The sequence below is a fragment of the Typha angustifolia genome, chromosome 2 (assembly GCF_048772165.1).
Source record: "Typha angustifolia cultivar Huaian chromosome 2, ASM4877216v1, whole genome shotgun sequence".
NCBI lineage: Eukaryota > Viridiplantae > Streptophyta > Magnoliopsida > Poales > Typhaceae > Typha > Typha angustifolia.
In genome coordinates, this window is record NC_133240.1 from 1,478,789 (window position 1) to 1,550,200 (window position 71,412).

The 71,412-nt window shown below is 37.4% G+C and overlaps 6 protein-coding genes across 10 annotated transcripts in view; 4 read left to right on the forward strand and 2 right to left on the reverse strand.

Annotated features, from left to right (window-relative positions):
- Window positions 1-7,459, reverse strand: part of LOC140770175 (dihydrolipoyllysine-residue acetyltransferase component 3 of pyruvate dehydrogenase complex, mitochondrial-like) — a 14,389-nt gene extending 6,930 nt beyond the window's left edge. Inside the window, exons 1-9 of one of the 3 annotated variants that reach the window (XM_073111225.1) lie at window positions 7,304-7,459; window positions 7,123-7,207; window positions 5,215-5,308; window positions 2,150-2,289; window positions 1,960-2,057; window positions 1,821-1,861; window positions 996-1,051; window positions 832-906; window positions 561-653 (exon numbers count right to left, since the gene is read on the reverse strand). In XM_073111225.1, the coding sequence (XP_072967326.1) occupies window positions 561-653; window positions 832-906; window positions 996-1,051; window positions 1,821-1,861; window positions 1,960-2,057; window positions 2,150-2,289; window positions 5,215-5,308; window positions 7,123-7,161 (636 nt within the window). In that variant the 5' untranslated portion in view covers window positions 7,162-7,207; window positions 7,304-7,459. Of the gene's footprint in view, window positions 1-560; window positions 654-831; window positions 907-995; window positions 1,052-1,820; window positions 1,862-1,959; window positions 2,058-2,149; window positions 2,290-5,214; window positions 5,309-7,122; window positions 7,211-7,294 lie in introns of all 3 variants that reach the window. The other 2 variants (XM_073111234.1, XM_073111242.1) reach the window with 2 other exon arrangements.
- A 17,269-nt stretch (window positions 7,460-24,728) lies between these two features.
- On the forward strand, window positions 24,729-29,456 carry LOC140776829 (uncharacterized). The gene is made up of 6 exons (XM_073120715.1): window positions 24,729-24,935; window positions 25,044-25,178; window positions 25,341-25,397; window positions 27,060-27,122; window positions 28,029-28,100; window positions 29,059-29,456. Exons 1-6 carry the CDS (start codon window positions 24,792-24,794, stop codon window positions 29,221-29,223), a joined length of 636 nt encoding a protein of 211 aa, XP_072976816.1. The 5' UTR covers window positions 24,729-24,791; the 3' UTR covers window positions 29,224-29,456.
- Window positions 29,457-32,213: 2,757 nt separating this feature from the next.
- On the forward strand, window positions 32,214-44,449 carry LOC140771333 (phosphatidate cytidylyltransferase 5, chloroplastic-like). 2 transcript variants are annotated; one of them, XM_073112835.1, is made up of 7 exons: window positions 32,214-32,550; window positions 32,626-32,873; window positions 33,769-33,959; window positions 35,888-36,012; window positions 39,007-39,140; window positions 41,222-41,337; window positions 44,260-44,449. In XM_073112835.1, exons 1-7 carry the CDS (start codon window positions 32,329-32,331, stop codon window positions 44,349-44,351), a joined length of 1,128 nt encoding a protein of 375 aa, XP_072968936.1. In that variant the 5' UTR covers window positions 32,214-32,328; the 3' UTR covers window positions 44,352-44,449. The 2 variants fall into 2 exon arrangements, with proteins under 2 accessions (XP_072968936.1, XP_072968927.1); XM_073112826.1 differs by having other exon boundaries at window positions 32,214-32,873.
- Window positions 44,450-45,406: 957 nt separating this feature from the next.
- LOC140769133 (scarecrow-like protein 6) lies at window positions 45,407-50,155 on the reverse strand. The gene is made up of 2 exons (XM_073109711.1): window positions 48,473-50,155; window positions 45,407-46,132 (listed from the first exon to the last, which is right to left on the reverse strand). The coding sequence occupies exon 1, from the start codon at window positions 50,022-50,024 to the stop codon at window positions 48,495-48,497; it is 1,530 nt and encodes a 509-aa protein (XP_072965812.1). The 5' UTR covers window positions 50,025-50,155; the 3' UTR covers window positions 45,407-46,132; window positions 48,473-48,494.
- A 1,677-nt stretch (window positions 50,156-51,832) lies between these two features.
- On the forward strand, window positions 51,833-58,763 carry LOC140769135 (autophagy-related protein 8f). Of its 2 annotated transcripts, none has more exons than XM_073109726.1 (6): window positions 51,833-51,973; window positions 52,397-52,438; window positions 52,557-52,612; window positions 55,425-55,477; window positions 58,208-58,326; window positions 58,413-58,763. In XM_073109726.1, exons 2-6 carry the CDS (start codon window positions 52,402-52,404, stop codon window positions 58,520-58,522), a joined length of 375 nt encoding a protein of 124 aa, XP_072965827.1. In that variant the 5' UTR covers window positions 51,833-51,973; window positions 52,397-52,401; the 3' UTR covers window positions 58,523-58,763. The 2 variants fall into 2 exon arrangements, with proteins under 2 accessions (XP_072965827.1, XP_072965835.1); XM_073109734.1 differs by lacking the exon at window positions 51,833-51,973 and adding an exon at window positions 51,991-52,099.
- A 10,085-nt stretch (window positions 58,764-68,848) lies between these two features.
- Window positions 68,849-71,197, forward strand: LOC140776012 (L-lactate dehydrogenase A-like). Its single transcript, XM_073119551.1, has 2 exons — window positions 68,849-69,550; window positions 70,460-71,197. Exons 1-2 carry the CDS (start codon window positions 68,936-68,938, stop codon window positions 70,904-70,906), a joined length of 1,062 nt encoding a protein of 353 aa, XP_072975652.1. The 5' UTR covers window positions 68,849-68,935; the 3' UTR covers window positions 70,907-71,197.
- Window positions 71,198-71,412: the final 215 nt, after the last annotated feature.

Here is a 71,412-nt window from a genome sequence, read left to right on the forward strand (position 1 = left end):
AAGAGCAAGTTGGAACAATCAACTGCAGGCAAGAAATTATGATTGTAATTTGGTAGAACAGAGTAGTCACATGATACATCAAATCATCTATCAATGTACATTGTAGATGCAATTGTAGGATGTCAAACCATTATCACAGATTGTTGGGTCTACCAGCTTAGGTGTTATTTAAGTCAAAGAACTTTATATATTAATTTTTAGATACTTTGTAGATTGATTTGGTAGGCCAGAGTTGTCGTATAACTCGAATCTGAAAAATAGACAAAGATATATAAAATACAAAAATGCATTTTCTTAACCCGTAAATCGATTCAAAGTATTTAGCTTCCCCATTTGAAAGGAATAAGACTAACCAATAATAATATACTGCTATAAGAGCTTACAATGGCACGATATTTCATATTTTGTACCTAAGACAAATTACTGAAGACTAGATTATCATAATATGATAAATCATACAATTAGAATAAATGGATAAATTACAGTGAGATAACTCCAATAAAAAGATCATTTACATGGCATAGAAGATATTGGACAGGTATTTCTGACAAAATAAGTACCTCTCCAACTTTAATCTCTTTAGCCCCATCTCCATGTATTATCTTTGCAAGGTAGCCTTCCTCCATACATTCCATCTCCACTGTTGCTTTGTCCTAACCATACAATAAAGCATAATTTTCTTAAGATCTTATAGCCTTGACTAGCTGTACATAAAACAAAAATCTTATTACTTTATTTGTTCATGTCTTTGCATAGCAACTTGGCTAACAGAATACAATAGAAGAATAAAAGAGTTAGTTATCTTTAGACATGAAGAATTCAGTAGCCTACAGTTTCCACTTCACAAAGCACTTCACCAGGAGAAACTTTGTCCCCTTCCTTCTTCAGCCACCTTGCAATGTTTCCCTAGAAAGCACACACAAGATTCACCTTTTTGCAATAAAAAAAGATAAATGATGTAGCCTCAACTTTTATTCTGATAGAAAAGTTGATACCTCAGTCATTGTAGGAGAAAGTGATGGCATCCCAATTGCTTGATGTGGTGGTAGCTCTGAAACAATATATCAAGAGACTTTACTCAACATCCATATCAAACAATACCATACCGCAGATATAGGAAAAGAACATGTGATAAGAAATCCATTTTGAATCTATAGCTACCCAAGTGCATGAATATAATTATGTTATCTAGGTGTCTTTATAGGACTGACAAGATATTGTCAGGCAGTTGTAGCCACATAGAAAAATACCAACCTATGAAGGGTAATTCTGGACTTTTATTAGAATCATTCAATGAAGCAGACCAGAGATCAAGGTCTCCAATAGTTTCTAAATGTCTATGTCCTACCCTGGACAAGCTACAACAATCAAGGTTTTAAATACTAGTATTGGTGCAGAGACAGAAACCGCAAGTAACGTAAATAGTAGCTTCATAACTTCCATGGTTAGACCCACAATTGCATAATTTTTTCTTTAGCCAAGATAGAAATTTGAGGGTTGACAATTATATTGAAAAGTAGTTGAAAAATGCTTAAGTATTTAGATTTGCCTGCTACATTTTCAATGTGTGCCTTAGCTGACCTCTAAAGCTTGGGAAAATAGTTAGACAGATATACAAGTTGTCCTGACTAAATGATGAAATCACTTCAACTGTAATAGTGTTAAATGTTTTAGTAAGCGAACAAGTGGAGAGAGAGGAGAGAGAAAGAGAGAGGAGAGAGAGGAGAGAGAAAGAGAGAGGAGAGAGAGAGAGAGAGAGAGAGAGGAGGGAGGAGGAAAAAATAGATCTAACAGTAAGATACATAAGAGATAAAATAAACCTGAATTAGTAGAGAAACATCTCCTTGGAGCTACCTGGTTGCTGAGAAAATAGCAGAATATTCAATAATTCCAACGGAATTGAAAGCCATGACAAAGAATTGTTAAGTCAAAAATTGTCATTTGAAATCTTGAACAAACCATGACACAGAATTGTTAAGCACCATCCGAGCTGCCGGGATCCTAGTTTTAGTTGTTATCGCAAAAGGGCTTCTCTTGGTTATCCCTGTCGAAGATACCTGAATAACAGGATAAGAATACTTAAAGAATTGAGATCACATATAGTCAATGAAGACAAGTATGAAAAAGCAAAAATAAGAAATGTCATCACCTTGAAGATGTCAAATTTTGTCACATAACTATCTTTCAAGAACTCTTTATTGATCCAAGAACCTCCTGCCGAAAAGCTGGAGTCTCCATCATTCTTTCCCAGCCTTCCCAGCTGTTCCATTTGCCGGCACCTTGACATATCTGGAAGAATGAAAAATCACTTGAGAAGTACTCAGTTTAAAGGTGGAAGCTTTACTAAAGTTTCTAACAAATTAGTGAAAGTTACAATAAAGTTCTGATAAAAAAGTGTATTACACCTAAGGTAGTGCATCATTATCCAGAATAATATGGGGAATCAAGTCAATCAACTATGCTAAATTTCAGATAGTAGCTGCATTATGGTAGTTATATTACATTCCACCACATGATAATTCATAGTCAAATTAGTTCTAGCCAGAAGCATTCCCGCAATATTAAATTATTAATTACATCTATTGTTGCCTTCATGTCCGTGTAACCAAGACCAAGAATTTGAAATGAAGCAGATCAGATTCTTTCCAAGATCCTAACTTCCAAAATATCTGTTTCAAATTGTTATCATTTTTTGACAAATAAACTGTATAATAAATTATTAGGATTTAAGTTTAAGTGTATAGTATAGTCACCCATCTTTTTCACAGAAACAACTTCAACTAACACAATTCATGCACATATGATGCTACATATTCATTCTAAAAAAGTGTGCCTAAAAACTTGTATCAATGCAGATCCCAAATATATCATTGTTGTTGTATATTATAACTACATGCTCTTGTAGCTTGTGCAACATAGCACTTCAATTGTATAGTTGAACCATTCACTAAGCATCATTGTCATGACAAAACATTCCAAATCAAATCTATAGATCAAATATTTAATTATCACTGGAAATGCCTACAATATTCACATAGTTCGCATGGTCACATAATGATTTTTCATAATTAAGCATATATAAAATAAATAAGCACTAAGACTAATGCCTACTGCCTAGGGGTGTCAAACTGGCTTATGAGCTCGCAAGCTGCTCGAGCGGCTCATTTAAAGCTCAGATCGAGATTAGCTCAAGCTCTAAAGGAACTGAGCTTGATTAATAAATGAGCCGAGCTCAAGCTGGCCTTGGCTCGCTCGAGCTCGGCTCAAAAGCTCACGTGTTAATATAATAGATATAAATACATCCAAGAAACTTTCAATAGTGTAATATCTTCCAAGTGGTATAGTGCTTTTTTAAGGTTGTTGGGGTTCGAATCCCACTCCTTACCATTTTTTTTCCCAAAACAATATATTTTGCAAGGGATTAAATCCTTGGTCCCATATTGGCGAAGAACACTGGTCTATGCATGTAGGATTATAAAACAACGTTGTTGTTAGGTTCTTATAGGCATATTGGATATGAAAATAATTTAACAATTTTTAAAACCAAGCTAACTAAATTGAGCTTGAGCTAGCTCAGTAGTATAGCAAGCTGAGCTTGAGGCGGCCTATCTCTGGCTCAGTTTGAGCTCGAGCTAGGGGGTTTAACTTGTTTCGAGCCGAGCAATGCTGAGCTCACTTGAGCTTGGCTTGTTTACACCCCTGCTACCACCTCACAATCAGAATAACATTAACAACAAAGCATTTTTTCCCAACAATCTAGGATTCACTATATGAATTATTTTTTCCCTACATCCTTCTCTACTTAGTGCATAGTTCGTACCAAATCAAGCACCATATTTCATAGTCTTACTGGTTGCCCCATGTTAGTTTTGGCCTTACCCTCCCTCTTAAGGAACTTTCAATGTGAAAAAGATTACCCCCACATATCAGTGCACTACAGTCCATGGATAGCCGTGCCAATCGACACTTGCCGTACCAATAATGGCACCGCACTTGGCACAGGATGTGTTAGTGGCACACCCCCATGCCAATCAGCACGATTTGACAATGTACAGTTATTGTGCCATATGGAATCCTTTTTTAAAAAAATTTCTATTTTTATTAATTATTATCAAATCAACTGATCACTTAGAAGGCTTAAACAAAATTGATGATGATGGCGATAGTGATGGTGATGGTAATAGTGATGATAATAACAAGACTCAGTTTGGTGGTAGTGATGATGAAAATAAGACATGCGTCCGCGTCTCTGTTACACAACTTTCTCAGAGAGATTATTTTTACAAAGGATTTGAGTATGTAGATAGTAGAACATCAAGAGAGGTGCACCTATAGGATAATATAAATCTATCATAATTACCATCATATCAATTACACCCATCAGAACCAAAACATCCTTATTATACTCTATAATCTATATCCACAATTTGTATATGTATATGGCGCGTCTGTGTCTATACCGATGCCATCCATATCTATGTATATTCAATATTCATATCATATCATAAGAAAATTATAAAATTTCTGCTTGTATGAAGACTATGCGAAACATTACAATGAGTATACCATCAGTGAATAAGTTTTAAAGAATATCGGCAATATTTAATACAATATTCTTATGTTAATCTTGGCAAATGAAGTCTTTGATCCTTCTCGTCATTTTACGTTCAACTAGATATTAATTTTAATTATTAAACTAAAACAAAAATCAAAAATTGATATATCAAAGACCCAAAAATATTTTTAAACATCCTAAAAGGTTTATTAAAAATATTATAAATGCGTATCAATAGCACGTAAGGGCATGCCAGTACCACGGCGAGGCATGCCGCTCGGCAACCCCCGTGCTTAGACCGGTACGTGGCACTGGAACAGCCATCGTTGATACAGTCTTTGTTGGACATGTCCAATCTATCTTAACCTATTATCCCATAATTCATCCTCTACAAGTGCTACCTTGAACTCGCATCCAATTAATCCTCATAGGTGCTCTAATTGGTCTTAGTTGGATAGTCTAACATGTGCTACCTCGTGATCATAAAAAATCACAAAGAAAAATGCATATAACCTTATATTAAGAAAATAAGAACTAAGCCAAACACCTACTACCAGAAGATCCTAATTCAAAATTGGAATTACATGATATTGAGCTTATTGGTTAGTTGATATTGTTCCAAAATTTAATATATGTGATGTTCATAGTGAATTGCATACCATTTCTTTTACTGCCCAAAGTACTAGAATCTTTGGAGAAATAACGAGCAAAGACAACAGGCTCATAGTGTAGTACATTCTGGGCATTTCTCAGCTGCACAATAAAGAATATAGAATCAGAAAAGAACCAATGACAAGAAAATTAATAAATTATAATTCTTCTGAATAGTCAAGACATTCCCAAAAGAGAAATTTTGCAAAAAGATATGGAACCAGACACTGGATAAAGTCCACCACATAAATGGGTAAGTAAAGAACTAGAACTGCAACATTACTTGTAAGTTTTAACAAAGAGATGTAATGTCGTAATGTTAAACATAATTGCTTTGTCTTCAGACTTCAAAGCTAAATAGCACCACAAAGATGAATGAATTTAATAACAATTATAGATTCGCTGGAACTCAAAGAAATGCAAGGCAAAAAAGAAAAGGGTGTTCATTAAACTTTGCAGGTGAGACTATGAAACAGAGGCCCTTTTGAAGCTCTATGTTGCATGGGCACCAATTATAGGTCCTGGATTTTGGACAAATATAGGATTGTCTGATCAGCCAAGAAGATATACAGGATTTCAGCACAAGCATAATATACAATTGAATATAATTTTCATTATGCTCTCATAATATCAAGAAGAAGAGAAAAAATTTCACCAAAGTGTGATGTCATCTATAATATTGGCAAGTTGAACTAATTATATTGCAATAACTCATCTACTTGGTTGACCAGGTAATAATACAAAAGGCTATTAGATCTTGTACATATCAGCAGAAGAAATACAAGTCCTGCTTCTGGTGTCAACATTAGTTAGAAATGTAGAATTGAATACCAACAATATGTTTCAATCTGGTGGCAACATCAGTTTGAAACTTAGAATTGAATAGCAATGCTATGTTTTACGCATAAAATTTTTCTTCACCTTCAAAACCTTGAATTACAAAACAATGAAATGTTTACTGATATTCCATGATATTTTATTCCCTCAACCCATTTTCAGGTTCCACTATGGTGGGATGTTTGAAAAAGAAAAATGTTAGGCTTATTACTTTACCCCATTGTTTTAAAGAACTTCCGCCTTAGCGCCTAAACTCCCGTCTTACATAGAAAATAAGTAGGCTCCGATTAGGTTCTGCTTAAGTGATCGCCTTAGCATCTCATAATATTTTAATATGTAGATTGACTTTGAAATTTAAAGTTATTGTACATGTTGATGAATTAGTAGATTCAAATAGCTTATAATATATCTTAACAAGAATAAATTAGTATATTGTTTATATTATAGGTATTAATTTTAATTTCTTCTCTAACTATTATTTCTTTTATTTATTTATTTCTAATTGTCTTAAATTCTGGGCACCCGCCTAACGCTTAGGCTCTAGATAATCCCTAGTCCGGCTGTCTACAGTCTTTTAGAAACTTGCTTTACCCCAACTTCAAGCATGACATTGTCAACACAGCTTTTCAGATGTCATGGTGGGATGTTTGACATGAGAAAATCAAATACACAAAAACTGAAACATTAAAAGAAGCCAAAAATAAGATGATAATTCTTCTGATTTTCCATATTCATGTAATTACAGGTAAAGAGATTTACTCTGACAAAAGAGAGTAACTTTCTCTTTCCCTTCCTAGAAAATAAATGACCTAACAACACAGACATGAAGTTAAACAACTCTCTCAGAAGTACTGTTAACACAGTATTCATTCACTTGAACTATAAACAGACTAATAAATTAAGATCCAATCCCACGCTAGCTGCTTGTTAAATAGGCTGATCCCAAGAATATTTTTGAATTAAAAAAAAACTTCATTTCAAAGTGGAAGAAATACAAGAATTCCAATTAAAACTAGTCAAATCAAGCAAATTAATATCAACAATCTCGTCCAACAAACAGTAACTAGTTCAAATCGGACCTTGCGAGAGTGGCGGAGGAGTTGCGAGGCATACGTCATGATCGGATCGGATCGGATCGGAACGGAACGCCGCCGCCAATCCAACCTGCTACAAAATAACAAAACGAGAACCAATCAGCCCACCAATTCATCGTCCAAGAAACCAGAGAGGGGGAGAGAGCGAGAGGCATACTGAACCCACCCGGTGCTAGAAAGCTGAAACCCTAGAAGGATCCGAGCAAAAGGAGAAGAAGAAGAGTAGAAACGCAAGTATGGAAGGATGGAAGAATAATGAGAGGAGAGTGGGTGGGTTTAGAATTTAGATTGGAAGAGAGAGAGAGAGGAGAGAGAGAGAGTCCGAATTCGATACCGCAAGCGGTCAAACCCAAGCTGTCAGGCTGGGCAGGAAGGCAAATTAAATTGATTGCAATTATTCTTAATCATATCTTTATTTCTATAATTAACTTGACAATCCACCGGCCTTTTCTCCGTATATTTGTTTAATATTCCACTTGTATTGGATGGGTTAACATGACGTACAATATTTTTTTCTTTAGACAAATAGTGAATTTAATTATCATATCTATTAAGTATAGCTACGGATATTTATCGGATATTAGATATATTTGTATTTCATTTTTCTAAATGTAAAAGAAATTTCTTTTTTTTTTGAATAAGAAGCTGCTTACAACTGTGACTAACCCCTCGAGAGGGCGCTGGAGCTTCTAAGTTGAGGATGGTGGCGAGATCTGGGGGCACCAGGTTTTCTAGATTCCATACAAAACATTGGGCTTCAACCTTGTTGCACTTAGCCGCCCAGTCTGCCACACCATTGCCTTCTTTAAAAATATGACAGACGGAAATATGATCAAAAGAGCTAAGTAATGTGCAACACTCAGCAACTATCCCTTTTGCCCTCGATGGGCAACCCACCTTCTCTAGAATGTTGACTAACTTTAAGGAGTCTAATTCAACCACTAGGTTGCTGTAACCTTTAGCTAGTCGCAGGCTTAGTCAGAGGGCCCACACCTCTGCATACAGAGTCGACTCCACCGGGCATAGCTCCCATGTCGCAACCAGAAGCAAACTACTCGTCACTCTAATGAGCGCTCCAACTTTGCTCTGGTAGTCGTTCTAGGAGAAGGCTCCATTGACGTTAACTTTGATCCACTCTAGTTCCGGAGGTTGCCATTTTCCCCCATTCGACCTCACCTGTTTGGGCTTCTTCCTGCTCCGTACAGCATAGTCTTGTGCAAGGTGGGAAGCTTTGCACACCACCTTGGCTATTCCAATGTTCCGCGAAACACCTCGGTGTTGTGCTGTTTCCAAATTATACATAAGGTCGATGCAATCAAGGCTTTACGTGCCAGGTTTTGTGATTAGTTCCCAACCCACGTAGCGCAAATCCACTCCTAGTTGAGCTGCCCCACTAGTTCAGTGCTCCACTCTTGGTTTGCCATGAGTTCCTCCCAAACCACTCTAGCATTTCGACAAGCGAAGAATAAGTGGTCCATACTTGGCCACACATGGGGTAATTCTCGTCCCGCTCGATGTGTAGTGCATGCATGTATTCCCTCGTTGGCAGCCTGCTCCACACCAACTTCCAGCAAAAGAGCCATATTTTTAGTGCCATCGACAACAGCCACAAAACGAACCACCCTGGCCATAGGGCTTGACATGAGGGGAGGAGGAACCCAATATGGACTTAGCCTTTGGTTCCCTTTTGGGATGTGGGGTCCAAATCCAACTGTCCATGTAATGGTCCGCACCCAATGAGATCGCATTGATGCTAAATGTTAGCTCCTCACCCGCTTCGGCAGCGATCATCTCCGAGGGCCACTGTTGGACTACCGCTAGCTCGTGGACCTGCCGATCGCTGTCAAGCAAGTGAGAGTGAATGATAAGCGGTTGGTGAATCCATGGGACTATCGTGACCCACGAATTTGCCGCGACATAGGTGTTGCATCCATTGCCAAATCCCAGAAGGTGATCTCAAACATCACAATATGAGAAATCGAAAGTAAGGAAAATGGACATGTATGAGTTTGCAGCAGCCAATCTGGATTAGGCCCACTGACAAGCAAATAGCTCTCCGCACCCATGACTCTTTCGGCAACACATCGGGATGCCACAGATCAAGTGCACCATACTTAGCCCTAAGGATTTTAACTCAGGGACGCTCATCTTTATTGAGGACCTTGAAGACTAGTTTCCCAAGTAGAGCCGCCCTCATAGTCTCGGATTGTTACAAACCAGCATAAGCCGATCCGCAACGGTTCTAGACTCAATGAAGCACGTAACTTTCAAGGGAATCTATGAATAATCTAACCAACAGATCCTCCTGAATTTTGGATATGTTGTTGCTCTTGGAGAGAGATTTCAAACGAATCCAAGCTCACGGAATTCAGACTGTTAGATCTCAAGATATCAACCAAACAGTAGCCAAAGATCAATTAGATCCTAGCTTGATAGCCCTCCAATAGCTAGATAGATGTTAGATTTAGTTCTTCGTGTGAAAGGGGAGAAGTTGTTTGATACGATTCAGACTTCACCGATGTCGTCTCGAGCACGGATACACTTTAAGGGTGTCTTTGTTTCTTGTTTTAATATTTAATTCCTAAGAAAATAAGTTTTCTATATGTCGTGTTCGAATGCGGCTGGAGTGCATTCAAACGCGGTTGTGAACACATGCATCACATTTGCACATCCAAAGAGTGTAAATTGTGCGTTCGAACGCCGCATTCAAATGCGTTGTAAATGCCTGCATCGCGTCCACAAATCCAGAGAAGTGGGAAACAGGTGTGTTCGAACGCGCATTCGAACGCTTGCATCACGTTCGCAAATCCAGAGAAGAGCGAACTAGGTGCGTTCAAATGCGATCGGGCGCGTTCGAACGCGGTCGGCGAAAATATACTATTTAGGGTTAATTTTGAATTGTTTGGTTAGCCTCTAAAAGATGTGGATCGCAACCATAGAGTCATTATTGAATAATTGAGTTTTGCCTTGCCTCCTTCGTCTTCTTCGCTCTCGTTCTTTCAGTCCCTTAGGAGTGGCTCTCTCCTCCCCTTTCTTCCAATCTATCCAACACTTGCCCTGACCCTTTCATCAAACATAACCCTTCCACCACCACATTTCACCGGTGCCACCCCATTAACATCAGTCCACTATCAACCACCATCATCTAGGATCTCGTGCCTCCATCCACGGATTCTGATTAAACCCCCTGACGTTTGTCCACTAATCGGATGATATCTCGAGATCCCCATATTCGATTCGCCTGAAACTTAATCTGTTAGAAAGCTATTTTCTGGGGCTACCACATACCAAAATCTCACATTGATCCGACAACGGCATATTTTGGGATCTATTTACAAAGTTCCATGCCAAAATCTGTCCAGATCTGAGAATTGGAAGAGATCGAACCTTAGCCAAAAAGGAAGATCATATCAAGCTGGTATCAGAGCCATCATTCCTCGGACACGTGCTTCCTATGACGACAACCAGAGCCATGGCTACACGACGAGATGATGAAAAAGAGATTCTCCCAATAGAGAAGGAGGAAACGGTTGTGGGGACTTCCACTCGCGGAACCACTCGATCTAATCGGAATACGGAAGAACCTAGTGTTCAAGCCGTGTTGGGGTCTCTTTCCAAACAAATGGCCGTCAACAACCAGATGATGATGATGGAGATGATGTGGGAATTATGGGCGATGAGGGAAGCCATGGTGAATAGGAACGCACCATCGACCCCACGATGCAAGTCCACTTCCATGAACCCACCGCCACTGGTTCAGAATTTGCAACCACAAGAGCTGCTGCTGCCACCACCCTATGGACAGAGGCAAGCAAGGATGGTTACACCAGGCCCAGTTGCAGGTGAACCCATCCGACGAGCGAACCACTATGAAGATCGCCTTGGAGATCAAGATCCGTGGGCGGGGCAATACGTCTCGGAACCATGGTGAGTTAATCAAAACCGAAGGAGGGATCATCAACCCTTCATGGTGCATCCTCCTCCGGTTAGACAAGGACTTGGACAGGATCCATAACGAGACAACGACATCCGTGGACAAATCATGTGTCTCGAATTTCCCAAGTTCAAAGGTGGTGATCCGATCGATTAGTTGTATAGGGCGGAGCAATTCTTCGCATACCAAGATACGACGGAAGAATGCAAGGTGGCGCTTGCGAGCTTCCACCTTGAAGATTCGGTGCTTCATTGGTTTTGAGCAGCCAATGCCAATAAAGCTATCGAAACTTGGGTTGAATTTTGTGTTGATATCACGCGGCGATTTGGAGCGTCGGGGTATGAAGACTTCGATGCTCTCCTCTAAAAGACGGTGCAAAAGACCATAGTTAGGGCATACCAATAAGAATTTGAGAGGATAAGTAGCAGATGTCATCCCCATGGACGGATTAGCAACTTCACAGCACCTTCATCTCCGGACTGCGGAGAGACATACAAGCCGATGTGAGGGCTTTAAGGCCTAGAACCTTAAAGGAGGCCTTCGAAGATGTGGTGCTCATGGAAGACAAACACAGGGCCATGAAGTTACACCTGAAACAGAGTTGGACGAGCCAAGGAAGCCGCAATTCGGTTCAACCAACCATAGCGGCAGAAAATATTACTGGAGTAATAAGAACTGTTGCTGCAATGGTACCTCCTCGAGCACCCCTAAAGCCATCCCAAGATGTGAAGTACGCACGTAGAGGTCCAGGACGAGCACTCACACCTACTCAAGTAGAGGAATGAAGGGCCAAAGACCTATGCTTTCGTTGTGATGAAAAGTTTGTGCCCGGGCATCGCTGCGCTAAACCGATGGGATCGGTGATGCTAATCGACGAATTGGAGGAGGTTGACGACGAGTTTGCAGCTGAAAATGAAGGTGTGGCTGGACATCAAGGAGAAGAAGCTGAGGAGCAACCCGTGGAGGACATGATAGCCGAAATCTCTCTCCATGCCTATTCGAGGACAACTACGCCAAAGACTTTGCAGGTGAGCGATGTAGTCAAGAAAATCACAGTGAAAATCTTGATCGACACTGGGTCCACCCACAACTTCATTGACAAGAGGCTCCTTAGGAAGATTGGGCTCGAATCGGAACCCACAAAAAGGCTCGATGTGACGATTGGAGATGGTACCACATTGCAAGTAGATTTTATTTGTGGAGGTGTGGAATTGAAGGTGCAAGGCCAATGTTTCACATTGGATCTTTATCCATTGACCTTGCGAGGTGCCGACATTGTCTTGGGGACCCAATGGCTTCAAATCTTGGGGCCCGTAATATTTGATTTCTCAAACCTCACACTGACATTATAGAGGAATGGTCGAAGGGTTCTACTAGATGGAAATCAATCGCGGCAAGGGCCGACATTGCAACCACTTGTGGGCCTTCCTTGTGTAGGGGACAGAGCTCTACTATTGCAAATGGCTGTTGCTGAACCAGAACCAGAGCATCCACTACTGTTGCTGAACCAGAACATCCACCACCAGAACATCCACCACCAAGAGCTGCTGCATGAGTTCAAGGATCTCTTCGAGGAACCTCGAGGACTACCGCCGACCCGTCGGCACGATCATTGCATCTAGATCATTCTAGGGGCTGAACCAGCAAATGTCCAGCCATATCGGTATCCGCATGTCCAGAAGGAAGAGATTAGTAAATTGGTGGTGGAAATGCTCGAACAAGGGATAATTCAACCGAGTAGAAGTGCCTACTCATCACCGGTGCTGCTGGTTTGGAAGAAAGATGGGAGTTAGCAATTTTGGGTCAACTACCGAGCCTTGAATGGGAATACCGTCAAAGACCGGTGATCGAGGAGTTGCTGGATGAACTCACAGGGTCGGCTTACTTCAGCAAACTTAACTTAAAAGCGGGGTACCATCAAATCTGCGTCAACTAGGAAGATGTGCACAAAACGGCGTTCCGAACTCACGATGGCCACCATGAGTTTCGAGTCATGTCGTTCGGGCTCACCAATGCACCGACCACCTTCCAAGGGCCGATGAATGATCTTTTCTGCCCGCTCTTGCGTTGGTACGTGCTTGTCTTCTTTGACGATATTCTAGTGTATAGCAGGAATTGGAGCGAGCACTTGTGGCATGTGCGTGAGGTGTTGAATATCTTACGACAAAACTAGGTAAAAGTCAAAATGAGCAAGTGTCTTGGGGAGAGCCACGAGTGGAGTACTTGGGACATATAATCTCAGCAAGAGGAGTGGAAGCCGATTCAAGCAAGATCCTACTAATCAGCGGGAATTGAGGGGATTCCTTGGGTTGACGGGGTACCACTGGCGATTCATTGCCAACTACGGCAAAATTGTTGCCCCACTAACCTCCTTACTCAGAAAAGGTGGGTTTTAATTGACGAGCAAGGCGACGAAGGCCTTTGAAGCCTTGAAAACAACTATGTCTATCGCTCAAGTTCTAACACTACCGGATTTCAGCAACCCCTTTGTGGTGGAATGCAACACTTCGGGTGAGGGCATTGGAGCAGTTTTGATGCAAGAGGGTAGACCCATTGGAGCAGTTTTGATGCAAGAGGGTAGACCCATGGACTTGCCATCACTCATGTTGCCACTTGTCCCATTCTTCAACAATTCCCGCCCATACGAGGTAGGATTATCTTTCTTGAACCTCGTGTTCCATCCCTTCTCCTTCTTGGACTCCACATTCTTCCCTATCTCAGCTCTCGACTTTTAGTGCTGGTCCCAGGTAGCTTCATTGTCAGTAGGCTTCCTAGATTGCATTGCGACACACCCTTTTTCTACTTCTTTCGTACTATCAGCGGTGCTCCCCAGGGGGCTTCCTCTCATTGTTGGCATGCCTCCAGTAGTTGGGTAAGCGTATCCGCTTGATTGTACCGTTGCTCCAGCTCCTGGTCCAACAGCCTCGAATGCCCGCTGAACATGATTCTTTGCTTGCACTGGACTTGCATCCATGGTCCAAAGGTGGAAAGGTCCTCCTCCTTCCCTTCCCTCCGAGCTTCACCTCCCTTCACCTTAGCATCACCATTGTGTTGCCTCTCTCTATCATCACCTCCCACGTTGGCATGCAACACCTCCTCCACTTTGAACTCCGGATAATTTTTTTCAGTATACCCTAATATCCCGCATCTAAAGCATATGTAAGGAATGCCTTCATACATTGCCCGTTGTTCCAGATTCTTCTCCTTAGGTCCAAACCAGACAACTTGCTTGAGCGGCTTGCTGAAATCCACTTTGACACATACTCGGGCAAATCAGCTGCATGTATGGTCCATGGTCATTTCATCCACCTTTAGTGGCCTTCCAAAGTATGCCGCAACAGGGATCAGAGACTTCAACTCCCAATACTCCTTAGGTAGGTTTGGTAGTTGGATCCACACCGACGTCATGGTAAAAACTGCCGGTGATGGGTAAAAATCGTTCCTCCACTTAATTAGGTTCAGCACCCTTTCCCCCTAAGGTCCATGGACCGTTGGTGAGAACATACAGAAGGTCCTCCTCCTTCTCAAATCTAAATACATAGAAACCTTTCGCCATGTCTGACACTTCGAACCCTGTGATACCGTTCCAAAGCTTGCTTAGCACGACTTTGAGGGGAGCTAAGGGAATGTGGTACCCTAAGAATCAGCCAAAGAGAGTCAGTTGCCATCTCGCTAGGCATTTGGCTAGCGTGTCATGGTCCACAATAACACAGTCCTCTGTTTGCTCTTTAAGTTTGCTTAGAATCTCTTCGCGGATCCTTCCAGCGGTCTATTTGAAGTTATTCTTCCCAGCAACCATTGAGGCCCATGACTTACTCGTTCCTTCTGTCTCCTTGATTTCTTCTTTTTTGTTCTGGTTACATCCTCCTTCCGGCTCCGCTGCTTTAGATGATGATGCTCTTCTGGCCTGGACATCCTCACCCCTGATGGAGGCAGGGGGGCTTCCTCTCCACCATCCCGAGTTTCACTATTGTGAAATGATATTATCACGCTATGTTGTCGAATGCTCCTTTTTTGGAATTAAGGTGATATACGTGTCATCTTATCAAGTTGCCATGGTTTCCTTTAAGGAGAAATGGAACATATCAATACTTCCCAATAGTGCATGTATATCTCTGCTTGGAGTCCGTCCGACCCCGGAGCTTTGCCCTTGGGAAGACTCCACAAGGCCTTCTTGATCTCCTCCACGGTGACCGATTCCTCTTATGTTTTTGCCTCATTTGACAAGAGATACGACAAATGCGAGATGTAGTTCCAGTCATCCATAGTAGCAGTATGTAGTTCTAGTCAAAATCTCATGATCATCCTATAGACGGATCGCTCCAGATTTAGTTTGTAACATTGGTATCACAGTTGATGTTCCTCAGACATGATTATCATGCGATCTAAGACAAATGAGGAAGGAGCGACCATGGAGAACTAAGAACTCATCTCCATTCCTATGGGAGTTTCTCCGGCGCCCTCTCCACCCCTAGTAACTGTCGACAGCGAGCCGCTAGCATGGGCATAAGCATTTTTTAAAGAATTTTCGACCGAGTCTAAGGAGAATTGAAGGAAATCCAAACCGCCCTTAGGGACTTAATCCAGGCCTTGATAGAGGCCCTACTAGCCACCCTCCATTGACCTGTGCCGCCAGCGCCACCGGCCACGACGACGGAATCCGACCAACCGCGACTAGAAACTCCACCAGTGAGGGAGATAGAGGGAAGACCCAAATTGCATCAACCACGACTCCTTCAACGCGACGCTAGAGTAGCCAACCGTGATAGTATCGATGTCATCTTCCCACCTGCATTGGGAGCTAGGGTCAAAAATCCTAACTTCCCATAGGCGGCAATCCTAGCCCCACCAGCGCCAAACTCCATGTCCAACACATTCCCCAAACCACCTGCACCCTAGACATGGTCTCATTCGCGCTAATAACCGCCGGAAGTCCACCGACGGTAGCAGCTTTTATTGCAGCAAACCCTTGGCTAGTGGCCATAGGTCCGGCGCTCCCATGACCATCGGTGGCCATGGCTAGCTTCCTCAGGCTGACTACTGGCTAGTGATGGTCGTTGCAGCTATCGGCGACCGTCAGGTGGCAAACCTGACAACCACAACCACAGGAGGCTGCCCTATGTCGGGGTGGCTCCATCACTGCTTCCCCCCACCGTCGCTCCCCTATAGTGGGGCCACAAACTCCTTCGCAGCCGTCGGGGGCTGGTGGACCCGCTATTGTAGCCACTCGAGCCTGAGCTCAATAATTGGTTTCCACTATTGCTCGTCGTCGTTCTACCGCTGCGAGGACCAGATAGGGGCCAATTGTCAGTGACCCATGACTAAACCCAACCATCGCCGCCCCCTATGCAACCTATGGTGGCACCCCTAGGCCGAATTCTAAATTCAACCCTAGGGTTAGGGTTAGGTTATTTGCATGAAGGTGATGAAGTGTAGGCCAACTTTCGCAAACCGGTTCGACCTCCTCGTGCGAACCAGTTGCAACCCATGAACATGACCCCAGGCACGAGTACAAACCCAAGGATGAATAGTGTATGATCCTATAGGCCCACATCATCAGACTAACCTGAACCCGCGTGCAGCTCGGGTGCGACATGAGCCAAACCCGCGGGCCTATGACCCATGTGATCAGCCTCGACCCTGAGGTCACTAAGCCTGCGATAACAAACCACAATTTGAGATCCAAGCTTGAACCGTCAAACTTGATTTCTCAAAATTCTCGAGAGGAGACCTATCTAGTGGAGCAATTTTCACATGCCATGGCACGCTAGACCACTAGAAAGTCCAGCTAGTTTCATTTCACTTGGAGGGCATGGGGATTAGGTGGTACTAGTTGGTTGAGCGAACTCGACCATTCGAGTCTTGGCAAGACTTTGCGGATGCAATTTGTGCTCGGTTTGGTCTAACCCAGTACAAGAACTTTTAGGCCATGTTGACTAAGCTGACTCAGTCAACAATAGTTCAAGCTTACCTATAACGCCCCTGCCCGACATAGGCACATGCATGCCTACGCGCCCACACGGTACGTGCGGCTCATGCGATAGAATAAGCAGAGCCCGTCACGCACAGATACACACCTGTGCACATATAATCATGACATCATCAAATAATATCTGCTAACATATCTATGCTCACATAATCCAATACCAAATAAATATGTTAATATATGAATATCCGAGTCCATAATAATATATACTAAACCACTATATAATCTGGCAGGACCCACATAGGCCACGACAAACAATCAAGATGCAACTAAACAACTGATATACAAGTACACTATAATTTAACATGCATTATACAAATCATCGTATTATATAATAAATTACAAATATAACAAACAACGATACAACTCAATTTCTATACAAACTATCATCTATACTGTCTCACACATATAGCTAATGTCATCAATCTAAAATATCTTCTTAGGATATCTCAAATCGCTATTACGTACCACATATCTGAGGAAGTTAGAAAAAAAATAAAGAGAATCATGAGCAAAAGACTTAGTGAATAGACCTTGCTCAAAATCAGTGATATCAAACAGAGAGAAATCATGTACTGGATAATATGAATCAAAAAGAGCATTATATCATGAATGAGTATATGAATGTATCCTCAATAATATATAAATAAAAAGTAGATAACATGTCATAACTGATAAAAGTATATATTATCCTCGACAATGAATAAACAGATCACCATGTCCATACTATCATCATAACTCTCTCTCAAATATGACACATGATGCATGCCGACTTTGACCATGCTATTGTACCAAATATATATTGACTACTCAATAATTAGGTAATCAGATGATAATTAAATTATTTGCATTTCTCAATATCTCAATCATCAATGTCAGCTTTATATGTCATCATCATACTAGACCACTGTGCATAGTCAATACCCGATACGTAGTCTCAACATCATATTCGAAGGCTCAGAGCATACTCTGCTACGCGTAAGGAGTATCTCAAATATAACCATACCCTGCCACCCGCCAGGGTATCAACATCCATCCAGATCAAGCACCCTTTTAGTTGATAGAAACCTTGTAAGGATAACTCACCACATATGCCATATGAACAGCATGTGTCTAAATGTCTACTGCGCACACAGACTAATGACCTCGAACGTAAGGCCAACAGGATCGCGACTATGTCGAGCGATCAATCATCTCTAGACATGCCCTAATCCTCGTGCCCACTCGGGTATCCTCACACTTTTGATCAACTATCCTATCAATCACATTTCATGCTTTCTTTCTAACTGACGGATCATATGCATATATCTAGTACGATAACAAATCAATGCATAACACGAATTTAGGTGAAACAGGAATCAAGAGAAAAATGATGCAATGTAGTCTCTAACCATGTAGTCAACACATGCATACCCATGCTAATCTATTACATGCATACTCATGCTATAAATCAATTGGACATAAAATTATAACAGTATAATCATCTTTCATCATCTCTATTTATCATTATCATACTCATATTTAAGATCAGCCTAATTATATGCATGATAAAACTATGCTCGACTGTAATCATATCTAGATAAAGTCATATAATCATGTTAGAGGCTAAAACATACATATACATAAGATATAATATAACCTAATTTAAGAAAGGCGTTTAGGGGATAAGATTACTCACATCTTATCAGAAGACCCAACACATGTATCTCTCACGTCCATCAATCAACCGCCACTCATCGCTAATGAGATCCTTAGGATCTCAAATAAGGGGGTTCAGAGTCTGAAAGTATTTAAATAACATAAAGTTAGTTGTTTATCCGATTATAATCCGTTCGAGTAAAATATGATATTTTATTAGATTTATAATTGATTAGATTCATAGGATAAATTTAATTGTGATAATATTAATATGCTATTACCATAATATATATTTATTTAATAAAAATCCTAGTTTGCTAATTATAGAATACGAAATAAGTATATAGTAATTTATCTCCTTTTTGTAAATAAGCAAAGATGACTATATATATGATTTAATAAAGATATAATTAAAAATAATAATATTATTAATACTTTTTTTGTAATACCTTATCTTATTTAATTAATCATAAATTATATGCAAAATAGTCATTATCCTATTATACAAAAATAATATGCAAGTCTAGTATTTCATTTTATACAAACTATTATACAATAATAACATACTAAAAATACTTATATAAAATATAAATATAAATGTAAGATTATTATCAATAAGACTACATATATTGATCAAATAAATAATAACTAAACTATAGATAAATTTATAGGCAATATTTATAATTATAATTAATAAATTATTATACTAAAAATACTAGTAAAATTATATTAGTAAGTGTAAATTATCAAAATAATTAATTATCTAAATAGACTAATTTACCTAACATTAGAAAATAATTATATAATTAACATTAAAAAATAATAATCCTCTTTGCTACGGTGCTTGGCCGAGCCCAGCACTGTTGCAACAAGAGGAGAAGGAGGAACTGAGAATGGAGAAGAAGAAGAAGAAGAAGAAGAAGAAGAAGAAAGGAAGAAGAAAAGAAAGAAAGAAATAAAAGAAGGAAGAAGAAGAGAAGAGAAAGAGGAGGGGAGGGAAGTGCGGATCCGGGCCGGCAGGGAGGGCATTGGCCAGTGCCGGCCAACCAGCGGCTCAGCTTCGACGAGCCCAAGCTCAGGTGTGAGCAAGCGAGCGAGAGAGAGAGAGAGAGAGAGAGAGAGAGAGAGAGAGAGAGAGAGAGAGAGAGAGAGAGAGAGAGAGAGAGAGAGAGAGAGAGAGAGAGAGAGAGAGAGAGAAGGGGAGGGGATGGAGGGAAAGGAATTCACCGACTCTTGAGGAGATGGCGGCAATGGTTTCCAAGGACGGTGGCGGTAGGCCGGCCTCGGCGAGAGAGAGAGAGAGAGAGAGGCAGTGGAGGGGAAAAGGGCGGCGGTGCCGGGACCCGCTGTAGATAGTTGGCTGCAGCAGGTTGGATGTGGCAGCGGCGGTGGGCGTGTGGTGCCTCACCACGCAAGCTGCCTCATGCAGCTAGCCGCATGGGCACGAGGCCGTCCACATCATGCCCAAATTTTTTTTTAAGGTTGGGTTGTTATATTACCAAGAGGAGTTCGAGCGGATATGGAACTGATCACTAACTAGTCTAACTCGGCCTTGAAGAGTACCTTCATTAGTGGGCTCAAGCCTAACATTTAGGCTAAGGTCAAGGCTTTGAGGCCCACTACTTCTGACGAGGCCTTCTCCTTAGCTATTTTGATGGAGTTCAAGACTCAGCCTACATCGATGACTCAGCCTAACCGGCAAATTATCTCACGCTGCTTTGTACCCAATGACTTAGAAGATCGCCGAAGAAATGACTTGTGTTTTTACTGTGATGACTGATTTACCCTTGATCATAAACGCAAGCTCTAGCCAGCCCACGTCATGATCCTATGCAAACTCGAGGAAAATGAACCCAAATCCACTAATTGGCACGACAAGTTGTACAAGTACAAGGACGTGAGAGACTAGTCGACTTGAGGACAATGTATTAGAAGCATGGTAGATTGTTACGATCCAACCATATGGGTTAAATTGAGTCAAGTTAGTTATTTAGCTTTATCTTAATATTTGGAATTTCAAATAAATTGGATAATCTGTATGTGGATCCAATCCGCTGAGAATTTTTACTCCTATAAATAGGAGTGGATATGTGTTGATAAGAGGCGTTGAATGAATCTGAGTTTAGCCAAATTATTTTCGTCCATATCTTTTACTATAGTCGTTAGATTATTTTTATCTTCTACGAGTATATCATAGCCGTAAAAGCATCCCAATCTTCCAAACCCTATCCACCTTCATCCACCACCACCCTTGGCCGTCCGCCACCCTCCAACGACTACCACAACGTTGATTATTTACCATTCGGCCCTATCTGACCTTCCTCTACTATTTTAACTATAACTTTACATTCGGATCTCTAATTGACTTCATTCTAAAGCCATTAGATCCAGAACTTCTGAGATTACTATCCCTAAAAATCTCATGATCATCTTACAGACGGATTGCTCTAGATCTAGTTCGTAATATTAGTATCAGAGCCAACATTCTTAGGACAATGGTTGTCACGCGATCCAAGACGAACGAGGAATGAGCAACCATAGAGAACCAAAAACTCATCTTCATTCTTGTGGGGGTTTCTCTAGCACCCTTCCACCCGCAGCAACTGTCGACGATGAGCTGCCAGTGTGGGCAAAAGTATTAAAGAATTTCCGGCCAAGTCGAAGGAGAACGCGAAGGAGTTCCTTAACCGTCCTCAAGGACTCGATCCAGGCCTTGATAGAGACCCTACTAGCTGCCCTCCACCGATCAGCACCGCCAGCCATGATGGAATTCGGCCAACTGTGATTAGAAAACTCCACTCATGAGGGAGGAGGAGGGGAGACCCAAACTACGGCAACCATGACTCCTCCAGCCACGGTGGAGGCCCCCCGTCTACTGTAGACCTAAAACATCGCTGATGCGATATTGGAGTAGCTGGACGCGATAGTCTCGACGTCATCTTCCCACTAGTGGTGGGAGCTAGGGCCAAAAATCTTAGCTTTCCACCAACGGAGGTCCTGACCCCACTATCGTCGAACTCCATGTCCAACACATTCCATGGACCACCCGCACCCGAGACGTGGTCTCCATTCACCCCGATAACTGTCGAAAGACTGCCGACGGTAGTAGCTTTTGTTGCAGCAAACCCTCGGCTACTAGTCGCGGGTCTGGAGCTCCCACAGCGGCCGGATCGACTACCGGCTAGTGGTGGCCATTGCAGTCGCCGACGATCGTCGAGTGGCCAAACCTGACAGCCACAACTACGGGAGACTGCCCTTATGTTGGGGTGGCTCCACTTGACAGCCACAGGCTCCTTTCGCAGCCGTCGAGGGCCGATGATATGCCAAGGTTGTCATTGTAGCCACTCGAGCCCGAGCTCAATAATTGGTTTCAACTGCCGCTGCTAGGACCAACCAGGGGCTGACTGCCGGCGACCCACGACCCCACCCAGCCATCACCCCCCATGCAACCTACGACAACGCCTCTAGGCCAAATTTCAAATTCAGCCCTAGGGTTAGGGTTAGGTTATTTGCATGAAGGTGATGAAGTGCACGATTTCTTAGGTAGGCAAAACTTTGGTGAACCAGTTCGACCACCTCGTCGAACTAGTTTGGAACACATGAATATGACCCCGAGCACGAGTACGAGCCTGAGGATGAATGGTGGAATAACTCGGCAGGCCTGCATCATTAGACTGAGCTAAACTTGCGTGTAGCCCGGGTGTGACATAAGCTGAACCCGTGGGCCTATGACCTACGTGACCAGCCTTAACCCTAAGGTCCATAGCCCATGCTGACAGACCACAATTTGGGATCCAAGCTCGGACTATCAAGTTTGATTTTCTAAAATTCTCAAGAGGAGACCTACTAGACTAGACCTATCTATCGGAGCAATTTTTCACATACCATGGCACGCCAGACAACCAGAAGGTCTAACTAGCTTTATTTCACTTGGAGGGTGTGGAGATTGGCGGACTTGACCTTTGGAGTTTTGGCAAGACTTTGCGAATGAGATTTGTGCTCGATTCGATCTGACCTAATATAAGGACTTTCAGGTCATGTTGACTAAGCCACCTTCCTCCACCAGTAGCCACCCTATATTACGGCCGTCCATCATCGCTCTTGGCCATCCGCCACCCTCTAAGTACCACCACAACGTCGGTTATTTACCATTCTAATCTCTGATTGACTTTATTCCAAAGCCATTAGATTCGGAACTTCCGAGATTACTATCCCTCAAAATCTCAGGATCATCCTACAGACGGATAGCTCCAGATCTAGTTCGTAACATATCATATCTTTAAGAGTTTTATCTTCTTATTAGCATTGGATTCTTATCTTGTCTAATCTTTATTGGATTCTTATCTTATTATATTTTAATTATTTGTACTTTTATTAGCATTGGATTCTTATCTCATTTGATCTTTATTAGATTCTTATCTTATCTTATCTTTAAGAGGTTTCTGTCTTATCATATATTTATAAGATTCTTATCTTATCTTTTTGTCCTCTCTTATAAGCATTGGATTCTTATCTTATATTTCTATCTTATCATATTATGAGTTTTGCATTGGATTCTTATCTTATCTAATCTTTATTAGATTCTTATCTTATCATATCTTTATGATAAATATGATTCCTATCTTTAAGAACTTCTTATCTTATTTGCTTTTTTTCTTATAAATAGTAGCATCCAACAATTCATACTTACAAATCATTTTTATTCAGAAGTTTTTTGTTCTATCATATGTCGACTACTCGAGGAAAAGGATTCAGCCACCAAGAAGATCAAGTCTTATGTTTATCATGGCTTGAGGTCTCCCAAAATCCAGTAGGTACTACTCCGATGAAAGATAAGATGTGGGTGATGATTACATTAGTTTATCATGAGAAAATAAAAGAGTCGTATGGAGAACAAAGGACTCCAAAATCGTTAAAATGTCGTATGGGTGCAATTAAGAAGGTCATAAGCAAATTTCGTGAATGTATTCGACAGATCGAGCGTCTTAACCCAAGCGGAGCTTCTGAGTTAGACATCGTGGGTATTTACCTTTATATTTATATTACCTTGGCATTTTAAATATATCTAATTTTTAACTTTTTTTTGTTAGATTATCAAAGCTAAAACTCTTTATGAAGAAGAAACCAATGAGAAGAAAGGGTTTCAATTTGATCATGTTTGGTCAATTCTCAAGGATGCTAAGAAGTGGGCTAACCCTACGCCTATCCTTTCAAAGTCGGGCTTATCTAAAGGATCGCTGTCGAATACGATAAATTCTGTTGATCTCAATACCAAAGGTGAAAATTTGTATTTCATGGGTGATGATCAGTATCTCAGTGCCAACTCATCAAGTTTGGAAAAGAAAAAGAGAACAAATCTAGAGTTTAGTTCTGAAGGTAACTTTCAAGAAGTACGAGAAATTTTTAGTAATATAAAAGAACAACAAAAAAAATATGAATTTTATAGAGATAATATGCAACAAATGATGATGACCAAATTAGAAAATGATAAAAAAATGTTAGAGCTACGAGTTATGCAATTGAATATTGATCGTGATCGGGAGGATAGACAAATTTTATCAATTGATTTAAATAAGATTGAAGATCCGGATGAACGTGCTTTCTTTCAAATGAAAAGACATGAAATCAGTAGAAGAAACAATATTCATTTTCAAGTCGGAGGTTCGTCGAAAGATTAAGGAAGATGAGCTGGCTACAAAACCGAAAGCTATGGAAATAACTTACCAAACTATTAGATATTTATTGTTATGTTATTAAATATTAATTTCTGCTTATTTTGTGTAATGTAATTTTGATATTTTTAGTAATGACGTGTAGTGCTTATTTTGATGTTTATTTTGTATATTGCAATTTCAATGTGTTTAATTAAAAAATTATTAATTTAAAATTACTTATGAAACTATTGAATATTATTTTTATTTTAAAGATAGTTTTTTAACTATATATTTTTTATGAAAAAAATAAATAACACTAAGAGAACCTATTAAATAATTTAAAATTGATTATATATATATATATATATATATATTACTTTTTTAATAGATATAGAGCTCGGTGTGGAGATGCTCTTAGAACCCAAGGAAAACCCCGCAGTTCATGGCTTACCTCCGCCGCACTCGCGATCCCCTCTCCCGCCTCCTCCACTCCCCTTCCTCTTCCTCCTTCGATCGCATCACGAACCCCATCCTCTTCTCCAGCCATGGCCTCCGCTACAGGAAACTGGAGGTCATCCTCACCACGGTAAGAAGCCCCGCCCCCGAAGAAACCCTTCAACTCCTCCTCCTCCTCCTCCTCCTCCATTGCCTCCCTCTGATCGCTTCTTTGTTTCGGTATATTGGTGGTTCGAAGACGATCGATAAGCTGGGGAAGGCCGGGGAGACGGTGAAGGTCGCGCCTGGGCATTTCCGCAACCACCTAATGCCCAAGCTGCTCGCAGTTCCCAATATCGACAAGTACGCCTTCCTCATCCGCGAGCAGCGCAAGGTTTGGCTCCAAAAACTCCACGAGATGTTCTTGCAAGAAGTGAAATGCCTTTTCTTGACTGTTTGGAGTCGATAGATTTCTTAGGTTCTATTTGCAAATCCTTATTTTTTAAAGAAGATGTTCGTTTTCCAACTCTAAAAGTATTTTACTTTTCCTGAGCAGCTTTATCAAAGGGAGGAGGAAGAAGAGAAAACAGTGGAAGAAGTTCCAAAGGATCAGGTAGAGATTAAGTAGTTTGAAGCACATCTAAGGGCTTCTTCTTTTTCCAGTAGCATCTATGCGTGGGTTTACTTTTTTTATTTAACAAGCTTGTAAATCATGTGCTTAATTCGCTTCAAAGATGCCAATGTACCATTCTATGTTCTACTGCTGCTGGCATTTGTCTTCATCAGTAAATTTATGGTAGTTTTGTCAGATATTCCTTTTCTTAGTCTATTGTGATATTAGATTATTAAGCATCATACATGGAGGTGAAAGAATGACACTTGAAACCTCCCTTCTTCCAGAATAGACTGCATTTACTCTTTTTTTTAAGGTAGTACTGGTCTTCCTGGACAATCGTCTCTCATTTTTACTAATGGTTTGTTGACTCAAAAGTAAATCAATCTATGCTCTGAATTTTGATCACTAAAGTAAAAATTCTCCTGGTATTAATTCTTATCTTCTATATTTCAGAGTTTAATTTATGGTATTTCATTTGCAAACTACTTGAATCATTTGTTTGTTATATCTTAATGTAAATTATGATATTCAAATTTCAAATTGTTCAGTGGCTTCTTTGGACTTTATGATTTCCTGGATTGCAAAAGTTAGTATTATGTAAAATTAGGGACATAGATTGCCATGCTGATGACTCATTGATACGACATGGCACATCAAGGTATGGGCATCGCTCCCCTCCTTTGCATCAATGTAGAAGAGACACACCTTCCTTCGGTGTTGCCTTCACCTTCACTTCCTTCTCTATCTCCCTTCTAATTTCGTAGTTAGTTACAGTATGTCTTAACTTACTTTTCATGATCCACTTTGAAGAAAGTAGATCGTAATTTATTTCTCATGTGGATCATGAGATGACCTTATTGATTTGACTATGTACTATCTTATGCTGCATACCAACACAGAAAGTTAGTAATCCACTATAGTATAAGAATTTTTGTCATAGATCAGGTGTGAGATTGAATCTATTAAAGAATGAAGAAAGTTATTGAGATTTAAGATGACTAGAAAGAATTAGAGATTAGAAGTCTAACGATGGAACCAATTGCATGATGGATGATATAGCCTCCGATTACAAGGAAGCTTTATTACGAAGAGTCTTCAAGATAATACATTTCATTGTGATACATTTTCTTTCATCCTCTTTAAATTCTTATATTGTACTTCTATCTTTTCTTAATTTACTATGACATACAAAGTTGAACTATTTTCAGTCTTGATTATTGCGAGGTTAGCTAAAACTCTCACTGCTTCCTTAGCTGTAGAAAATATACTGCTACTTGATTTTTCCTCTGTCTTACATTCGCAAATTCATGCTTACACACACATTACACACACACACACACAATTTGACTACCAACGTTACATCAGAATTTTGACCAAAATTTTAATACCATTTTGAATGCACCTTATGGTCGAAAAGGTATTAAAAGTCAAAACCTTTGGTAAATTTTAACACTAAGTTTCAGGTAAACACCCCTCTTCCTTTCCTTTTTTCCAACTGTCAATAATTGTATGCTCAGCATGGCTCAGCATGTTGGAAATTTCTTGTCCCAAATTGTTGCCATACATTTCTCGATGCATATTTAGAGGACTCACAAACTTTGTATCGGTCTTTTGTAGATTTATACGCTTTTAAATTTTCTCTATTGATTTGTTGAACAGCAAAAAGAAGATAAAATGAAAGAATATCAAGCAGCAGCAAAGCGTCTTGATAATGCTCGCCTAGTGAGTATCTTTTGTTAGTTTTTTCGTTTGTAACTACAATGCATCTCAGTTTGGAGTTTATTTCATGTGATTATGATTTCTGTTACATACCTATTATCCTGGTCCACTATTTTCTCTATGGTTGTAGCGACCTAAATGCTTTATGCATGCTAAGTATTTTCGACCGTTTAACCTTAACGTATCTTGCAACCTTTATCAGAATGAGGTCAGATTTGTAAATCAAAATTTGGTCTCTTTAGTGTTAAAGAATGCTGCTGCAAATGTTGAGCATATTAGCATACTTTTGAACTCATTCTACCATGTTGACTTTGAAGAGACCCTATTCAAACTGGAAGTATGTGAGTTACACTATTTGTAGGGAAAAATAAAGAATTTTCTGGTCAAAATTGTCCCAACTCCAGAGATAAGAATAACTGAAGATCTTTATTTTACTTATATTATGTTGCTTTTATCATATTATACGTGGTGACACCTAATAATTTGCATTTGGTTAGCTTTAAGTCCTTTTTTTCTCCTCATAGATCTATGCTTCTACGTCTAGATTATGTGGTTGGTTTCTTTCAAAGTTATAGGACAAAAGTGATAACAGAGTTTCGTTGTAAGCAGTGGCACTAAAGTTTCCCAAATGATCTGATTCCATGCAGGTACCTAGGATTCCCATCTTACTGATTTTCTAAAGTATACATATTTTGAGTTTAGTATTTTGGTTTGTAGGTGCATAATAGAAGTGCACGATGTTTTATCTAATATGATTTCTTCTCTTAATCATTTTTAACAAATATGTTGTTTCTTTGGGTAGTATTCTTTCCCTAGCTGATTAATTTTTCCTGTTATGTAATTGTCTAGTTTGGAGTAGATATCAGTAAAATTTTCTGATAATTCTGATTAACATGAACTTGATTCTAGGTTTTGAGGAGGTTCATCAAGGTTGATAACGAATTGCGTTCACCAGTGACAAAGGAGGAACTTGTGGCTGAGGTACTTTTTTTTCATTTTCCAAAATCTTTCTAATTTGTTGCAGGATAAAGAGAGGAAAAGAGATCTCATTAGATACTTCATTCATTGTTTGGTTTAACAAATATCAAATTCAGTATATATTTTAAGCTAAACCTTGCCAGGCTAACCTGAAATAGGTTTATCCATGAATCATGACTTGTCAAGAGAAAATATAGGGTACTTGATTTAAGTAAAAACAATCCTAATTGCTGAAGGTGCTTCTGCACAATTCTGAATGGGCATTGTGCCTGACTTTTACCTTTTCCTGAATAATCATTGGTTTCAATTGGACTACTTTTGGCTGTTGAAAATATTGTATCTTGTGTCACTTTAGCAAATCTAGAGCTGCATTCAATGTCTGCAAAAGTGTAAAACAGTAAAAGTGTTAAATCTTTTGAAAAAGGTTTAACATAAAGTTTTAGTCAAATCTATATATACTTTTAAGCCATGTGCACATTGAGGTTCGCAAAAGTTCATCCCAAGGTGTAATCAACGGTTGCAAGTATGCAAAGACTTTCTTCCTGGGAGAGAGGAGAGGAAGGAAGGAAACTTTATGTTAATATGTGGCAAACATAGTTTCTTACTCAATTCTAGTCTTGTGATTTTAGATCCATTGTATGTTAGGCAACATTGATTAGTACATTGTCAAGATAGCCTGTTTTCTTAATTATAACACGCATTACAATAAAATCTTATTCTCGTAACTGTAGCATGTGATGCAACCCTAGAAAAGCATTGCATCCTTGGTACTTGTACCAGATGTTGCTAACTGAATTCAGTTGTTTTGAGATTCAATCTCAATACTTATTATATAGTCACCATCTCTGAGCAAATATTGATAGAGCAGATCCAAGTAGTAACTCATGGTTTTTAATGCACAATTGATGATTTGTTGCTACTATTCTACTCTGCTCTTCTTGAGTTCATTTGTTTCTTCCAGGTGGAAAGGCAACTTTGTGTTAATATCCATCCAGATAACTTGCACCTACCGTCACCACTTTCATCAGTGGGAGAATATGAGGTGCCCCTCCGTTTGCCGAAGGAGATACCCCGTCCAGAGGGAAGACTCCAGTGGACTTTGAATGTTAAGATTAGGAGGAAGTGAGTGTCTTTAAGAGAGATGGTGTATGTTAATCTCCAGGACAATGATTTATCCTCCTATCACTTCTCATTGCCAATCTTTTAAAGTATTAGAAGCAGGTACATTGATTCCAGAGTACTGCAGCGATATACTGATATCACTCCTCTATGGTATTCACAGTGAGATTTTAAAGGAATGGATTACAAACATCTTCAATAATTTGCAGAGAAGCACAGTGAAGGAGACTCATTGACAAACTACAAGCCTCATTTTGAAAGCAGCAACAGACCTCTTTCATTTGATGTTGTTGTGATTGTGTAAGGTGGAGGCTGAGATTTTAGACTCAAATTGATTTTATTGCACTTAGTTCTGGGTTTATGAACCCTAAATTGATTTATTTAAAGCCAAATTGCGTCTTTCGGAGAAGATAAAAGATATAATAGCATCCAATGTAACATTGGATAGAGATAAACTGGGGTCAAATTACAACGCCTTTTATTTGTGCTTCTTTATACATCACAAACCAACATGGCAACAATTAAGAGAAAGAGGAGATCGATCAACCCAAGAAGAAAGGAATCCATTCCATGGAAACCAACCAAAGAAAGCAACAGTTGTCAACTTCTCGTCCTAATTCGATATGCTTGCGGACTGCTCTTCTCCGTTCTTCTTTGGCATCTCCGACTTAGCAAACCTCATCCGATGGCAGTGGTGGTTACGGTAACGTAACGCAAAGGAAGCAAAGCCGGCGCCTAGTAAGAAAGAGAAGCCGTATTTGAGGAAAGCCATTGAAGCTGAGCTGCTTGTTTCTCTTATTAGCTACTTCGCTGTGGAGTTACCGAGATCTAAGACTTTGGCATTTAAATGAGGAGGGTTTGCTCTTCTTGACCCCTTTCCCAAGCTAAACATAAAGTAAATAAAAAATAAATATTGAATACTCCTACCCCAAGAAACCTCTCTATGTATGTATTGGTTTGCTAGTTGCCTAGTTTGATGTTGATTTTATTTCTCTAAACTTGGGGCAGAAGTTTCTTTAAACTTTATTTTAATTTGCAGCCCAAGGTAAGACTGTGTGCCTCAATATAAAAGAATATAATCGCTTGCTGCCCTCTTCTTCCTCTCTATCTCTTCACACTCTTCCTCTATGCGGTCGTCCGAAACCAGCTTAATTTTCTCTATTTATATTATCTAATTGTAGAAAATAAATTAAAAAATGGCTTCATTAAAAGAAGAGAGTCATTTTATAGCTATTTTCTAGCTATCAAATACACTCTTGATCTTATAGTTATTTTTCTTTTTTTTTTGTGAAGTATTCATAACTAAGATACTATAACTTATTTACAACGTAGATTAATTTTTATTTAGAAAAGACTAAATAATTTAAATTAAATAAATTTTTTTTGAAGAATGATTATAAAGCTTTTGATTATTTAATTAATTATAATTATAAATCATATCCTATATTTTATATATTTTATAATTTGCACTCTGTCTCTGAGGATTTTATAATCTGACATTTTATTTTTCCTTATAATTCTCATATAATTTCCTCCTTAACTTAGATAGTACCGGCAAAAAAAATATTATATTATAATATACAAAATAATTCTTAAATATCCAAATTATCTGTGTCTTCTTTAGGGGATGGGTTGAGAGGAGATGAGAGGTGGTGGGGATATTATAGGAATGTGGTCCATGTTAATTAATCAAAATAATATCAACGTGTTAAATAAGAATTATAGAGAAAAATAGGGGTTAGATTATAAAATTCTTAAAAACGGAGCATGAATCAACCAATAAATAAAATATAATGTGTGATTAATAAAATATTCATGATTATTTTACGTCTATTTTTGATTCGCCTCTTACTTTATTATTTAAAAATTAGTGATAGATAATTGTATAAAAAAATGATTAAGAGATAGAAGAAGCAGTAAAAAAAAAAAAGAAAAGAAAAGGAAAAGAAAAGGAAAAGAAACAAAAGAGTACATATCATTTCTTTTTTAATATTAGAGTGTTCTCTCTGTATTTAATGAGATTTTAAATAACAAAATAGTAAATTTGAAGAGAAAAAAAATAGAAAATACCATGTATGTGTGCAAAGGAAACTAAAAACAGAAAAATCGAAAACAAAATATGTTTTTAGTGCAAATTTTCAAAAAAAGAGAAGAAGAGAATTTTTTTGGCAATTTGAATTAAAATAGATATTATATGTGGGTTCAAATCGAAATTTGATACACACCTCCTCCCCACCATTGGAGTAAGCCAAAAGGTTGGGGAGGCCATTAAGGCCTACCTCTTCTCTAACTCCAACTCTACTGCTGTCATTCTCTTTAGTGAGACCCATGTCGGCGTGCGGCCCTTGCCTATCATAGCTATGTTCTCGTCCCGTAAGCCCAATCTTAGGGTCAAGCCAGACTCAATCGTTTTCGAGGTAAACCTATACTAAGAGCATTTTAGGCATTTTAGATATTTTAGAAATAAAATATCTCTAATTAATAAAATATTTTTTCGATGTTAATTCAAATCTAAATTATAAGATTCGATTTGTAAATAGTGAGTATATTGGGTGTAAACCACAATTTTGTTAAAATAAAAAGGTGTTATATGTAAATTTCTCTATAAAAATATTATTTTCATTAGTAGAGTACTCCCATTGATCCATAGTAATATACATTTAAACGCATCTAATAATATATACCGTACAACTCCCTCTTTTAAGCCAAAGGCAAATTGGGAAGAAAAATAAATTAAATAAGCTTTTTATTCAAAGAAAATAAAAAGGTAGTCGTGGGATTTTACATTTGAATGATAGTTAGTTTTCCATTTTAGCATTATAAAACTGAGATTTTCTATAATTGATATATATATAATTTTATAATAAAGTGTATACAATTTACTTATGTGATAAATTAAAAGAAAAATTAAATACAATTAATTACAGAAAGCCCCAAGTGAGCCTCTTTCTGAAAACGAAAATATAGTGGATTTTATTTGCAAATTAGCGCATAACTACGTAGAAAAATCCCTTCTTCCTCCTCTCCGGAAGGAAGGGATAAAATCCCACCTCGAAATCCACCGTTCTGCTACCCCGCGGGGCATCTTCCTCCCCATCTATCTTTCGGAGCAATGGCGGCCGCCCACCTCGAGCTCCGCCACTGCGCCGCCCCTCTCCTGTCCTTCCCTCCACTCCCCCCTCCCCCCTCCTCCAACCCCAGCCTCCTCCTCCCCCTCCGCCGCCGCGCTCCTTCTCTTCCTCCTCTCCGTCTCATCCTCCGCCGCTCCTCCCTCTCCGCCGCCGCCTTCATCCCTTCCTCCGCCGCTGCCTCCGATCCCGACAAGCTCCTCGAGGTACCCTCTTCGTTGCCGTTGGAACCCACCCTTCCCCCTTCTTTGCTCTCTAATGAGGTGGCAGTGGACGAGCAGAAGAAAAAAGGGAGTCAGCTGAGGAAAAGGGTCATATTTGGCCTCGGGATCGGTTTTGGGGCCGGAGGAGCCGTGCTGGCCGGGGGATGGGTGTTCACTTTATTGATCGCTGCCGCGGTGCTCGCGGCGGCTCGGGAGTACTTTGAATTGGTCAGGAGTAGGGGGATATCGGAAGGGATGACACCGCCGCCTAGATATGTGTCTAGGGTTTGCTCGGTCATCTGTGCTCTCATGCCCATACTTACACTGTAAGAATCTTTCTTTCTCTTGGTATAATTAGAAGAATGCATGCGAGCTTTGTTTTTTATTATCTTGAAGTTTTGAGATGTGGAAATTTGTGTGCAAGTGGTGCAATTGGAGAAAGAGCTTGGTAGAACCACTATATATAAAAAAATAAAGAAGACATATAGATTGTGATAGAACCATCGGCCATATTACGAAACCCTGGGATATGATAATTGAGCATAGGTTAATGTGCGAAACGAGAGTTCTGACAATTAATTGGTTTCAATATAGGCTCCTCTTGTTTGTTTCTTTGTTGCTATGAAAGGATCAAACATTGCACTAGTATAAATATGAATAAATTTATATAGGTTGACATCTCTCTTCAATGGTGTGCACCATCCTCATGCTAGTCTAAGGTTATTTTTTCCTTCAAGGATTGACTATGGTATTTTCTTTAGAACATTTGACATAAGTTTGTCATATATTCAGACTTTATCATATTGATCATATGCGAAGAATGTTTATCTGAAAACAATTCCTTCGAAGGGTTTATTTATGAGATGATTAGGCATACTTTGAATGGTGCTAGGGATTTGCAGATAAGATTCTTTTATAAGTTTGTTTACTTCAGACTTGGTAACATGCCTGCATTGCTTAGAACTATGCCTTTCCTATATATCGGGTGTATCTTTTAGTGCATTTGCAGGTCCCACTTCTTTGGAGGGGAGAACCTGCATTCAGAAGATATAGTAAAGTAATCTAGATCATTTCTTTAGATTATTGACTAACCTGAAATTATCTTAAGAATGACTTTCTTTTTTTATAATTACTATATGATTCTAATAGCACTGTTCATTTATATTCCACATTTAAGTATTGTTGGAATTTGATTCCAATTCTTTTCTCATGAATGACCAGGTATTTTGGTCACATTGATGTTTCTGTTACATCCTCCACTTTTCTCGTTGCAATAGCATTGATTTTACAAAGAGGGAATCCCCGTTTTGCGCAACTTAGTAGTGCAGTGTTTGGACTGTTCTACTGTGGCTATCTTCCTTGTTTCTGGGTTAAGCTCCGTTGTGGATTGGCTGCTCCAGCATTGAACACCAGTACGCCTTGTATTTTCTTTCATCAAGTTCTGTTTCAGTTGGACACATTTAAATACAATTTTCTTTGTCCAAACTATCATTCTTTTTTGGTCAAGTGGCTCAAGTTAAGGTTTTTATGATTTAGAATTATCAGCAGCTGCTTTTATGGCAAGGAAAATAACTTTGATATTGAATAATTATACATAAAAGTTACTCAGATAAATATATAGAATCAACTTATCATCATTTTTATCATAATCATTCAACCAAACAGTCCAAACCTCTCTAGATAAAGGATCAACCATAGGCCCATATCACAACTTGAGGATGGAAACACTTGAAAAGGTTAATAATTTTTTATGACCAGTTCTTCTGGACATCTATTGTTTGGAAGTTGGCACTGAGTTCCTTCTAGAAAAATCAGACAAGAGGGTTACTTTCCATGAAAGCTTTTAAGAAACAGCCAAAGCCCTATTTGCTTTGAGATTAAGGGAAAATCTAGAATAGCTATTTTAGATTCTTACTCCTAAAGTTGTACTTCTAATCTAGAATATAATGTTTGAATATTTACTTAAAATCTAGAATAGGGGAGTAATAATTATCTTTAATGTGACATAAAATTAATGTAAAACTACATATAAGAGTGAAAATTGATTCAAATACCCTTGATTTAACATTTAAGTTCAAATTAAGTGTTCTCATTTCTTGTAGGCTACGAAGCATGGAAACTTTGTTTACCTCTTCCTACTAGTATCCAATGCATATCAAATACCGATACAACCCGACATGTATTAGATATAGTTAGAGGAATATTCGAATTAAAAAAAAATAATTTTTGACTTTTTGATGCGACTTTGATAAAGTAGGATATGGCACCGATATGCTTTTAAGTTGTCTTGGATTTTAGTGAGTCGAATTTAAAGCTTCCACCTGATAACCCATTTTACTACCCATTAAGGGTTAACTAGAAATAAAGAAAGGGGAATTACATTTTACCCTTTTGTGGTTAGACATAAATTCAGTTCACCTCCACTATAGTTTTATTTGTGTCATTTTGCCCCCTTGTAATTATATTTAAACTAAAACGGTTAATTTTCTCATCATATTTTAATCTTGATTAAATTTAAGGTTGAATTTGAAAATTCTCATTAAAAACAAAGTTTTAGAAGATTGAATAAGCTTTTCGATACATCTAAAATAATACCAATCAAATTTCAGATGATAAAGATATGATAAAAACATTCAACTGTTTAAAATATTTGTCATATCTTTGTTATTTGAAATCCGATTAATATTATTTTAAATGCGTTAGAAAGTTTATCAAATTCCTTACAATTTTGTTTTTAATGTGGATCTTCAAATACAATCTCTAATATGGTCAAATATGATGAAAAAAATAATGGTTTTTGTTTGAATATAGCCACACCACATTAACTAGTTAACCCAAACCACATAATTAACCAAATTCACATTAAGTCCATTAATAAATTGACTCGATTAATATAAGTAAAAAATAAATTAAACTAAGTGTTGAAATTAACCCTCTAATTAGATAAGTGACTCAAGCCATAAGCTTAATATCTCTTGTCTCGTGCCATTAGTCTAATGTCCACGAGGTGGTCTGTCTAATCTGGATCACATCAACACACCTCATGTCGACCGGAGAATAATAGTCGACACGGTCGTCATTGTATGTATTTATGTGTGGGCTAGTTTTGCTTATATCTTTGTGGGATATTCAGAGAAACAAGTTCACTGTACCAGTCTAGTTTGTATTTCTAGCTTTATTTATTTATTTATTCTTTGATAATATACCTTTCCTTCAAAATGCAGTGCATGCCTGAAAATATGTTTTCTTCTTTGAACTTATCTACGTATTGATTTTCTTATCTTCTTATATTAGAATTTTGATGTGTCAACCTTACATATTTAATATTGCATCCTAGCAGAATTAGCACACTGTTGGCCAGTTGTTCTTGGTGGACCGGCTCATTGGACTGTTGGATTAGTTGCAACCTTTATATCTATTAGTAGCATAATTGCTGCAGACACATTTGCTTTTCTAGGAGGAAAGGTACACTTTTGATGTTTTTTGATAAATTAGATTATTTCCATGCCTTTGCACATTTATTTTTTAGGTGCTTATAAAAGTATTTGAAAGTCTTATGTTGGTATATCTTAGTATCTTACTCTTTGAATTCTTATTTTTTGTAGTTATCAAGTTTTTTCACCCTTTCTGATGAATGTATTAGTGTATAATAATGTTTTCAAAATTAGTTTTGGCGGCCGCCTTGGCAGGGGCTGACTCTCAATATTTCTCTCAACCACAATCTCACTCACTTTCCCCCACCAGTGGCCACCTTCTCTCTCTCTCTCTCTCTCTCTCTCTCTCTCTCTCCCATCTACAATATTGTTACTCTCCCACTCTCACTCTTCCCTATTTTATTCTCACTCTTGGACTCCCCACCGACTTCCACTCGCAACCTTCCTCTCACTCTCTCTCAGTTCTTTTGGTCTTTCACTCTCTCTATTTAGTAGATTAGCGCTAAATTGCTGATGTCTTATTACTTTTTAGTAGCATGTTAAACTGTTTTTTGAAGGTGGTGTGGTGTTTAGACTGTTTTTGAATCATGTATTTGTGAATTGTGAATCATGCTTATGATTTATGAATATATCATATATACGGATATGCTAATACTTATTTGTTGTCATGATTGTGAATTGTGATAATATTATTTTGTATTTTGGTATAGTGCACTATTAAATTTTTTTATATTTATATATTATATATTATATATTATACCTTATATATCATACATTATTTGTTATTTTATAATCTAACCCCTATTTTTCTCTATAATTCTTATATTTATATATATTATATATAAATTTTTTTATATTTATATATATTATATATTATATCTTATATATCATATATTATTTGTTATTTTTTTATATATTAAAAAGTCTAAGACTGCATTGGCACCTTTCAAGACATTGATGTATAAATTGTTCCAAAAAATTCATAGCGGTTGCTACGGTGGATTTGCCTTTCCACTACCATGCTATTAGTATGGCGATGGGAAATGGCGGATTAGAACATGGCGAGCTACAACAGTCACAATGGCAGGTGGTGGCCTATTATACAATATTTGAGCTTACTAACTCGAACCATGGTTTGCGGGATCGGCCGAATCCGATCCCGATCCATGACCGATCCGAACTCTCTCTCTTTCCTCTTTCACTCATTCATCTCACTCTCTTTTATTCTCTTTCTTTTTTTCACTCTTTTTTTTTCTCTTCTGACCATATAACTATTGTTTCTCTTACAGAGAGATCTAGCTTGGGCAAACTCTAATATATAAATTTTTAATTTATTTTTTTATTTCTCTCTCAGTTTTTTTATTTCTTCCACTCTCCCTTTTTCTTCTTTTTTCTTCTTTTTCTTCTTTTTCTTTACTGTACCATAGTTTTTGTTTCTTTTGTTTGATTTTCTTTCACTTACTCTCTTTCTAATCTCTTCATCTTTTTAACTTTTATTGCACTATAGTTTTTCTTTCTTTATTTTCTTATTTTTGGTAAATTTTTTTTCTAAATTTTTAGAAGTTATTCTACATTTATAAATAATATTTAGAATTTTACGTAATTAAAAAGTCTAATCCGATCCAGGCAACCAATACGGCCGATCTAGCCGATACGTATCATTTTTTCGGAAGGTCGATCTCAATTTTTCGAACCTTGATCCGAACATAACTAGGCTTATAATGACAATGATCAAATAGTTGAGAAATCTAAGAAGCATATAATGAACTAATTTAATTATTGTTTAGATTAAATTATTTAGGCACTATATATTAGGAAATCTTACTTTCATTTTCATTGATGCTATCTCAAACTCTTGACTCTTTTGATATTCTTCTTGATATATGTAAGTATGTAACTATACTTCTTTTTTTTGGTGTGACTCCTTTATTCTTCTCTTTTGCTTGTATTCGATGTGATGTATTATTAATTACATAGTTATAGTCTTGTTTTATGGAATGTCGATAGTTTATAAAAATTAAATTAGAAAAATTTCTTGAGGCTCACTTTGCACCCACTATCGGCTAGGTGCTGTGAAATCTCTCAACCACCATGTATTCGCCGAATGTCTTTTAGAACATTGAGAACTATAGATTATTTTAATGAAAAATGTTAAGTAATCATTAGGTTTAGGAGCTAAATTGGGGAAATCGTTTGTCTACTATGACAAGAAAATCCATGTATCGTTGCCCAAAATTAAGAAGATGGAATGTATCTTCTTGAGAGAAGCAAAAAATTTGCCTGTGATCTCAATAAATACATAGTTCCTCTTCATAGATCTTGGAAAGAAACTTGCATGCAGATTTGGTTGGTTCTGCTTGAGAGGCATTGTAAGCATATCAGAGGGATGCAAATGCATCAAGCATGATGATGGCATAAAAGCATTATCAAGAGCAAGTATACTGAAACTAAGGGTTAGTGATGCTGTTATAAGCTTATAACTAAACAATAGTACCCCTTAGTTGTCACCAGCTACCTGGGTCTCTCTCAGTTAGTAATTCATGTAGTCACTATTGCCCATTAGACCTCTTTATTGCATTTATCTTAAGTCACTTAAGTTAGGAAATAACAGTATGAAAAGAATTTTCTGTAGATCAGATCAAACTAGTGCTTATGCAGGGGGCTATCTTTTGCGCAGTTTTTAGGGAGCAACAGGAATATGTTTCTACCTGCCAGGAGAACTTGATGACCTTTAGTATATCTTTGTGTGTCTAAATGTCATTGTTAGTTCTTTCATATGCAGTTCTTTTATGGGGCTGTATATTCTCATATCATGTAGATATCTGGAGAGGATTTGCTCTATCTTAAGCTTATTGAGTACATTCTTGACTCCAAGGGTTGCTGGCTGTGTAGCATCACTTAAAATTCAAAAGGAGAACATCTCTCAGTTCATATTTGTTGCAACTGTTTGTTGTATTGAGTCTTGAATTATATGGTTAATCTGATAACATTTCTAGTTTCTACTCTTTATTTCTTTTCAATCCAGGCATTTGGTAGCACACCTTTGACTAACATTAGTCCAAAGAAGACCTTGGAGGGAGCTTTTGCTGGTTTAACTGGCTGTATAATAGTCACAGTGCTACTAGCGAAGGTTCTTTGTTGGCCCACATCCTTAATAAGGTACTCACAGACTCAATGTTTTGATGCCATCAAGTTTCTGATTGATTAGATTGTTCATGAATTTTGCTTGTTCTCTTTTTGTTTTCATTCTTTACTATTAACTTTGGTCTCAAACTTTTCATTTCTTGAAAGTGTTATCATTTATTTACTGCTTCTATCATGATGAACACTTCTACTGCAACTGTTTGAGATGTTTTTCCCTTTTTTGGTGACATTGAAATTTTTGTGTCTTCTCCATTGTTATCAATGTTGATGTGAAAAAAATGAGAAAATTCTCACATGAAAAAGAAGCACAATAGGCATTAGAAGAGTTAATTCATCTCTTTATTCATCAACTAAATCCAATTCAAATAGTTTTCCTGTAATTTAGAGGCTTCCATGTAAAGATCCAATCCTTGTAAGGGAGACTTCTACATATTCAGTTGAAACAATTGGGGATCTAAATTGGAATGAATTATGGCATAGAATGTGAATTTGTCCAAGATAGGAAAAAAATAAGCGTCCAAAGTGGAAACAGCATATCCTATTAATTTGGATAACCACCAAAGTGGATGATTATTATTATCATAAGACACTGAGAATCTATTAAATTCTGCTAATTTCCTATCTAAGGGTTGATATTCAACATGGACAACACCCATATCTAGGCTAACTTAGTTTGCTAGCCCAAAGACTAATTAATTAATAGATACCTATGCATACAGTCCTTAAATAAGTGCTAATATATAGCTTTAGAAGAATATTAGCATTATCCTAAATAATTTGTTTGTCTTCTATATTATGAAGTGATTTTATTGAATCTTCTATCAATAAGCATTTTTAATCTTGAATAGCAAGTCAATCTTATGCTTGTTTGCCGGTAGTTCAAGAAAAGCTGTTTCAAGAATGATGGTTTGGTGACAATTACTCATAAAAGTTTTGTCACTTCTTCATAGGGTCTTCTTAATGTAGAAGTGTTTTCTAGCTGACCTCATACTGTTTTGGAAAGGTTTGTAAGAGATAACTTGTAGCTCATGCAAGAGGTTGTTGGTTCAAATCTTGGAAACAGCCTTAGTGCAGTAAGTCAGATTGGTGAAAAATTTATAAATAACACCCTTCAATTTTCCTTTTTTATTGTTTACACCCTGCTTTTTTGGACATTCATAGTTGGATTTCGTGCCTTTCACTTTTATTACCTTGATGCACCTTGAACTTTGACCTAACATTCACTAACTTAATGGCATAGGAAAAAGCATATTTGTATTTTTAAACAACTTAAGCTTAAATTCCCTAACTATCATTGTCCTTACATATTAGACCCTAGGTAGAGCAAGATAGTTTGGTGTTGGTGGGGCATAAAGGTATTTCAGTAATTTCACAAATGTAGTATAGTAATTCTTCATTAGGCAGATTAACAAGATGTTTTTGAGGCACTGAAAAGAAAAAGGCAGAGGTTAGACTATGAAGGTCCAAAAATTATGGTGTACACAATAATGAAAGCTTAATGCAGCTATAATACATTAATACAAGGTATAAGCTAAAAAGTTGTACCTAGCTTAACTTAAGCTTAGATAACATGAATCATTATATAGCCATCGGATGAGACCTTGTAAGCATAATATTATAAAGGTCTAAGTACAAATAATCAGATATTTTGGACCTTATTTCATGTTGGTTTAGGTAGTCCCAGACCGACATTTTGAAATATTCCAATTCCAAAGGCTATGATCTCTAGAAACTTCCGAGTGGTGAAGACCTTTCATATATGCCTATCGATCTTTTCTGGTAATTCTGGTGTTTAGTTTTTGATTTTTCAACCTATATCCCTATATCTGGTTTACTTTCTGTGTATAGTTTAATTTTGCCCATATTTATTTTCTTATATACTATTTCATTTTAGAACGTATTCTATCACACTCTTTCTTTACACTTGTTACTCGAATGTTACTCATTCTACTTTATGATTTTAAGCAGCCTCAACATAATTCTTGTCTACATAGCATTCTTCTTGATTTGAGTATACAATTAATCTTTTATAAGCATGAGTATCAGAAACTTACACAACAACTTGGTTTATTGCCTAACCATTCCATCGACATCAGTGCTACAGCTTTTGGAGTTCTAAATTTTGTGGGGTCTTTGTTTGGGGACCTTATTGAATCTATGATCAAACGTGATGCTGGTGTGAAAGATTCTGGGTCTCTCATTCCTGGACATGGTAAATATTATCTTCTAGCAAGTCTTCAATATTTATTCTATTGGTTGCTGTAAATATGTGAATTTCTTACCTAGAAAATTTGATTTTTATTGAACTTCATTTACCAGCAACAGGAAACTTAAGTTGCCACATTTTATCATTCACAATATTAGAAAATGAAACAACTGTTGACCTTATAAGGCTTCTAGAATTGTAAGATTGTCGGTGATGCATAATGGATGGTTTAAAGAATTTTTATCAGTTCATTGAAGGAGCACTGACAGAGCAGGTTATATATGAGAATTAGGAGCGTTATGAGGTGGTGGCCATGTGGTAGATTATGTTGAGGCCTTTGATTGAAGGAAAGAAAAGAGGAAGTTAGCTGCGGAGATTTAGATGTTAGGAGGGGAAGGAAGCTCTACGTTGTGGCTAGGTGGAGAGGAAAAGAGGTTACATGTGGCAAAAGGGTCTTTAAGATGTTCTAAATTTGTTGGTAGTGTCTTCTATATATTATTTAATATTTTTTATAAGATCATGAACAGTTGGCTTTTCCTAATCAGATTTACATGGGGCTGATCCAGGTCTCTCTTCTAACTATAAATCTGATTGATTAGCTTACTGGACAACTTGATTGTTGTGCCGGCAAACAGGACCCCTGCTGGTCAGCATATTCTGGATTGAAAAGCCTGATATTTCACTTGTTCCTTAATTGAGAATCATTTGTTTCGGTGTCTAGCTTTCTGTTGGGCCCACATCCTTCTGGGCTGAAGAGCTATATTTTATGTCCTAGATGACTATTTTTTTTTCTGAAGATATTGATTCTGGTGAAAAAAATATCAACAGAGAACTATTTATTTGGTGGGCTGGTAGCCGTACCTAAGACACCATATAAGTAATTAGATGATCTTGGTGTGTATCGATGACTTAATTGTTGAAATTTGATTGACTCAGATATTCTTATGGAGAGAAGCTAGTTTAGCTCTATTTTTCAATTTAAATGAATGTAAGGCATTAATCAAATTTTGTGTAATGGGACTTCAGATTTCATTTTTTTTATTTTTCTATTATGCAGCATTTCCTACGTGTTTATGTACGTTTATTATGAGCTGCAAGGTGCAAGATAATCAAGTACTTCAGGTTCCTTGCCCCTTAGTTACTATCATAGATGGCCATGCCGACCGGCACGGGGCGTGCCGATCAGTACTTATCGTGTCGAGTGCGTACCAACACATGGCATGAGGGGGTGCCGTACGACACCCCTCCTAATGGTTCCATCGCTTGCTGTCGACCTCATCTCGAGTTACCCGTCGCCGATCGCCGTCTCCTGAGCACATCAAGTGCCCTAGCCGAGGGAGGAGAGATCGATATATATATATAAGGTTATCGATTAAAACTTAAGTTGCAGATCCGAATCTCGAGTTACCCGTCGCCGATCACCGTCGCCTGAGCATGTCAAGTGCCCTAGCCCGAGGGAGGAGAGATCGAGATATATATATATATATATATATATAAGGTTATCGGTTAAAACTTAGTTGCAGATCCGAATCCGGATCTGCAACTTAACTTTTAACTGATAACCCTCTCGATCTCTCCTCTCTCGGGCTAGGGCACTCGACGCGCTCGGGCGATGGCGACGGCAAAGGTGAGCGACGATTGGCGACGGCAAAGGCCAAGAGGAAGGTGAGCATCTCTTTTTTTTTTTCTTCTCATCTTACGACACGGTCGGCAAGTGCCGCGGCACGTGTCATGGCATGTCGGTCGGTGGTCGGCACGGTTCGTGCCTGTGGCACGGCCATCGTTGGTTACTATCACTTGTTATGCATTTCACTCGTATTTAAATAGAAACTCTAATTAGGATACTTCCCTCAATTTGGGTTCTTGGGATTCTGGATTATGCAAAGTTGTTGCATTTCACAATGTATGCAGTTATTGATAGACAGAAAATCATGGTATGCATTTTCGTGTAGTTGCTAAAGCATTATGTATTTCTGGTGGAGATGTACAAATCGGGCCAAATCTTGAAGAAAGTCAAGAACTGTTTATTTATGTTTCTCATTATCTCCATTAAGTTGGATCTACATCCTTCGGCCCAGAAAGTGGGAACCTTACTGATCACGTCAAAACTGTTCTGCTGAAATGTGCATTACAGTAGACTGGCATCTGCCACATGGGAAATCTCTGGAGTGATGCTGAGACCTTTAAAGTCAGAAAAAAACAACAAAGAGAAGAAGAAACATTAGGGGGAGATGATGGGACATAAAGTTACACTTTCAGTTTGAATATTTTGCTTTCTTTTCCTGCATTTGCCTGTCATTTTGTTGATAACTTGATATGCTGCCAATTATGGGGCTTCATTTTTCTCCCAAGTGTACATAGAATTCTGCATCAAGATATAAACGGAATTCGTACAAAATAAACCATAAAAGGTATCTCTTCAATCTACCTTAAATGGTCATCATTTTTGCTTGTTGATACTTTTTCTCCCAGACATTCTCATTTGGGGTAAACAAATTGATAAATTTTCATTTCTTTCTAATTTGACCTGAAATTGCATCCTAATTTTAGAAGAATTTGCATGTTGTAATCTATTAAATGGTAGTTTTACAAAATCTACCCTTCATTAATTTATCACTCTCACTTTCCTATGCCTAATTTGTCAGACTTTTAGTTTTGCCTGTAATTTATTAGGAATTTTTTTTGTCTGTAATTTGACCTATATTTCATCCGAAATTTAGAAAATTTGCCAGAGAAGACCTATCAGTGTACATGTACACAATATGGTCATCACCAATTTCATTTATTTGAACTTTACTTTCAGATGTTACAGCCTCATTGGTGCCTTTTCTTGGTCATCATGACAATCCTTGATCACTATGTATTGTTTTTACGGAAAGCAAAATGAATGCACAAATATTAATATATTGGTTTGTTTGGTTCATGCAGGAGGTATTCTTGATCGAGTGGACAGCTATGTTTTCACAGGGGCACTTTGTTATTCATTTGTAAAGATTGCCCTACCGCTCTTTGGTGTCTGACCTTTGTAAACATCAGGATAGTAGGTTCAGATTACCTGAGCACTTGAATTCAGAGGATGAGTTACAAGCTTGCCCAAAGGGACCAGCTTTTCTATCATCGATATGCTGCATTGGTTCATGGTAGCTCAGGAGAGTATCTCACAGTCAACGGAGACAAGTTTGGTGTTGATCCTATCCTGATGTTTGAGTTGCTGCACACCAACTCTTCACGTCTGATTTTTTTTTTAGTGTATATAACACAGCTCCTGAAATTTTTTGTTTCTTTTGCTCCTCAGTTTTCGTCGAATGTAAGTATGGTAGCCTGATGCGAACAGCGAGTTTACCTTCAGGAACTTGGTAGATTATTATTGTATCTTATTACCTTTTTCACTTAATGATGGAATATATGTATATGCTTCATTCTGCAGCTGGTGGCAGCACTCACCAATCTGTGTTCAGACTCTGCAGTTAGGATGATGGATCTATTTAGATTGTGTTGAATATTTGTATTTGTTTAAAACCCCACCAAGGTTCAATCATTGGCATCTATTCTTTTGCATTTGCCTCATGTCTGTGATGCCACATTGTTTGACGCTACAGCTCTTACATACTATTTGGTATAGTTGTGTTTACCTTCTGTAAGTGAAAATTTCTTTTATGTCTTAGTTAAACCATCAACAAACTGCTGGTAATGAACAAGGTGGATAACATGTCTCTGCCACTGGGATGATCTATAGAAACACAGGATTCCCCCAGAATTTTGTAATTTAATTTTTTAATTGCCCAGGATCACAGATATGAGCCTTTCCTCAACTTCATCTCACCTAACTTGATATCTTCAAAAGAGAAGGCGATTGTCGCCCAATCACTTTGTCCCAAACTGATGCATATTGTGTCAAACAATCATTTTGATTGAGTGGCCCATGATGTTCATAACAACCAGTATTGTATAAAATTTGTTCAGTAAGTACTCATAAATTCACCATAATGATAATGTTCCACTCTAACCACAATTGTAGAACAGAAAGAAAGGCATAATCTAGTTTTGGAAGTACTCATAAATTCACCATAATGATGATTACTAGACTCAACATGCAAGAGTCACATACATATTTCAAGTAGATCAGGATTTAGTTGACCTGCATCCATTGGCAAGAAATCAAGAACAAAATAGAATATCCTGCAAAAGATTAATGGATAAGGGCATGATAAAGTCCGACAGTCGTTATGCGTATCTAACTTCAACAATCGTTATGCGTATCAGTTACGCCAAATTATGCAAATGATTGTTGTTGAAATGTCAACATGCGACCTGTTAGCTCAAACAAACTGTTCTGCATAGTAATACTGTGCTTGAGCCAGGAAAACAACCTCTTATAATGGAGATATGTCTACATGTATCTTGTCCTCATTAGACAACTTCAGCAGTGGTGCCACTTACTGGGATGCACTAAGATACAACTTGCTATATGATGTTATTTGGCACTTCTCTCTGATTATCTGCATCCATGTTAACCATTACTTTGTAATATCTGGAGAGGAATCCTTGACTCAAGGGAGTCTCTCTACTAGAAATCCATGTCTAATCTCTTTGCTATTATTCTGATTAGATCATGATACTTGTTTCATCTTCACTGGCAGAAATTAACAGCAAACTATTTAGCAATCACAGAAATAAGACAAAAGAAAACTGACAACATAAAAGAAAAAAATGGATAATACAGAGGAAATCTATAGTCCTTGGAAAGCCTTCCCTCATGAAATCCAATTATAGTCAGGACAGACACAATACATGTGGGACCCTGAAAGAAAATATCATGTAAGGACCTCTGGAAATTCACATTCAGATATAGAAGATAGATCAATATTTGATAGATCGTAGTAGTTCTATTGAAATGTTACACTATTTGTTGATTAGTAGATTCTCTGTTGTTGGACAATAGTTCACCACTCATACCCTGCCTATTGTCCTAAATCTCCCATTCTATTGAAATGATTTGTTTTTAAATTTCATGCACTACAGCACTAGCTTTGCCATCTACTCTATTCTTTTTCAGCACTTGGAAAGGTTTTTGTAGTTTTGGGTATTCCTTTTCATATGTTGCCAAATAAAATTGTTTGATTGCTTTTAGATGTCCTTGCTATGCTGTTGGAAAAGCATGAGAAAAACACATTCATTATGTCATCTAGAACAGAAAAAGTAGGACATTATGCATGAAAAGAAGAAGAAAAATATATACCAAAATCCATTAGCACAACAAAGTTCTATTGCCAAATTGCAGATGCTATTTTGCTTGTTTAAAGGTTTGCTAAATGTTAGACCATATGGCCATATTTCCTCTATAGCAAGAGAATAAGTTTCAGAAACTATTGTAGCCCTGGCTGTTTCTTTAACTTGCTTGCAGTCAAATACAGATTTCAATGCCGTATTATGTCTATGATATCAAAATTTGCGGTTTATTGTTGACTTCTCAAAGAAATGGTCCCTATTAAAATTTCCTCTAGTTAGTTTCAGTGGCTACACCATAACTGTTCTTACTTAATGCAGACTGTGGTCCTATAAAATTGATGAGGTGTTCTCAGCACTCACACCAGAAAAGGGCACTGGATTTGTGTACCAACACCGGATTGGATGATAGATTAATCTTTCTTGTACTGGGATTTTTAAAACCAATGAAAATGATAATAATGTAGAGTATCAGATAGTGCCTTTGTTCTCCCAGGAAATCTGGATATCTAGAACAAAAGAATTCTCTAGTGTTGAGGAACTAAAAGCCACTTCTTCTTTTTAATGGAAGAACAAAAAGCCACTTGATATTGGCAGTATCATCTTGATGGGAAAGAGGCACAATTAAAGTGATTTTATCTTCCTATTTCTACTTTTACCAAGTTGAGCTATATGCTATTGTGCTGAGATGATGAGATCAGGAAAGATATTTTTCCTAACGATATGGATTCCACTAAGGTTCAATCCAGAGATGAGGAGACTCCAAAAGAAAGATTTTTTCACAACAAGTTATTAGATGTCAACTCTCTAGAAGTGTATGCCAAAATCCCTTGCTAATCTACTATGCCTCCCCATATTTATAATTAAAACCATCTTATTAACCACTGGAGGGAGTAGTAAACTAGGATGAGGGCCAGCCTGAGGGCACAAGATGATAACAGAATGAACGAAATACTAAAGTTTATTTGTGAGAAGGGACACATACCATGTGATTGATCAGTTAATACTAAATATAATGCCAAGCACGAGAACAAATTTCAGATACCCAAATCATCTGAATCAATAGTTCTCATGCTCTCATTCAGTGTCAAAACTGTCTAAAACAACAGAAGTTTTTAAAAGAGAATGGTTGACAACATCGAAGCTATATCTAAATCACATGACGATTTAATAAACGGTAAACATGGGTTAGAAAAAGATTGCTTTCTCCAGACGAAAGTTTAGTCCCAATTTGATTGTTTATCTGCTGAGAACTGAAGCACGAGAAAGATTCATGTGATGCATGTAGTATTGCAGCACTTATAATCTATAACCTAAGTTCCACTATGACAATTAGTGCTCCAATAAATGGAGAAATCTAGAAAATTGTGACTAATATCCTTGAGTGATAATAATTGTCGAAAGATTCCTTGTTTCTAGACAAACTGTGTTCTTCTGTAGCACTGTAACTACTTTTGAGATGACCAGTTCCTAATTTGTTCAGGCATATTAGTACATAGTAAATGCCTTGCTGAATGACTAGTAATGCTAACAAATAACAAACGACAAACAAGAGCACAAGACACTTTTGTTCCTACATATCCAGATATAATCTTATGCACATTATATCACTAATGAAAAAATATCACCTTACTACTCATAAAATGTATATATGTAGATAGCATCATGTTAACCATAAAAGCGAAATCACTTCTGGCATATCAAGTTACCATAGACATTACTATCAATTTTCAAAAATAACAAGGGAGAAGTCATTTAATCAATTGTACTTCAAACTACTAACAAAACATCTACAAACCATATACAAATTTACCAGAGAGTGATCAACAGAAAGGCATACATTGCAATAGTTCGACACTAGAACAACTTGACAATCTTAAGAAACTCTAAAACTAACTGGGGTGAAGTAACATGCCTGAAAAGAGCAGTGAGATCCATTAGCAACTCCAGGCTGACACTGAGATGAGATCAGCTTGCTGCCAGCACAATGCGAGCGTAGACTGGTGCTTCTTGACGCCGAAGCCCCGAACCTGTACCCTCTTGAGGAGGCACTCTGCTTGTGCTACGGCGAAATTGCTGAATTCCACAGGCATGAAACCAGAGGATGCCAAGAGCATTCGCCAATGCGGCATCTTCTCCCTGACACGGTGATGGCCCAGCACCGCGCTCTCGATCCTCGGTTGCATCAAGAACCTCTCAATCTTGCTGGCTCCGTCTGTGGCCGTGCCCGCGGCGTCTATGGAGTCTAGAAGCACTGCACAGGTCTGGAAGGCATGAAAGAAGTGATGGGAGAAGGGGAGGTCACCTCGGTCGAATCCATGGTCGACGGAGACCACAATTTTCGGCGAAATCTGCTTCAATAAGCGGAGGAGGGTCGCGCCGGGAGGGTATGCCATAGCCCTTACTGGAATGTTCACTGCTATAGCTTCGTCAACCCCAGAGGGGATAGTAAGTATCAAAGACGGATCGAATGCATCAAGGTTAATAACATTGAACTCGAATGGGATGTTAAGGCCTGCGGCGAGATGCGAGAGGTTCTCGCCGGCGAGGTGGAGCTCAGGAGGGTGGTGATGAGACCAAGGAAGGACGACGGCAGTGATCTTGAGCAATAAGGTTCCGGCGGATCGCCGCTGCGCGAGCTCCTCCATGAAGGCCGACCAGCGCCCACCGAGCTCGATGTCGAAGTCGACGACATGGATGCGGGCGGCACCGCCGAGCGCGTCGAGGAGGGCTTGGATGCAAGTAAAGTTGGTGAAGTGGAGAACGGGGGACATGTCGGAGAAGGCCTTGAAGGCGCGGAGCTTGAGCAGGACGTCGTGCAGGGAGGAGAGGCGTAGAGGAGGAGGGTTGATGCCATTGGTGATGAGGAGAAAGAGAGCTTCTTTGAAGTAGAAACAAGAGCGGGCCAGGGGAGTCCCAATTGGGAAGGGTAGGTGGTGATTGAGCCGCGCCAATATCACTCGCGCGTCGACGAAGTCCCCGGCCTCGACCAGCGCCGCCGCCTTGAGGAGATGCTCGACTAATGCCTTCTGGTGCGCCGCCGCCGCCGTGGAGTCGTAAAAATGCGATGATCTTGGAGGGTTTCGGAAGGCGGGCTCGGGCTCTCGGTAAAAGACTGGATTGCTCGTCCCATTGAGACTACTGCCAACGAATTCCAACCCGAATACCCCCATATTGGCTCCGGGCTCGGCGGCTGAGGCGGGGAGGAATGCGCCGCCCAACTCGTCGGCGGCAACCTCCCCCGAAGGAGCCGTTCCCGGTCCGGGGGGGCGTAAGAGGGTCGGGTTGGGGTCGGAGAGCGCCGCAGTGTCGGCGGAGGAGTTTGGGCTGAGGTAGTCGAGAACCGAGGTGGGTTCGGATTCCTTGAGGCGCTTCTCCGGGACTCCGTTCCCAAAGACGGCTTCTTGGTCTCTTGGTTCCAAGACTTCCACCCACCATTCCTCCTCCTGGAGATTACCGTACGCCATCCCCCCCTCTCTCTCTCTCTATATATATATATTTGTAGTCTTTCTTCTTCTTCTTCTTCTCTTTCTCTATATGTCTTTAATAGGAGAGGAGAGGAGAGGAGAGGGAAAGCCGGAAAGGGAGGGAAGTTGGGTTTTGATGAATGGGAATGGAAAGTTGGAGAAGAAGAAGGAAAAGAAAAACAAAACAAAAATGTCGGCTAAGTTGATGGGGATTCTGTACGGACGTATCCTGTGCGGTTATCTTCCCACAGATTCTTCGAGTTTGTCGGACACGTGCACGATTTAATGCACGAGTATAGTGTACTAAATTTATATATATATATATATATATATTCAAAATTATGTCTTTAAACTAAATTATTTTTAATTTTTTTTATTTATATTATTTTGCTCCTCTGTTGTCTGTTTACTCTACATTAATGTGAAATAATATTATTTTTCCATCTTCTCACTAAAATAAGTATAAAAATATCAGAATTATTTTTCTCTTTCTTTTATCCTCTCCTTAATAAAATTATAAAATAAAATATCTCAATCATCTCAAAAATTTAATTAAAAAATTCTTTTTCAATTTTACCCATTAGGTAGAATGATACAAATAAAAATTTACCAGAAGGATAGTTTAATTTTATGCACAACAATAGAAGATAATTTGTACTTTAATCTTATGAAAAATATGTTTAAAGTTATTGTAACACTTTGGTTTAATTAATAATAACAGCATATATATTAGACTTTTACTTGTACCACATGAGATATCATACTCATCAAGTGTATCAAAATATCTTCTTTGGGGTTAAAAAAAAAATACCATCATCAAAATTTAAATCTTCATTCTCAATAACAAAATTATGTTATCAATTAATTACCATAACTAAAAAAATATTTTAGTTTTACATATTAAAATTAATTAGAACTGTGAGAGAGTTAAATGCCACATAAAAAGTTTTAAGAGGCATGATTTTGGGCATATTAGTGTAAGGTAATATATACTCTTCCTTATCCTTTCACCAATTTCTCATAGTCTTTTCCTCTGACACCCTGATTAAATAATTGATCTATATATAAAAATAGATGTGATTATTTTGGACTCAATTTAATTGTCACTCTTCCTCACAAGAGGTCAACTTTGGACTATAATATCAAAAGCTTGAAACAAACAACTCCTAATTAATGCTTATCATTCTATAAGATGACAAAGTTTGCAGTTAATCACAATTAATTTCTAAACTTTAGAGAGAAGAAAAGACTAATCATACTAACAAGAGACAAATTAAGGTATAGTAAACTTGATTGGACAAGTGCATGCATACAATAATTTTATTTTATTTTCTTCTAAATATGGGTAAGAATAATTGAAGAAATACTTGGGCCATTTGGTTTCATTTATTCTAAAACACAATATTTATAGTATTAAATAAGAAATTAATAGAAACAAAAAGTTTTATATTTTCTATTAAAAGTTGAGAAAATACTATATGTGAGACTATTTTAAACTAGGGCTATAGAAAACTAAATCAAGTTTAATTATTTAAATTAAGATTGAATTTAATTTCTAGCCAAGAGGGGCCCTACTTATATTTACTAATATTATTATATAGTAAATAAGATTTAATTTAGTTATATATTTGATTTGATTTTCTCATGGGTAGACCACCCAAGTTGGATTTAAAATAAGCTTGAATCTATTTATCAAATAACTCGAAAATAGGCTTGAATTAAGAGATAATATTTTAGCTCAGACTCGAAATTAATACTTTTATTATACATTGGGTTTGGTTGTGCGGTAGGCGGCAGTTATCAGAGAAACGCGGTGACAACCACCGACCAAAGGAGTCTCCTTTTCTTTGATATAACGTGTACAAATCAAAAAGAATTTAGCTTTTGCTTTTGCTTTTGTTCTTCTCAATCCTTCCTCCTCTCTTCCCTTTCACCTTTCTTGGGTCGCGGTAAGTTAAGACTTCTATCCTAAACGATTTCCCTAAAAATCTATATGATTCATGTTGCAGAAATTTGGGTTCTCTTGGGTTTCGGCTGGTGATTCTTGTTTTGGTTGCAAAATCTGATTTTGCTACGTGGGTACTCTTTAATTTTTCTTTCTTCTATTTGTTTCAAGTTTTGGGTATGAGGGTAAATTTTTTGACTTCTATCTTATACGATTTCCATAAAATCTATTTTGATTCATGTTACAAAAAATTTGGGTTCTCTCGGGTTTGAGTTGGTGATTCTTGTTTTGGTTGCAAAAATCTCTTTCTTTTATTTGTTTCAAGTTTTGGGCATGAGGGTTTCGGTGGATTGAACCACTGCTCTTCTTTTCTCTTCTGTTTATTCTTTTTCTTTTTCTTCTGGTATTTTTAATTTGGTGGCTGCAGGGTAAATGGCGAGGAGTTCTTTTAAGCAAGAGCATGACCTTGGTATGGACTGTTTGTCTTTGCTCTGTGATTTGTTTTCATATTTTGTCCTTTTAAAAATTTTTTTTTTTTATAAATCTGTATTCATTTTCAGTATCATTATTTAACTTCTTGTATGTAGATAAGAGGCGGGCAGAGGCTGCGAGGATAAGGGAGAAGTACCCGGAAAGAATTCCTGTGAGGATTTTGATTTCCTTTCACTTTTATCCCAATATTTTATTATTTGATTATGTAGTTGGTCTAGAATTTGCTAAATTTGCGGAAAAGTGCTGATTAAATGCTTGTAAATTTTAGAAAAGATTTAATTCACTAGAACTCTGACATATCTCTTTTATCTTTATTATTCTTTTTAGAGTTATATGTTGGGCAGGGTTTTGAGTTAAACCTGGGGTAGTTCACTTGATAACAGTTCCTTATGTAGCCTGTTTTGCCTTTTATGGATAGAATTTTGTTCTTACAGATCTTAACCTAAATTAGGACAAAAACACTATTATGATAGTAGACTATATTCTTTTTTCTGCTAATCACTTATATGTTTCATACGAAAGGTCCAAACGTGTTTAAAGAATATGTTTCTTGTCTGTAATGATTGAAGGTCACTATTTGGCCTCCAGATGGTCAGTATGCATTCATTGTGGAAGTGCATGGACTTCTTGGAATGATGAGTGTGTAACATTGGTTTCATCTTGTGCAATCAAACATTTAATACTTTTCGTATGTTACTTCTGAGGATTGTAAGATATGGAATAGAGCATCTAGGCATTCACTCTGAAATCTAGGTATGCTGTCGCTGGAGTTTTTGAGTTCAGAAAATTAGTATCTGTCATCAGTTGTACAAGAATGAAAATTAATATCTGTCATCAGTTGTACAAGAATGTCTATAAGGAATATTTGTACAAGAATGTCTATATCTATAAGGAATATTTATCTGTTGCTGTATTGTATCTATTGTTAATGTGAAAGGTAGGCCAGTGTAAAATTTCTCAAACTTAGGATACTGGAAGTAATATTCAGTAGCTTAATGTCTCAAGGGTCTGTTAGACTTATACTAGATTATTTTCTTAAACTGAGTTACTGTTAAGTTGTTTCAGCCACTTATCTTTGATTTTGTTATCTTTCCATTGTTTTGGTTATCTGGAATTTGGTTATCTTTGCATTATTTTGCTTATTTTTAATTAAGTTAGCTTTCCACCTGTCAGTAATACATTGTAATTAGTAGTTTAGCTAGACATGTGGGATGATTATCTCTAATCTCTTTCCAACTGCATTATCCTTCTGGTAGTCAGGAGGTGAAATTTGTCTCAGTTTCTGAGAACCATGCAAGTAAACATGCTATTTACAACTAATCATCTATTCCATGTGGGAGTAAAGATAATGGGTGACTCCCCAACAAATTTGATTGTGGAATTGGGAGATGTTATTAGAAGTTCTTAGTCATACACCGGTAATTAGAATAGAAGCTTTGAGATTTTTTTTAAAGGAAAATTACTTCCTTAATTTAGCCACGGTTACAAATAGCTCAATTAGAATCGGAGACCAAAAGCTGAATCAACTCAGCTAGAAAACTGCCATCCCACGTACACCTATATCCTTGCAACCTACCCTTTTTTGCCAGCCAATTAGCAGCATAATTGGCTTCTTGATAGGCATGAGTAATTTTACAATTTTGATAATTATGAGTTAATTTAATAATGTCATCAATAATATTTTCCACAGTCCAAGAAGTCTTTATAATGCCTGTGACCATGTTGATCAGCACAAGCGAGTCCGAGGCTTTGAGATTAACCGGGGAAACAAGAAATCCAATGAATTCCCAAGCAATTGTTTTTTTTTTTTGTAAAACATAATCATAATGACATAGATGTGGATCATATTTCAACTGACTTCCCTGAATTTTGACTAAAATGAGGATTGAAGAAATTAGAAAGAAAAAGCTAAGCACTTTGGCATATTCGCAACATACTTTCAACTTTAGAATCATTCTTGTTTTTAAAAGCATATTGCTTATCCTTTGGTTAAGAACATGATCACCAGCATCTTTAATGTACAGCAAGGCACATATTTCAATGTTTAACAAAAAAAGGGCACTTATTTCAATGGTAATGTGAGATTAACAACCCAAGAGGATCATTGGTGACTCTTTAGAATTCTTTTCAGACCGATAATCTATCTACCTCGAGAATGATCTCAGCCTTATTACCTATTTGTATTCCTTAAATTGGTGCTTTTGAAAGTTTTCCTTTTCAGAGATAGGCCTTTTGTTTGCCTCCCTTCTTCCTACTTGGCATTTCCCTCCCATGAAAAGTTTAAAAAATTATCTATCTAATTAGATTGGATAACTACATGTTGAGTATTATGGATTTGATTTATGTGAAATATTATGTGCGAAAGTTTATTTACCATATTAGAAAGAGCACAATTGTAAGGATTGATTTAGACTCTTAGGCCCTTACCTAATGTCTTAAGTATTTGTATGGATTGGGTTCCAGTAGGTGTGTCAAGCACTCTTTCACTTGAATTAGGACTTCCCTGTCCACCCAAGAAAGATATTGGTGCTACTTAAAGACCATTTTTCTCTGACATGTAAAATTGAAAATGCTCAAAGAGTCAAAGGCATAGGGAAAAATGACCTTGCTATTGAGGGTTTAGACATAGAAATGATTAGAGGTAACAGGGAGATTGACTGGGGCCAGACAACTTAGGAGTTCTTATTAAACAAGTTGACCATTTCAATTTCACCTAGAAGATTGACTGGAGCACATTTCACCTAGAAGGAATTATTTGCAATGAAACAAATTGTCCAAACTGTCAAGTTTCTATCCTTTGTTTGTGTTCATCTTTTAGCAGTAGCTGCCTTCCATACTTATTTCTCTGTCGAAGAAACATTAGTTTTCATTTTCAGCATCTATTAGCTTTTGCGTACAGTTCCAGTGATTCCTGATATGCAATTTCAATGTGGTTTTTTTACAAAGTATGATTTATATTTTAGGTGATTGTGGAGAAGGCAGAAAGAAGTGATATTCCAAGTATTGACAAGAAGAAGTAAGCACTAGTTATATAATTTAAGTTTGGTTTTCAATTTCATTTCGTGTTTTTTAAAGCAGAACTTAGACTGTTCAGGTTTTTAGCTGTATATAGATTTCTATGAAATTATTCTTACAGAACTAAATTGTAGAGCATGGTATATGGGGTGGCCATTTTTTTAAAGTGCCTGGCAATGTCTTTTTTGTTTTATAAAGATTATCAATAAAGTCCTGCTTGGTATTGGAAGAATCCTACTCAAAGTAAGTGCTTGATGCATGGTGTGACATCTTGGGCAAGTACATCGATGCCTTGGAAGTGAAGGATGCAGATCAAGAAAGCAAGGGGGTAGCCTTAATACAATTTTGGCTTGAGGTCAAATAGGACCACAACTTAAGAGTTCTAGTCGGAGTACTTTGTATTGGACAATCTAAGCGCCTATAAAGAAGATGGAATGACAACTACAGTGGAACAAAAGAAACCAAGGTGAATAGAATTGGGAGAGTGCGGAGTGAGTGTACAAGGTGTTTTGGTAGGTTTTGAGTTAGGGATCCACTCAAAGATTCCAAGGAGGGCCTTCTTGTATGGATTTTATCTTCTCACAATGAAAAGAAGATAGTTTCATGCTTGCGGACGTAGACTTTATGTGCTGAACCACATAAATTTCATTTAATTTTTACGTGACTCATGTTATGTATTGGGTTGCTTCCACAAGCATTACAAGTGATAAATATTGGAGATCCATGTTTGATGGACAAGGATTAAAGGCAGGATTTATCAAAATCCTTGGATCATGCAGAATTCTCAACTACAAAGTTTGAGGTAAAGCACTTTGATGGTGTTGTCGATGACATCATTAGGGAGTAGTTGTAGGTGAGGGCACATATGACTATGAAGAAGTCCAAGGATTGTTTCCATTTAGAGTTTCAACAACCTTTTGCATTGTTAAGGCCCAAGAAATAACCTAGGTTGTAGGGTTGCACATTTTATGAAGCTACAGAGCAATAATGGTATTTGGTATTAAAACTAGGATTTGGAAACGCCGTATCGGGACTGGCCACTAGAAAAAATAATATGTATTGATTGTATGGGTTGCCAATATTGGGTCAAACTATTTTTAATTATGTAAAATTCTAAATCTTATAGAAAAATTGTAGGAATTTTTTTAAAATTAAAATAAGAAAATAAAAATTAGCCAAATATGAAGCCTAAAAACTAAAGAAAAAAAATTCACTCACAATTATGATGAATTTTGAGCTAAATTGATGCTCGTAAATTACTACAAAAGTGAGATGAAGAGAGAGATCTTTCTATTCACTGTTATTCTAGAACAATTAGAAAAAGGAAATTAAAGAGAGTAAGAAAGAGAAGAATAATGAGAAAAAAAAATACTCATATAAGATTACCAAAGTGCGAACTAGTCGGAGAGGTCATCGGATAGCTGCTAGATGAACTCGATAAAATATGAGGGGAGGGTGGATAGTATATATGAGAGATAGATGATAAAAATTGAAAACTTAAAAAGAAGGCAACTGAGGACATCAATTACTAATGTTTTTTAGGTAAATTTATTTTAGATTCAATTTAAATCTTAAATAATTTAGTTTCAATTGATCTGGCCAAAAATTGATTGATCTTAGACTGAAACCAGCCACTAGACTGGTTTTGAGCCAGGATCGGGATCGGCTGATTTTGCAAACCATGATTAAAACAAAAGATTCAAGGTGGTTATTGTCAGCAATGTCTTTTGTTCATATGGATTCATCAAATAATTCCTACATAAAGTATTGAAAGATTCCTACTTTAAGTAGGGAATGAGTAGCTTACTGGTTAATTAATTATAAGTGCTTGATGCATGGTACAATGACTGGTTTAGTGCATGATACCATGGATGTTAACCATATGAAGAGGATCCAGATAACATTGGCTAGTGGGTTGTTACTAGGATTTTGACCTTAGGTCAAATAAGACTAGAATTTAGAGCTCTAGTTGGCCTTTGAAGAAGATGTGATGCTATAATTACGGCATGGCCTTAAGAACATGCACCAAAGATGTAGTGGCTGCAGTGTTGGAGGAGCTGTTATTGTGCTGAGAGTGCTATGCACAAGGAGAATGCACGAGGAATGTTGAACAGAGCTAGTCCTTTGGAGTAGTTCAAAGCAATTTGGCCAAAAGCATTTTAATTAGAAAAGCAGGTTGTAGGTGCATTGATGCTTCGGACAATTGAAATATGAGAGATGATACAGTGCCTAACTAGAGATTTGAAGGTGCGAAAAAACTCAAAGAATTACTTTTTGTGGTGATGAGGTAGCCATAGTGCATGGTAGGCAGCAATTATTTAGGAATATTTCTGTGCATGGACTATAGCCCATGGGACGTGAATATGCAGATTTGTGTAGAAATATTGTGACCGCAAGAGGTGATTTTGTTATCTCCTCTTTTCTTTTTCCTTTTCACTGGAATTAGGATTAGGGGGGAGTTGACAGAGTCTGCAAGAGTTTTAGGCTCGTACTTTTTAGCTAGGTTTTGCTCGGGATTTCTTGAACAGGTAGTTTCTCACCCAAATTTTCATTTCTCATGGTGAAAAGATGAAACATTCATGCTCCGTGGATGCAGACCAGACTAGTCTCGTGAACAACGTAGAGGTTATTTGATACCATTGATTTGTTTTTGTTCAGTCTGTTTATACACAGAAAACTTCCCTTTCTTTCAAATAGGACTTTGTTCACAACCCAACTGCTACAATTGCAGATATCTGGTTCCGTCTGACTTGACCGTTGGCCAGTTTGTCTATGTTATTCGCAAAAGAATCAAGCTAAGTGCTGAGAAGGCAATCTTCATTTTTGTAGATAATGTGCTTCCACCTACTGGTAAGTTCTTTACATGTAAGTAAACATAGACGCATTGATCTTGGTTTCCATGATAATCATAGCTTGTTCCGTTTTTGGTTGTCCAGGAGCTATAATGTCCACAATATACGATGAGAAGAAAGATGAAGATGGATTTCTTTATGTCACCTACAGTGGGGAGAACACATTTGGGTCTTTGGGTTTGCTTTCATCTTAAACAAACTTACCGGGCAACCTTTCTTTAGTATCTCTTACTACTAATGGCTTTCATGTTGCACAAAAATCATTGCTGTTCATAAGTTTGTACAGCAATTTCTAAGATGAAATAATCATTTGACTCGCCTTTCAATGTTCCTTTCTTTATATATTTGTCTTCCTTTTTATGAATTGCTCATGTCAATGACTTGGTAAGCAAAGCTTTAGGTTGAAAGTAAAACTGAAGAAGATGGTTTCAAATATATCATTTGTGTTGCTTGCTTGTTTTCTTCATACACAAAAGTCTCTCAAGGATACCTCTTGATGTTTAGTAACTTTTACTGGACAAATTCCTTCCTCTGGTTGACTAATTTTCTTTTTTCAAGTTGAGTAAATTGGGTTAGCTATTCAAGCCTGTTTGCCATATCCTTAAGACTAATTTGTGTAGGAAAATTCTTTGAATTTTTGTTTACATATATCCCAACTTTATATTTAGTCCCATATAAGGTAGTGGAGTGGAATGTCCTATTACATGGTTGCATATATGATTGTCCTATGTGAATGATCAATTGAATCAAGTTTGTATTTGATATCAAGCCAAGCTTTGAGCATGAGCCGGCTTGAATCAAGCTCCGCTCGATAAAGTTCGATTTATACAAATATATATATATAATTTGGTTATATGTTTGATTTGATTTTACGAAGTATGGACCATTTGATATTCAATTCAAACTTGGTTCAAATATGATTTGGGCTTGATTTGAAATAGATTTGGATATGCTTATCAAGCAAGATTGAAGTAAGCTCTAATTGAAATTAATCAATTCAAGCTCGAATCATTTCAATTTCCAACTTAAACAAAGCTCGGCTCAATTACACCCTCTAGATACAGAGCAACTTTATGTTAACCTCGACGGGTGTAATTGAGCCTAGCTTGATTTTTTAATTAAATATTTTCATCAAAAAATGGCATGCAAGTATTACATGATTAATTTTAGGTTCTATAAAAACTAGTTTACTATTATTTTAGAGAAAGAAAAAAAAGAGAGCTATTATTTAATGTTTCCGGTTACTACCTTTATCAAAAATAATATGAGAATAATATGAGGGGTTTCTCGTGAAAGATAGACAATAGTTCATGAAATCTTAGCATAATTATCCTATTATAAAGTTATTTGGTAATATTCTAACTATTGATATTTAATGCATTTAAGAAAATAAAGTAGTTCTTTTTGGAAAAAGATCAATATTTATAATAAACTTAAAATCAAATGGAACCCAAAAATATTTTTAGGGAAGATTTGCATATAAGACCGTCTTTTAATAAAATTATGGTTGACACCCTATAGTTTTACTATTTACAAATTGAGCCCTATAATTTACCTAATATGTGCAAAAAATATTGTGATGTTAAATTCAAGAGTTAATTCAAATCTAACGTATGATGTTTTAGCATATATTCATTAAATTAGAGGCTCGATTTATAAATAGTAGAAATATAGAATGTAAACTATAATTACATTATAATATAGGGTGTTATATACAAGAAATGATTTTAAAAATCAAGGGTATATAATATTATAATATTATAATATCATCTGATGAATGATTGCATGGAGATTGGTGAAGCATTCCTCTACGTTTGATCATCCAATCCCTCCGTACTCCTCGACCTTTTGTGCCGGCGTACGTTTGCGTATTGGTGAGCCGACCAGGCACCGGAACCGGGTGATTCGGATGCGGGTGATTCCGGGTCGGGTTCTGGGTCGCCAGTTAATACCCGCCGTTTGGTCGTTTCGGACGTGGTGAGGGACCACCGTTCACGACCTCTCCTCCCGTAGTATCTCTCCACGTGGCAGGACAGCCACCGGCCTAGTATGGCTACATGCCCTTGAGGCATGAGGCAGTACGAAAGAGAGTTGTCGACTATATTAATTTTAAGAGTATTTTGCAAATCAGACCCTCTATTTTACCTATTTTGTAATTCACATCTTTTTTCTATAATTTTTATTTAACATCCTAACATTATTTTTACCGACTGATATTAATAAAATTACTAAAATACCCTCACCGTTATATATTATAACAGAATATTTTTTGCTGATACCGTTTAAATTGACTACGGATGTTAAACGAGAATGGTTACAAAAACTTCACGTACGAGATTGAATCACAAAATAGATAAAATATAGGGTGTTGTTTATAAATTCTCTAATTTTAAAAATCTCAAGAAATTTATATATATATATAAAGTAAATCAAGCATTTAGAAGCACTAATTTCATGAATAATATATGCATTCTCTACCCGGAGTTAACTTTAGTATCTATTAATCACTCTAAAAATGGGAGATGGGAATGAATGCATGCAGACATCCGCACGTTGTGACGAAGAAGAGATACGCCGTCCATCCACCGCCATGCAACCCTGCATTTAATTCCTTCCATGTCTATAAATACTAACTACAATACTCAAACAAATCCACCATGTCTTCTCCTCACCTTCTTCTCCTCCTCCTCCTCCTCTATCTTTGCATTCATCCATGCAATGGCCGCCATCTTCTCCCTGCTCACTCCGACAAGGTTAGTGATCAGTGCATGCATGAGTATATATATATAAATATTTGTTATGTTTCTTGGATTCTTATCTCTCTCTCTCTCTAACTGTGTGAAGATGACGAAGGGAGGAGAGTCCGATGCAGGTGAAATCAAGAAGAGTGGCGACACGGTCTCGCTGCACGTCGGTCGTGGCGAGGAGAATCTAGGGTTTGATGTGGATTATGAACCACCAAGAACACGTAGCCCTTCACACAACTAGCTGCCGACCTCTCCTACGTGCATGCTTGTTCTTTTAGTCGCATGATCTTTCTCTTGTTCATCACACAAAGTTCTATAATAAAAAGTAGTACTACGACGTTGTATATGATGCCTATCCATTTTGTAGGAAAGCTTGTTTAAAAAGTGATTAATTCTTTCCTTTTTGATTTTGTTAATGTTTTAAATTAATCTTGTATCAATGAATTAATATTCAGATTATTATCTCCACCTAAGTTTTATGATTTTTTTGTAGAAACCTTGAGATTTCCATTGAGAGAAGGTAATAAGTGTTAACACAAATTATATATTGACTATATATCCGTGAAGAATTATAGGGTTAAAGATCTATTTGAGAGAGCTTAGGAAATGATGGCAATCAAGCAAGCTTGCATGCAATGAACATAATCCTAAACTACTTCATGGTCAACGTTGGCCATAAAGTTTACTGTAAGCTAAAATGAAGTTTAGGAATAATTATTCTTAGATCTCGTGAACTTTGGTTCCAACTATTTTATTTCTTCTAGTTAAAATCAAACAAGATAAATAAGTTCATCCCAATAAACTCAATGTTTGGAATGGAGCCTTATGACCGAGTCGTATCAAAATCTAATAAAAAGAATGTTTAAGATATTTTTAATAGTTCAAAGAGATTATGGGCGACAAAAATATAGTTCAAAAGAACATGGAAAATGATGACATTCAAAGGTCTACGTGTAAAAAAAAAATCCTAAAGTTTAATATTTATCTCAGCTGTGAGCGGATCTATTTGATTTAAGTGCTAGTAGAATTATATATATATTACTAAGAAGACAGTTATCAGTTAGCTAGCTTTTAGTGTCTTTTGTCCCTCACCACTTTAAGATCAATTGGGTTTCAATGTAATGCATAGTCTGTGCTTATTAGGGGTCGAAGAAGATAGGACTAATTATATCTGTGCTTATTAGATAATCCTCATAATTAAGCAATTCTGATGACTAATACTCTTCAAGGTTCGAATAACCATTTTTTGTAGCCAAAGAGTAGGAAGTAACTAATGTGTTAGATTTTTCTATTTGCAATTCATGTACAAAAACCTTATCTAAAAATATGTATTTTGAATATTTTCATATGAGTATGATTTATAGACTGCATGCATTTGTATTTAGCACATACTTTACAAGAGTTGGGATAAGTTAAACATATCTTCTGGATCATTTGAAGAATTTTCAAATAATTTTATAAACGTTTCAAGCAATATGAAGGTCATCTTTGACGTGTTTAAACAATATCATAATATTTGGAACAGTATAAAAAAAGACTCAAGAATGTTGGAACAGTCACTTTAAACCTACCATTTGGCCATTCAAAGGACCCTTAAGCATTTGAATGCTTTTGTTAGCGAGCATGAAAATTGCAGGACCCGAGCAAGAATTAAATAGCTTCAGTGTGATTTAGATTAGGTTTTTAGTCTTTCTCTATAAATATATAAATCAAACAACTCTAACTTGAATGAAATCCGTTGATTAGAGAGATTTGGAGGCCTATAACAGTTTTATTGAATTATTCATAACGATCAGATGGTACTCGAGGGATAAGATTTATCAAAGATTTCTGATTGATTGTTTTTTTTTTTTGGAGTGAGTTGCAATCTCATAGGTCACTGAAATAGGTCGTTCAATTTCGAGGGTCCCTAAGATTGATGGACTAATCACTTAAAGTAATTTATTGTGAGTTCTAACAAGCAAGAGAACTTTAAATATAGTTGTGGGATCTAACAAGTGGTTTTTGAATTTGCACGTTATTAGTGGTTGAATATATCATAGGAGAAAGATTTATGGGTTTTACTAGGTTTGGAGTTTTCCACATAAAAATTATTTGTATTTAATTTGATCTCTATTTTTTTATATTTGTCTATATATATGTTTCTACGGTAGGCCATTAATTCTTCGATTAAAATTAACCTAAATTTTTTAATTTATATTACAGCATACTTGGATTCATGTTTTCTTAACAAATATATGAAAACTGGTATGCAAGCCACTGTTTATAAATAAGTCAATTCATAATTTAGTACTATGGCGATAAGATGAGTGATATAAGATTTTGAAGATGAAGCAAAACAAATGGCCAAAACATTCTAGATCTATTGAGAAGTAATTAGACCATATATGGTTGATTTAACCTCTTTGATAATGTGGCAATTAACTAGCTAAAAGTATATTATTCTTTTTATTTTACAATAATATGCTGTCTGGATTAACCATAGTGGGATTTCCTATCTTTCACTAGTAGAAAGGTATTGTTCAAAATATGGTTCAACAAGTTCATAGTAGAGAAGAATATATGAAGAAATTGAAAGACTCAAACAAGATACTTATAACTATCTAGCTTAGCAAAAATTTGATGAGCAAATTTGGGATTTAGAAGGGGGTAGTAGAAATATTAGATAATATTAAGTTGTTTTTTGGTTCATCGACTTTTAAATATAAGCCGATGACTGAATCAACAACTTATATAGAAATTTCTTTTTTAGACTTCAATAATTTTTTAGAAGATTTAGAATATCTATATAAGTTATTAATCTTATCAGTGATTTATATTTGGAAGTCGCTGACTAAGAAATTAATTTTCAAATGTATTTAGTCTTATATTTAAGTTTTAAAATATACTAGAGATGTAAAATAAATATTAAAATAGAAGAAATAAATGAGGCCTGTTTTTGGGGCCCAAAGGAAGCATACCCTTGTACATCTAGTGCATGCCCCCATGCATTTGAGGCCTCTGAACCACACTCTTAAGGCCCACTATCTAGTTAGATACCACTTTTAATTTTTAAAATTTTAATAGATTAGATCCTAACATGGTGCACTTTATATTGTTAAAATGCTTGTATTTGAATTGAATCAACTAATACTAAACTTGACATTTATTAAAAAATTTAAAACTTATATAATTAGGATAGATAAATATTTATATTGTCTCTAATATAATTCTTGGTTCCAAAGGTCCTCTTTAACTTATTTGTGAAATTGAGTTTTCGAGACTGCACTCGTAGACTATGGAGATATCTAATGTGACATTTGGTTTGAGTTTAGGAAAAGTGTCTGAATTCTTAACTATATTCAGTAATCAAATACCTTTTTTTTTTATCAGAGAGGAAAAAAGATATTTTACTTTATAATAGGGTTATGAGTGTATAAAGTGGTAATGGAATTATAAGCCCACAGTCTTAGAGGAAAGATAAATTATTTATTTATTTTGAGAGAAAAATGAGGTAATTCATTAACTTCCAAAGATTACAGTGATTATGCCGAATACACAAAGAGGAATGGAGATAGAGCGACAACTCTTTGACACAAGCCTCACACTTGGCTTATAATAGACAGTGTTATAATTTAATCTAGAAGAGCATGAACTCGAATAAAAAAATGAAGAGTAGTAAAAAAAAATTCCCAAAAACAAAGAGCCTCGCGGTTAGTATTACTAATCTAATAATTATAGGTTCTATCAGTCTAGTAGTCCAAAAAAAGACCTTGAGAACCCACAAAGGTAGGGGGATCGAAGATCACTCACTTATAACACAAAATAAAGAGAGAGAAAAAAAAAATCAAAACACTCTAATTTTGCTCTACACAAACGCCGATAAGCATAGACTACTATGTGAACAAGTCATAACACTCTCCCTTTGGGCCCTCACACCCACCCAGAAATGACCTCTCCCATTCGGTGAGGCCAGTCGATAAAGAACACACTAAGTAAGGGTGGGCTCACAACGATGAAACTACTACACTAATCGTAGATCGAGTGGCTATCAATCTTGGATCTAGCGAGGTGAAGAAGAGCGGTGACGATGGTGAAGTGTAGTGGTAGGGAGCAAAAGTGCTAAGGGGTTTAGGACGGTGTCCAAGCACAGTGGTGGAAGATAGAAGGGAGTGGCGGTGGTGAAAGGATGGTGTCTAAACACGAATCCAGTGAGAAAGTGGAGTAGAAGGAGAATGAAGGAGGCGGTAAGAGCGGTGGAAAGGAGTCGTTAACTTTACATTTTTCTATATATCCTCATTTTCTCTCTAAAATTAACACATCTTTTTACGTTATTTATATCACACTAAAGATAATAATTGCACTCTTAAGTTTATTTTACAACCAAACATCCAGCATTTTTAGCCTAGTTTAAGATACCCAATATAAGACTGAAATATTAGTCCAACTAGTTACTTTCAAGAGTTAGACTCAAATTGAACCGAGGAAGTTTCTAAGAAGGTCTAATTTAGTCAAAAACTTAATTTTTTTAAACAAATCATATAATATTTAAACACCATTCACCGTGGATTAATATAAATACCATGGACATTGGCCTCCGGCCCTAGTCAAAAAGGGGAGGTGGGATTAGCCCATGATCCAACAAAAACAAATATAATAGAACTTTCCAACAAAGAGCAAGTATTTAATTAAAAACTAAAAGATATGTCTCCTAATTCTAACACAAGAATTATTACACACACAACTAAGAAAAGGTAGGGTAAAAATGAAAACCACACCATCATCGCCAATAGTTTCCAATGCTACTCTCTCTCTCTCTCTGTAATTTTTTATACTAGTCATGGGCACCAACCAATTAAGCCACACCCATAGCTTATACTCAAAGATTAGATTAATGAGGCAAAAGGAATATAACATTATGCTCAATTTTGACTCCTCTAATTTTAAAATGGAGCTCCAGCTGCTGTCTGCTGATGAACTTGATGACTTCTTTTCTTTCTTTTTCATTTTTTAATATAAAACCATACCCTTACATTGGACTCCAACAACTCATAACTATCAACTGCCAATGGTTTTCTCTTAGGGCTAATTACATCTTAACTCCTTTTATGTAATTATATAACTTTCACTTTTTTGCTAGAAACTCTGTTAGAAAAATATATTAAAAATTTGACTAACTAATTAGATAAACAAAAATACGTTTACCGTCTTTATGTTAGATGTGGATTTTGAAAGAATTAGAGAAGATCGATTTAGAGTTTGATATTAAGAGAAATTATTATAAATAGCACTGAAAGAGAAGATGGAATATTGGAAGAAAGAGACAGTAATTTAGATCAAATTATTTCTAAAAAAATATTAACCGAGAAGGCTTAGTGATACATTTAAATAGTATATAAAAAAGGGGTCAATATATATTAATATGTGCTCTTAGTGCTCTTCAATAGATATATTAGTTTTTTTCTAAAAGAAAAATTGGCCGCACTAATAGCATAAGTGGTTAGGCCTATCACTTTTGACGGTCAAAAGGTGATAGGTATTCAAGTTCGCGTTGGATTGAATCAGATCAAATTAAATTTTAACAATTCATTTAACAAACAAATTAAAATGAGATCTCAAATGGGTTACTCAGATTTATACTAGTTGTATTTGAGTTATTCATAAATTATCGAACTTAAATGTAATAATTAGATTAGATAAGTCATATTGAATTTATAATCAATAGTCGGTTAGACTAAGTCCAAATTAATTTAAAACCTTCGAGTTCATGTTGAACTATTAGATCAAAGTCAAAAAGTTGCCACCCATGGTTACTAGAAGAAAGGAAAGAAAAATTCCAATTCAAAACCCAAAAGTCTACAACGGAATATTCAGTTCAACACCTAATAAAGATCCAAATCAACTCAAGAAGATTAAATAAAAGGGAAAAAAAGAAGAAAAGACTATAAAATTCTCCTACTTTTTCGCCACGAAACCCCCAAGAAAGCGGGCTGCGGAGCTTCTACCCGCATTCCCGCTTACCACTAAACCCGCCAATAGATTTCTCTCCCTCTCTCTCTCTCTCTATCTCTTCCGGTCAAATTCCGTAGTCAACAGAACGTGCTAATTGTACGGTTTTGGATCAGCTGTGGCGCCAAAACAGCAAGGTGTGTTTCAGACCAATGGAACTGCCCCAGGTGGGTGGCAACTCTTCTGTCGAGGTTTTGACCAAACTAGCCCTGCCTCAAAATGGACGACATCAGCATTTCCCCTTTTAGATACAAACGACAAAATAAAATATTATTCTTATCGACCATATATATATAAATAAATATATATATATATTTTTAATCACACATAAAATACTCATCAAACCAGTAGTTTATATATAAGAAAAAAGATATTAAACGTTCAATTTATCTCAATAACAAATAATAGACAACGTTTAAATTTGAGCAAGGGTCAATTTCGGTAAAACATTTGTGAAAGAGGGGTAGTTTAGTCAAAAGGTCATCTTCTATATCTCCTTCCTTATTTGACGGAAGACCATCTAGACGTACGCTGGGTTGGAGATTTTCTTGTCTTCTCTCCCACGGCAGACCCCAAAATCTAGGCTAGGGAAACGAACTGGGAGACGATGTGGGAACCGGTACAAGAGGAATTTCTTAGGAGGGGGAAACTTGGTATTTATTTAATAAAATCATTTTGAGCACTATCTATTTTATATTCACAAAGTAGTGTGTAACACATCAGGAAAGGAAAGGGAATTATCTCTCTCCTTCCTAATTGGTGACATTATAATTTAATCTATAATATTATTGCTAATGCACATGTATACTGAATAAGTCCCATTTACACTTTAATTAGCTTGGACTAACAATAACAATTGGACTAACAATAACAATTAATTAAAATAATTCTGCCAGATTTCACTCATTTTAATTTTGAATGTAGTGAGTGGGAGGAGACCGACAACAACAAGAATCACGAGTTTAAAGAAGTTATTATAATCATCTGGTTAGTATTGTTAAATTAAGTATTTATGAACTAAGGTAGTTATGAGATCGACTTTAACTCTAGCTCAATGATGCGATTGACTTGGAAGAGCAGCTCGATAACGTTATGATTTATAGTAGTAATATTTTAGCGACGTTTAGTTCGGCTCAGTATATTGGCTAAAGCTTAATTAGACCTTAGTGTCTTTGTATCGGAAGAGGGTTGGCTCTTTGTTTAGCTCATATTTAACGTCGGACTTCTAAATAATTAAAAACAAATTAAGTATTTATAAGTCATAATCATAATACATGACTATGAAAGTTAACCCCAACTACTCATTTTTGAATATAAATTGAATATTTTAGAAATATTTTATTTAGTAAAGTCTATAAATAGTATAATTGGAACCCTAAAAAGCATGTCATACACTCTCCTGTTTCCAAACAAATACATAAGAGTATTTAAACACTAAAAGATGTTTTATATATCTTGACATAGAATATTTTAATTAGATTACTATAACATATGAAGGGTTAACAGTTAACTATCTTACTTGCACGCAAGATTTACTATAATTGTGTGATCAAACTCTCTAATTGGTATAAAATTCTTGCCCAAAAAGTCATTGCAATTTTGTTATATGCATTCTCGCCATTAATTCTAAGTAGCTACCAGCTCAAATTAAATCCTTAATAAAGTATGTATATGCTTAGCTTCATTAGGACTCTCCTACATCCACCCCCACAATACTTTTCTAGGAGGAGAATATATGCTTCCCATCACGATTCCCGTTTCCCAGGCGTTATAAATAATAGCACTTGCCTAGCCGAAGGACCCAAAACGAAATCATCCATTACATAGAACTTTTTACCTGGTAGTTGTAGTGCCCAACAAGTGTTTGCGAAAATGCACAAGGTCTCCTCCCTGTCCTCCCTCGGCATCTCCGATGACATCTCCTCCGCCTTCTTCCGCCCCATCCTCGCCACCCCCTCCCCTCGCTCCTCCCGCCCCCACCACAAGCGGATCAAGATCTCCATCATCGGGGTCGGCAACGTTGGCATGGCGATCGCCCAGACCATCCTCACACAGGACCTCGCCGACGAGATCGCCCTCGTCGATGCCCTCCCCGACAAGCTCCGCGGTGAGATGCTCGACCTCCAGCACGCCGCAGCGTTCCTCCCCCGCACCCAGATCGTGTCCAGCACCGACTACGCGGTCACCGCCGGGTCCGATCTGGCGATCATCACCGCCGGGGCGAGGCAGAACCCGGGGGAGACGAGGCTGGATCTACTCCACAGGAACGTCGCGCTCTTCCGCAAGATCGTGCCGCCGCTCGCCGAGAAGTCGCCTGAGGCGCTGCTCCTGGTGGTCTCCAACCCCGTGGATCTGCTCACCTACGTTGCTTGGAAGCTCTCCGGGTTCCCCCCCAATCGGGTTATCGGATCCGGCACGAATCTCGACTCGTCCAGGTTCCGGTTCCTCCTCGCCGATCACCTCCAGGTCAACGCTAAGGACGTCCAAGTAAGTTTCAATTACCATTTTGCCCTTTACATTGCTTCCATATAGAAGGGAATTTGGTGGCCCAATTTAAGGCGGGACGATCCGCGCCTCTCGGCCTATAGGAAATTTTTGAGGAAATTTATATTTTATACCCTGCATTTCTGTTTTAGCTTTTTACACTTCACACCCTGCCTTTTCTCGGATTAACAACAAAGGATAAAGGACGTGTGGGTGAATCATCCGCGGCAGTTACCCTTATCCAACTAACCTACTAAGCCACTGACCAATGTCGGCCGTCCACGTCTTAAATATCCAATTACATTTTTGCCCTTAGTACTCTTTCCCAAGTCATAATAAAATGCCTGACATGTAGTACGGATCGGTTCTTCGGGCAGAAGATCGCGTCCAGACAGGGATGCAGGAAAATCCTGCATCCATACGTTTAGCTGGAGATTTCTTTTTAACTTTGTGGCTACCACTGGATAGGATCCTTTTTGCTTATTTTTCGTATTAATAAAAATACCTCAAAACAACTATTATATTATAAGTTTATCATTTAATGAGGAAGGCTGAGATTAAAGTAAAAAATAGTAAAAAGATAGGGTGTAAATCGAAATAAACATACAAGGAAGGGTGTGAAATGAAAATTTTCCTTTTTTTTTTTACTAACGGTCGGCTTCCAGTTCTTTGGGTTTTCTGTACTAAATTCAGAGTATTTTGCATTTCAACCCTACGATTGTGCATATTTACCTAAAAAAATAATTTATCTTAGAGTGGATCAGATGTACATATAAATTGGAACTTTGCGTTGTTTTCTTTTATGTAGGTTTTACTGGTTATCTGCAAGAATTCCGCCGTGGAAATATTGGAATTCTACTGTAATCCAAATCTTTTATCTTTCTAACCCTCTTGCATTGTATCTATTGACAGGCGTACATGGTCGGAGAACACGGCGATAGCTCAGTGGCCCTCTGGTCGAGCATCAGCCTCGGCGGCGTTCCTGTCCTGAGTTCCCTCCGGGAAAACGACATCCCCTTCGAGCAAGCTGTCCTGGAGGACATCCGCAAGGCGGTCGTGGGCAGCGCCTACGAGGTGATCCGCCTCAAGGGCTACACGTCCTGGGCCATCGGCTACTCCGTGGCCAACCTCGCGTGGTCCCTCCTCCGCGACCAGCGCCTCATCCACCCCGTCTCCCTCCTCGCCAAGGGATTCCACGGCATCCCCGCCGACCAAGAGGTCTTCCTTAGCCTCCCCGCTCAGCTCGGCCGCAACGGCGTGCTCGGGGTGGCGAAGGTGCAGCTAACTAAAGAGGAGGCAAACCGGCTGCAGCAGTCGGCGGAGACGTTGTGGGAGTTACAGAAGCAGCTGGACTTGTGAACCTTGCTTTAATATAGGTGTTTCTGCTCTTGTTGCTGTTGTTATGTTGCTTCTTTTGCTAATAATAGTCGTCGTCAGTCCCTGTCTACATGCATGAGTAACTTTTTGGCTTTTGAGAAGGTCTTCCATTCCCTTTTTTTTTTTGCTTGGACTGATATAGTTGCAAGGAAAAAACAAAGGGTTTATTTGTCTAATACTTCCATCTAGAAATCATATTGGTTAAACGTTGTTTGTAAGCAGGCAATTTGTATGAAAGACCAAAATAATTTATTATTTTGAATTTTTATAGCACCTCTTTTATTTGGTGTCACTCTGTAGAATTATCCAAATTTTCTTTCTATCTAAGAAATTCAGGTTTTACTAATAGCAAGATTGAACTTTTTTATAAATGAATATATTTGTTTTTATATTAAATACATATATTTTTATAATGAAATATGTATCATTTACACAAGAGATGCCGATGGGTACATAAATGCTTATTTTTTCTATTCTAAAAAAATTAA

What these genes read in the sequence shown, in the direction of transcription:
- LOC140776829 (XM_073120715.1), top strand. Translation starts at nt 24,792, where the DNA reads ATGGCTTACCTCCGCCGCACTCGCGATCCCCTCTCCCGCCTCCTCCAC. An exon ending in TCATCCGCGAGCAGCGCAAG is followed by an intron (nt 25,179 to 25,340) that starts GTTTGGCTCCAA and finishes TTTCCTGAGCAG; the next exon opens with CTTTATCAAAGGGAGGAGGA. An exon ending in AAGAAGTTCCAAAGGATCAG is followed by an intron (nt 25,398 to 27,059) that starts GTAGAGATTAAG and finishes TTTGTTGAACAG; the next exon opens with CAAAAAGAAGATAAAATGAA.
- LOC140776012 (XM_073119551.1), top strand. Translation starts at nt 68,936, where the DNA reads ATGCACAAGGTCTCCTCCCTGTCCTCCCTCGGCATCTCCGATGACATC. An exon ending in TCAACGCTAAGGACGTCCAA is followed by an intron (nt 69,551 to 70,459) that starts GTAAGTTTCAAT and finishes ATCTATTGACAG; the next exon opens with GCGTACATGGTCGGAGAACA.
- LOC140769133 (XM_073109711.1), bottom strand. Translation starts at nt 50,024, where the DNA reads ATGGCGTACGGTAATCTCCAGGAGGAGGAATGGTGGGTGGAAGTCTTG.
- LOC140769135 (XM_073109726.1), top strand. Translation starts at nt 52,402, where the DNA reads ATGGCGAGGAGTTCTTTTAAGCAAGAGCATGACCTTG. An exon ending in AGTACCCGGAAAGAATTCCT is followed by an intron (nt 52,613 to 55,424) that starts GTGAGGATTTTG and finishes TTTATATTTTAG; the next exon opens with GTGATTGTGGAGAAGGCAGA. An exon ending in CCAAGTATTGACAAGAAGAA is followed by an intron (nt 55,478 to 58,207) that starts GTAAGCACTAGT and finishes CTACAATTGCAG; the next exon opens with ATATCTGGTTCCGTCTGACT.
- LOC140771333 (XM_073112826.1), top strand. Translation starts at nt 32,329, where the DNA reads ATGGCGGCCGCCCACCTCGAGCTCCGCCACTGCGCCGCCCCTCTCCTG. An exon ending in CTCATGCCCATACTTACACT is followed by an intron (nt 32,874 to 33,768) that starts GTAAGAATCTTT and finishes ATGAATGACCAG; the next exon opens with GTATTTTGGTCACATTGATG. An exon ending in TTGCTTTTCTAGGAGGAAAG is followed by an intron (nt 36,013 to 39,006) that starts GTACACTTTTGA and finishes TTTTCAATCCAG; the next exon opens with GCATTTGGTAGCACACCTTT.